The sequence below is a fragment of the Trichomycterus rosablanca genome, chromosome 12 (genome assembly GCF_030014385.1).
Source record: "Trichomycterus rosablanca isolate fTriRos1 chromosome 12, fTriRos1.hap1, whole genome shotgun sequence".
Taxonomy (NCBI): domain Eukaryota; kingdom Metazoa; phylum Chordata; class Actinopteri; order Siluriformes; family Trichomycteridae; genus Trichomycterus; species Trichomycterus rosablanca.
The window spans coordinates 22,978,964-23,044,437 of NC_085999.1; the positions used below are offsets into that span (position 1 = coordinate 22,978,964).

Consider the following 65,474-nt stretch of genomic DNA (forward strand, 5'->3'; position numbering starts at 1 on the left):
AGGAACTCGTTTTACTAATGATTTCTTTGACACTTGTCCCCAAAATTATGTTGTGCAGGTGAACACACACATACATCGTTTATTATTAAATGTAAATATAAATATGTGCAAACATAAATGTATATGTTATATGAGAGATGTACATAAGTAAATATGAATATGTGCCCTAATGTTAAAGACCTGACAACACGGAACTTTATTCGGCGGGTTAAGATTCCTCCGGTGCACGTTTCGAATGACACAACGGAGCGTTAGAGTTTGTAAACAGGATTAGGTAAGTCATTACATCATTGTTTATATTGGAATTAAAACATGAGGCAGGGTGTACTGTTTAAGCTAATATTTATCTATAAAAATGCAGCTAATGCTGTTAGTTTCTGCTCATGAATAAAACAATGTTTACACATTTACATGAGAGCTTCTTCGCTTGGTTCTGACTGCATCTAAATCACATATGATTGTAAGACTGTATTACATAGTGTTTAGAAACAATAACTGCGTCACTGCTTGTGTAATAGTGGAATATGTTTATTAATATGCTGTTAGGATGTAACAGTTAGCTTGTTAGCTAGTGTTATTACTTGGCCCTTTAGAGAATCTGTAGGTTAATCGTTAGCTATAACAGTTAGCCTAGCCTAGCTGGTTGTTACATTTAGGACAGATCAACAGTATATCAGAAATGATCATTTTTCCGTGTACGGACTGATGACTAAATGTAAAAGTTATTATCTTTGCTGTTACCATCGAACTTTGTTGTTATTTTACCATCTACAGTTAATAACATTATTTGTATACATACATACATATATGGGTGGGTGACATGACTCATTTTACTGTAATCAAATATGTGTTAATACTGCGAAATTAAATGTTTTCTGTAACGGTTTTACTTTTAGATGGTAGATGTGTTTCATTATCTTTTTTACTGTAAAGTTAACATGCCAAATCTCCTGTAGTGTAACGGTAACCAAATGCTTTTGGCCTTTTATACTTATTTATACATATTTACTTTACCACTATAAGGTTATATAAGGTAAAATGCAGAGGACTCCTAGAATAATATTCACAGTAAATTTAGTGTTGTAATGAAAATGACCTGTGGTGTGACATCATGTCATGTGGTGTGACATCACTTTAAAATAAATTAAATGGCTTTAATGAAGGTATATTTAATCCAGTCCTTTTGTGTTTTTTACAACACTGCATAATGTAAAATCAATTAAAACAGTTTTCATCAGAATGTTATCATTGTATAAGATAGTTCCACTTGTGAGTGATAAAAAAGGCTACAAGCAAAGAATGGAATTGAAAAACAGCAATGAATTATATACATATTTGAAATATTAATTATAGTTTGCATAAAGGGACCCCTAAACTATGAATACAATAGATCTGTATTTAAATTTATTATTACATAGTCTTTTTTTCCAGTGTAATGTGCTGTCACAGTTTTAGTTCCTCACTGTGAGAATAGCTTAAAAAATGTTTGAAAAAGAAAAGATATTGGTGAACACTAGCTGTTGAGGACAGTTAAGGACTTTGATTGTTAGAATTTCACAAAATCCTTCAAAACAGCATAAAGTCGGATTTTGTAGGATTATAGTCAGGTGTATGATTAAATAATTACACCAAACAGGAGATAATGATAATTAGTTTTTATATGTAGGTTGAAACACTGTCATTAACTGATACAGAAAGAGCTGTGTGGGAGGCTTAGAACGTGGTGAGGAACAGCCAAACTCTGCTAAAAAGGTGATGTTATGGAAGACAGTTTTATGTCACAGATCATACACCATGGAAAGACTGAGCACAGCAACAAGGTAGTTATACTGCGTCAGTAAGGTTTTTCCTAAACAAAGACTTCAAAGCAGATTGGGGTTTCAATAATTGCTGGTCAAGCTGTTTTGAAGAAGCACAAAGAAATGGGCAATGTTGAGGACTGTAGATGCAGTGGTCAGCCAATGTCAATTGCAACAGATGAAAGGCACATCATGCCTACATCCCTGTGAGATTGGAAGATGTCCAACAGTGCCATCGGTTTAGAACTGGCAGAAATCGGTTGGACCCAGGTACACCCATCTACTGTTTGGAGAAGTCTGGCCAGAAGTCCCAGCATTGGCCAACGATGATGCAATAACTTCTAAATAATGTATAACTTAGATAAGTAAAAGTGAATGAGCCTAAAAAACACAGACAAATGAAATCAATGTCAAAAGCAACCTGGACATTTTTTTAATATTTAAATGGTTTAAGGTCTTGTTGTTTAGGAGTTAACCACTGACTATGACAGTTAAGAGAATTTGGCAGTTTGCATCATTAAACATCAGTATTGATTGGCTTTATATATTCTGCTAATATTTTGCTAAATAATTTTGTTTCCTATTTTTCTTGATGCAGGGTATTGATTCTTTGGATGAATTGTTGCTTTTTGTGCTAGAGTTCCAGAGAAAAATAAATTATGTTTCCTTAAGGCTTTTGGATCTTCTCTCTTTCTGGCGTCAAAGCACCAGGCACCCTGTTTACTCCATTTCCAGTTTTTTGCATAGACTGTGTTGGTAATGGATGGCTCAGAGGTTGAGGACATTAGTCCAGCCCTTGAGATGACAGAGGACTACTTGCACTGTCTGGATGGCAGTCAGGAGGACAGGCTAGTCTGCCCATCCAAACTGAAAGAGGCTATCACCCTGGAAAAGTTAAGCTCTACTGGGGTGTGGGGTTTGCTGACTGGAGAACAGCTGGAGATATCACACAATGTAGCTTGGGCTGAACCAAATTTGGTTAGTGTGCTGGGACTGAGGCATGGTAAGAGGAACCGAGCCCGATCCACCAATGATTTGGCAGCCCATGCCAAAGAGACCAATTCCACCAACAACTCCAATGGGGGCTTCAGACGAGGACACAACAGATCACAATCAGATGTCAACCACCAAACATACATGAAAAATAGGGTGCCAGCTGTTGACAAGGACACGCTTAAGAACATGGCTTTGAATGACCATCACGAAGGTGAGGATTATTTGTAATTACGCATCACACACAAATTATGCTTTTTTTTTTATTTCTTCTGTAAGCCTGGGAAGTAGGCCTGTCTAAAGGTGGATTTTGCCTAACTGATGGAATATCCTGAGAGACTTTTGTAAATGTGTATTTCATAAGTAGGGATCTTTCAGTAGATTGCAGTATACACCTACGAATGTAAAGCATCAAATCAGTAAACAGATTAATTAACACGACTCAACTGCTACATGGCAGTGTTTTACATGGTAATATTTACTTATTTAATATGGTGTTTTTATAATAATAATAATAATAATAATAATAATAATAAAAACAAAAACTGGTATTGACAGGCAAAGTTCTGGAATTGTGATAACTATATTTAGTACCCTTCAATGCCAAATGACCCCCAAGTATATATTTAACTTAATGTGAACTATTTAGTACCAACTGTATTATTTCTGGACTTTATCAAAACTTTTTCAGAGTGTGGATTACAACTTAGCGACTTTTAGGGAACTCAATTTCAGTGAGGAACCAATTTCGGTGAATTTAGGGGGAATTATGAGCAGTTTCGTTTAGTCAAACATTGTGCTGATATTTTGATCATTAGTGTGGTCATTTTTAATTTGATCAAAATCTGGTAAATTTACTATTAAGTTTGGTTATTTTAATGATGTACATACAAAATACAATATAAACATAAAATAATGTAGACAATAGTGTGTTCCATTTAAAATGGAAATGTAAATTTAACCTTTTCACAGACAGTTCTTCCATGCAGTTGGCACTGGAAGCATGACAGTGTGCTGAATATTAAACCAGCAGATACAGTTGGTGCTAGTGATGGCCTTCTTTTATTTTGACAGGTTGCTAAATAAGTGACTAAACTAAAATGTAGAGATAAGAGCTATACCCATGTTCATTCTGAATTGGCACTAATCTTGCCTGGTCGTTTTGACCTAAGCCTGCTTTTTATATGACGACTAGCAGCCTGGGGGCCACAAAGAAGGGGTATGTAGGTGGAACAATAGTCTAACATGGTAGCACATACCTGCAAGAATGAATTTCAGCATTGCCACTGATTTGGCCGTGGCCATGATTGGCTGTGTTTGAGGGAGGGAAAGTCAGACACTGTCTCTTCCTGTTGCCACTGCGAGGTCCAGGCACCTCCTCAAATGGGTGGTTATGTCACATGAAGTATAGCTCTCTGTACTTGATACAGCTCTGTGTGGGAACTCACACTAGCAGGTGATAAGTAGTGCCTGCAGATTGACTGCTGGGACATGTGGTGATCCAGCTCCCCTTGAGAATTGGAAATGACTAGATTGGGATATAAAAAAATTTCTTTTAAATAAATGCATTTTTTTCTAGTGTTCTTAGACCCCCCCCACCCACTGTATATCCTTTATTCTGCTTTTCTTTGATTATTCTTTATGGTGATCTTTTTCTGAAAATGATTGCCTCAGTAATCAATCAATCAATTAACCATCACAGCCAAAGACAAATTGGGGGATGAAGAAGTATATGTGGGTGAGTTGATTACATTTGATTAGCTGCATTATTGCAGCAAGTACCTGGATTTGGTCAGCATGTATTTATTTGTTTGGGAAGGCTGCAAATCTGAATTTGAAAGAGACTCTTCTTGAAGATGCTAATAGAAGGATAATGCAATTCTGTGACAAAATAGACACAATACTGTGAAAGAGTGGGTTCTAATTACCCCTGATATTAAGAGGATTAGCATATGAGTGAAAAGGTATTAGTCACCTTGAGGGAAGCTAGAAATGGTCTGGGGAAAACATGGACTATTTTTCTATGCTGTTGACTGTTTTAGTTTGTGTTCATTAAAGAAATTACACAGTATTGGGCAGTTCAGCATTGATCTAATCAGTGTCACCTTTTCTGCAGAGTAATGGATTGCTTTATTCCTGTTCTCAGTTACTGAGAGAAAATTGATTAATTGCAGCTCTTATAATAAACCCACTGTAGTGTGGGACAGAGTACTTTGTTACACCTGCCTGGTAGTTTGTCACTTAATTAAATTTGACAAAATAAGACTAGTGAATGCAAATTGCACAATTGCTTTTAGAGTGTACCAATGAAAAAGGGGAATTGGCATGGTAGAATAACCACCTTTTTCCTACTGACTTTAACTATACATTTGCATACCACTTTTCTTTATATGTTAATGAACATACCTTTATGTGCTTAGTTAATTTTTTTAAATAATATATGTAGCTTGCTTTCTTCTATGTTCTAACTTAAAACATGTCCATGATGTATGTTTAATCAAATTAAAGCAAGCAATTAGATTATGACATTATTCTGATTATTTGGTTTACATGCATTTTGGTTATCTGATAATTGGAAATTAAATGTCTTGGTTTAAGTCACGAAACCAGTTTCTCAATGTGAGCAACTTTAGTATAAATTATAAATTTCAGTAAATTTACATTTATTAAATTGTTCAGGTGCCCAACAGTTGATATCTGGCTGTTGTGGGATTTGAACCAGCCACCTTCAATTACTTGTTCAGTACTGTAACGGCTACACTATCACTGGTCATTTAGTAATGCTTACTTGTGATTCAACTCTTAAATACTGTCAAATAAGTGCTGATATAAAGTTTTTGATTCTATACTCAATCGACTTACAGGGGTTGGACAAAATAACTGAAACACCTGTCATTTTAGTGTGGGAGGTTTCATGGCTAAATTGGACCAGTCTGGTGGCCAATCTTCATTAATTGCACATTGCACCAGTAAGAGCAGAGTGTGAAGGTTCAATTAGCAGGGTAAGAGCACAGTTTTGCTCAAAATATTGCAATGCACACAACATTATGGGTGACATACCAGAGTTCAAAAGAGGACAAATTGTTGGTGCACGTCTTGCTGGCGCATCTGTGACCAAGACAGCAAGTCTTTGTGATGTATCAAGAGCCACTTTATCCAGGGTAATGTCAGCATACCACCAAGAAGGACAAACCACATCCAACAGGATTAACTGTGGACGCAAGAGGAAGCTGTCTGAAAGGGATGTTCGGGTGCTAACCCGGATTGTATCCAAAAAACATAAAACCACGGCTGCCCAAATCACGGCAGAATTAAATGTGCACCTCAACTCTCCTGTTTCCACCAGAACTGTCCGTCGGGAGCTCCACAGGGTCAATATACACGGCCGGGCTGCTATAGCCAAACCTTTGGTCACTCGTGCCAATGCCAAACGTCGGTTTCAATGGTGCAAGGAGCGCAAATCTTGGGCTGTGGACAATGTGAAACATGTATTGTTCTCTGATGAGTCCACCTTTACTGTTTTCCCCACATCCGGGAGAGTTACGGTGTGGAGAAGCCCCAAAGAAGCGTACCACCCAGACTGTTGCATGCCCAGAGTGAAGCATGGGGGTGGATCAGTGATGGTTTGGGCTGCCATATCATGGCATTCCCTTGGCCCAATACTTGTGCTAGATGGGCGCGTCACTGCCAAGGACTACCGAACCATTCTGGAGGACCATGTGCATCCAATGGCGGTGCCGTGTATCAGGATGACAATGCACCAATACACACAGCAAGACTGGTGAAAGATTGGTTTGATGAACATGAAAGTGAAGTTGAACATCTCCCATGGCCTGCACAGTCACCAGATCTAAATATTATTGAGCCACTTTGGGGTGTTTTGGAGAAGCGAGTCAGGAAACGTTTTCCTCCACCAGCATCACGTAGTGACCTGGCCACTATCCTGCAAGAAGAATGGCTTAAAATCCCTCTGACCACTGTGCAGGACTTGTATATGTCATTTCCAAGACGAATTGACGCTGTATTGGCCGTAAAAGGAGGCCCTACACCATACTAATAAATTATTGTGGTCTAAAACCAGGTGTTTCAGTTATTTTGTCCAACCCCTGTAGATGTGGATACGTTTAGTGCCACAATCTAAGTAGATTTGATTTAAAATAGTTATATGACTTAGTTGCATTTTCGTTACATTTATTATCACTAGCTTATCATGATAAATTAATGTACAACCAGTTGAAATAGTTAATGGTTTAAGAACTTTTAACAAACTTGTTTCAACCCTTTTAAAGAATTAGAATATAATTAATGTTTTATGTTGATATATGAAAAAAATTAGCTGTCATTTTTTTATTCTAGCATTTTTAACAATGGATAGAGCTATGATGTGAAACTACAAATGCACCGTATGCTGACTCATCTCAGTATCTCCACCCTGGGAAAGTTGGACAAGTTGCTGATTATTTCCTGGAAGACTAAATTTGGCAAAACCTTCTAATTAGCTGGAAACCTTCTAATTAGCTGGGGTGCAAAGGGCCAAAAGATGCCTGCCTTAAAGTAAAAGAGGCATAGGTCTATAGCTAAGGCACCACCTAATTCACAGCGGCGAAATTCGTGTCACGGACCGTGAAATGAGCCTTTTCCCTTGTAATGTGCAATTTGATGTAAAATTCAAAATGTAAGGTTTGTATTTAGCAATTTAATGTTTTTCATTCGCGTAGCATCCAAGTGCCTTACGTTTACTGGTTTGCAATATGAGGTGGTCCTAGAAACCTAGTAACCGAGCGTCTTTAGAGTTTGCTGAGAAATAAACTGTACATAGACAAACTTTCGGGAGCATAATACTTTACTGGCTTGTTCTTTTGAGCACAGACTGCAGAGAGATGATAACGTGTGTAGAGAAGCACACTTTTCCATTGACTATGGAATCCCTAAACGGACAAAATGCACTTAATACGTAAACACATCAAACATATAGCAATTGGGTAGTCAAAATTGTTCAAGATGTCGAAGTCTAAAGCAGCTAAAAACATGACTGTCACTGGATGTTCTAGGTCTACATTTGACCATTAAGATAGTTTGTGCTGTGTATTGTAGCTTCCATTTATTTTATCATAACAACCAAAAATAATAATTTGTTATTTAAACCCAAGAACCCAATTTTATTATAGAACTTAGTCTAGAAAATATAGCCAAAAAGAAAAGTTCAAAAGCATTTAAAACATCTTTCTGAGATATTTTTACTTTGATAACAAGCTTTCTGTGTGTCAGGATTTTTTAAATGTTATAATCTACTGTGTTTGCTTCTCTAGATAAAAAGGAAAGCACCCCTAGCTTGCTGAAGCAAGGGATGCTGGAGCACAGGGAGGGTCCTTGGGGCCGCTGGAATGCCTGCCATGTGGAGCTTACACCGTGCGAGTTGCGTGTCTACAGTCTGGACAGTAGTGGAAACAAACAGCTTTGTACTGCACTATCACTGTCCCACTGCCAGAGCGTAGGTGCACCTCAGCCCCAGGATGGGCGTGTGCTACAAGCCGTTTTTTTCAACAGCACTCGGCTTCAGCTCCGTGCCGCTTGCCAGTGGGAGGCGCTGGAGTGGCGCAGGTTAATTTGGGAACGTGTTCTAGTTGCCCGTCCTTCTCATTGTCCGGGATCACCAACATCCACTGCTTCTTTTAATGCCCACGTACTGGATCCCAAAGTTGCCTCTGTGCCAACCTCTCGTCCACTAGTTCGTCCCAAGGCCCTGCCTCTGTTTACACAGTACTGTGCTGATGTGCTCAAGTCAGGCCTTCTGTACCAACTCAGTGATCTCAATAACTGGAGCGCCTTCACCTTCGTGCTTAGCCAAACCCAGCTTCAGGCCTTTCAAACGGAGGGTCGAGGACCAGTGTGTGAACCAGTGCTGTGCTACTCTCTCTCCTCCTGCCTAGCTGTACAGTGGGATGAAACGGATGGCACTGCCTATTCTCACTTTCAGGTCATTTTCCCAGATGAGGTGCTGCGTCTGCGTGCAGAGAGTGAACCCCAGACCCAGGACTGGTTGGAGGCTCTGCGGATGGCTGTGGCTGCTCAGAGGCCAAGAAAAGAGATCAGCCGACTAACAGCATCTGGAGTGCTGATGAGAAGCAGACCCACTCAAGAGCGTCGCCAGAGAGAGGCCCAGAGGGCTAAACGCCAGTCTGTCACTACTAGCTTCCTCAGCATTCTCACCTGTTTGTCTGTGGAAAAAGGCTTAACCGCTCAAAGCTTTAGATGTGCAGGTAAGCGTCACACTTCAACACTGTCTAACTTTTTTATTTATTCATGCTAGTAGGCAACACATCACTGAGGTTTGTCTTCTTTGCACTTAAAGTTGCACGTATGGTATGTGAACATGCACATTTCTAATTTGTGCTAACTTATTAGTGATTTTTTTCTGTTGCCTTATCATTTTATACGAAAACTGATTGTTTTGATTTATTTTAATGCTGTTTTGTTAATGGTTTTTATTGTGGATTTATAAAGTATTCAGGCCCCTTTTACACACTTTGTTGGGCTTTGAGTTTGAATGAATATAATCACTATTTTTGCTCATCAATTGACCCTTTGCTTTAGTACACCACATTGTGGTCAGACACATCTTGTCACATTTGTATTTTATCCTGGATATGTGTCTACAATCTGTTGTAATTTAAATTGATTTGAAGTTTTATATTTTCTTAATTAAATTAAATTCAGGCAAATTTAAATTTTAACCATCCTATCTTTTGAGGTAGGATACTGCCCAAGCAACTAAGGGTTAAGGTCCTTGTGCAAGTGCCCAACAGTGAACCATTCACCCTCTGACCAGTATTCCAGAACCTTAACCAGTGAGCCACCACTGCCACTTTTGTAATAAATAGAACTGGAGGATAATTAGGGCATTTAAGATGGTATTGGATTCTTTTTCAGACTTTTACTTCTCTGTGGTTAGATACTTAATTTCAATTAAATTGAATTTTATTTGATTTTTGATTTGTGGAAAAACGTAAGTAATATGGTAAATTTTAATAACCTTTTAGTAGTAACTAAAAACAGCCTATGCCCAAATCTGTTAAACTTGTTTACAATTAAGAAATTCAGTGAGTTGAAAGGGTAATGTGGTGTTTCAGATTAAAACTAGTTTTTAATTTATCTCAAGCTAGTTCTTAATTAAAAGCTTTATTAATCTTAACATTTTCTTTTAAAAATTTAATATACGGTTCAAAGGCTTTACCTTTTTCCAACTATGAACCAGATTTGATTAATAGTATTTCTGCAACAATGTACATGTGCCAAAAATTTGCTATGCTTTAAAGGTTCACTTAATAATAAATAAATAAAACGTGTAGGAATTTATTTGTTCTCCATGTTTAATCATGGCTAAATTGCTGACTGCACCTTAATAATACAATTTTGTAGTCCTAGCTTAATTATCCAAATTGAGGAGCGAACCATGGTTTTAGTTTTTAGTTTTTTCCTTTTGCTTTTTCGATGCCGGTCATTGTTGAGAAATCAACTGATTTTCAATAAATTAGAAGCCTTAAATAAAGTCTTATATTAAGTAGAACTTGTCACTATTGATAGCTCTGTGCCCCACATTCATGGAATTAAGAGGACTCTGAGTTTTACTTACCTGACATTGATACAGTGGTACCTTGAAACTCGACGTCAGTTGGTTCTGGGACTGGTGTTGAGTTTCAAAGGCATTAAGTTTCAAGGTATTTTTTTCCCCATAAGGATGTATGAGAAATCTGTCAAGGCATTCCATGGTCCAGTGGAACTGCATATATTTTAGGCTAATTTAAAATAATGGGGTTGTTTTTGACTCTTATACACTGAAAATAACACAAGTATAATATAAAAACACTGAAATGTGTTAGGATAAATCTTTTGTTCAAAAGGTCCTGAAGAAAGCAGTCGGGAAGTCCAGAAAGTACTCTATAAAACACTTTATTAAGTGTAAAAATGATCTGTGAATATACAGTGTATCACAAAAGTGAGTACACCCCTCACGTTTCTGCAAATATTTCATTATATCTTTTCATGGGACAACACTATAGACATGAAACTTGGATATAACTTAGAGTAGTCAGTGTACAACTTGTATAGCAGTGTAGATTTACTGTCTTCTGAAAATAACTCAACACACAGCCATTAATGTCTAAATGGCTGGCAACATAAGTGAGTACACCCCACAGTGAACATGTCCAAATTGTGCCCAAAGTGTCAATATTTTGTGTGACCACCATTATTATCCAGCACTGCCTTAACCCTCCTGGGCATGGAATTCACCAGAGCTGCACAGGTTGCTACTGGAATCCTCTTCCACTCCTCCATGATGACATCACGGAGCTGGTGGATGTTAGACACCTTGAACTCCTCCACCTTCCACTTGAGGATGTGCCACAGGTGCTCAATTGGGTTTAGTCCATCACCTTTACATTCAGCTTCCTCAGCAAGGCAGTTGTCATCTTGGAGGTTGTGTTTGGGGTTGTTATCCTGTTGTTTTCGAAGAGAGGGGATCATGCTCTGTTTCAGAATGTCACAGTACATGTTGGAATTCATGTTTCCCTCAATGAACTGCAGCTCCCCAGTGCCAGCAACAGTCATGCAGCCCAAGACCATGATGCTACCACCACCATGCTTGACTGTAGGCAAGATACAGTTGTCTTGGTACTTCTCACCAGGGCGCCGCCACACATGCTGGACACCATCTGAGCCAAACAAGTTTATCTTGGTCTCGTCAGACCACAGGGCATTCCAGTAATCCATGTTCTTGGACTGCTTGTCTTCAGCAAACTGTTTGCGGGCTTTCTTGTGCGTCAGCTTCCTTCTGGGATGAGACCATGCAGACCGAGTTGATGCAGTGTGCGGCGTATGGTCTGAGCACTGACAGGCTGACCTCCCACGTCTTCAACCTCTGCAGCAATGCTGGCAGCACTCATGTGTCTATTTTTTAAAGCCAACCTCTGGATATGACGCTGAACACGTGGACTCGACTTCTTTGGTCGACCCTGGCGAAGCCTGTTCCGAGTGGAACCTGTCCTGGAAAACCGCTGTATGACCTTGGCCACCATGCTGTAGCTCAGTTTCAGGGTGTTAGCAATCTTCTTATAGCCCAGGCCATCTTTGTGGAGAGCAACAATTCTATTTCTCACATCCTCAGAGAGTTCTTTGCCATGAGGTGCCATGTTGAATATCCAGTGGCCAGTATGAGAGAATTGTACCCAAAACACCAAATTTACCAGCCCTGCTCCCCATTTACACCTGGGACCTTGACACATGACACCAGGGAGGGACAACGACACATTTGGGCACAATTTGGACATGTTCACTGTGGGGTGTACTCACTTATGTTGCCAGCCATTTAGACATTAATGGCTGTGTGTTGAGTTATTTTCAGAAGACAGTAAATCTACACTGCTATACAAGCTGTACACTGACTACTCTAAGTTATATCCAAGTTTCATGTCTATAGTGTTGTCCCATGAAAAGATATAATGAAATATTTGCAGAAATGTGAGGGGTGTACTCACTTTTGTGACACACTGTATATCAGAGCTAGGCCGATCGGCGCTCCTTTTCTCCTGCAGTCTAGACACACAACCACGTAAGAAAGAGACCGAGCCTCTCTCCCCGCCGGTTTTTAAACTCAGCTAGGCTCCTCCTCCTTTACTGCTGGTGGAGCCAATGAAGTGTGCTAACAAGCCCCGGGCTCTGCCTCCCCCCCCTCGGTAGGAGTCAGGGAGGGAGCCTAGCCGGCGCCATGTTGGACAAAAGACCATGCGGCCTGGATGTCGTAAAGCTTGGAAAATGCCGTAAAACTTCCCATATTAAATGTACGTTTTTATGTTCCGAAAAACCTAACAACCCCCCTTGAAAGCATCTTAATGCTTTCACAATAACTTTTAACTATAGGTTAGGTGTTTCTAGATCCCAGGAGATAAGGATAGCTGTCAGCAACCCCCCAATTTAACCCCTTCTGACTTACATGGCCACTGGGCTGAATTTTTACAATAAAAGGTATCTAAAAAATAAAAGGCTACCAGTTAACCTAAAGGAACCGTACCTATCGCAACAGCTCCTACCCTGAAACCAAACAAACAAAAAATAGAAAATTAAATAAGAATAGGAAAACAAAATAAAGCAATTTAAAAATAGGAAATCAAAAACGAGAAAAATAAAATAAAAACAATGGGTGCGTGGCTTCTACAGGAAGTCCGTTCAGGTTGTCCTCCACCAGACGGAGCTGCAGATATTCAGAAGGGGCCCATAGCTCCTGTGTCTCTGCATGACTCCTAATGTCTTATGGATTCTCCCCTGTCGGTCTTACCTGTTTCCACAGCAGCACAAACATTTAAACGATGAAACACAGAGTATCAAACATATATACATTGTAAACAATCCTGAACTAACCCCTTGCGTTTTGTAGTTAAACTATGTGTGTTGCACTTAACTAGTGTTTTCAAAGATGGTCTATGTGTCTGCGAACTATATGTTTATGTTTTTCTCTCCTAGTCTAACTAAATTCTCCCCCCTCGTCTTGTTCCGCTCCGTTGATTCCGCTGGACTCTTCTTCCACATAGTTGGTTTTGTCGGGCTTTCTGCTGTGGTTTGTTCCCTGTAGGCAGGTCCAGTTAGTGGCACTTCTGTCTCTTGGAGTGGGTCTTCCAGTCCCCTCAGTGTCTGCCTCTGCCAGTCCTTCCAAGTCTCCTTCCTTCATCACGGTGTGTGATTAGTAGTGCTGGTCCTCTCTCCTCGTCTTGTCTGGTCGGTTTTACCTTTAATTAAGCAGAGTTAGTAGCACTTATACTGCTCGAAGTGGGTCTTCCGGCCCACCTTCAAGGGTATCCTCCTCATCATCATCTACATGATATCTCGACAAATCAGCCAACACCATCTGGATAACTGGTGGATCCTGCCCCCCTCTGCTTCCTCTACTCACTACTTCTATCACAAATTTTTCTATTAATACCCTGATGCACGGGATACCACAACAACAACATATCACTAAAATTACCAATCCTACACATACTGACATCACCAAACTCGTAATAACTTCCTTCCATGGCCCAAACATCCCTTCTAGCCACTTAACCCATTCATACACACATACAATCATACAACAGACAAACATATAAGCTACTTACCCAGCCCTCACCGCAGCCACCCCACTCCCAACAACGGGATACACGGCCACGGTGAGCTTAGACACCACTGCCGCAAGGCTTTCTGGGTAAAGCCCGTGCCAGACCCAGTGGCGACGCTACACTGCCCCCTCCCTAATGGTCAACCGTCCCGGTGACCCACTCACCAGCGTCCACTGGGTGGCTCCATGTCCGGACCGCACCCCATTACACTGCCGAGTCGCTCTTCCACCCACTGCTGGACCGGGCACCCTGCCCCTGCAGCCACCTGGGCTAGCGCACTCGGACAGACCGGGCATATTGGCTCACCAAACCATCAGAGCCACCCAAACACCACGATCCCACTTCTGACACCAATGTGGTGCCGGCGAGTAAGGAAGGTTAGCGTCAGGGCCGCAAGTGAGCTGCCTTTGGCAGTTCATTCAGTGGTTTAGGGACAGACACCCATTCATACACACATCCCTTCTGAAAAATGTCCCCTGTTTATCGGTTCTGGTTTGTTGCTCCTGAAACAGGTGTAATTGTCTTTATAAGCTTTGATGTTGGTTGGGGTTGGTTCCTGAGTTAGTGGGTGAGACATGGATAAATTCTCACACCCTACTGGCTTTTTGTGCATTCAGCTGGCTGCCTGTTTTCGCCTTCTCTTTGACAGAGGAGGTTTCCACCAGTCGCTTAACAACTACTTGTTTCAATTCTCTATGTGTTAAATTAGACATTTTAGACCGCTTTAAACAACCTTTCGAGCAAAATCTGTAACACGTATTAAGAAAAAGATAAACTGATAGGTTTTAACGAGACACACCCTAGAACAGAAGATTCCTGCCTAGTCGAAGAATACGAGTATTCTTTTAACATTCACTGGCACAACTCACTCGGTTGTCCAAACACAACTCAGACAAAAGAACGTAAACCTCAGTACAACAACAGTGTCTACTGGAAACAAACAATTACTTCACCGCGACCGACAATGGCCCTATGGAAACAAACATATACTTCAGGGCAATCGACAGTGATCCCCTGGAAACAAACAGTCACTTCACCGCGACCGACAATGGCCCTATGGAAACAAACATATACTTCAGGGCAATCGACAGTGATCCCCTGGAAACAAACAATCACTTCACCGCGACCGACAATGGCCCTATGGAAACAAACATATACTTCAGGGCAATCGACAGTGATCCCCTGGAAACAAACAATTACTTCACCGCGACCGACAATGGCCCTATGGAAACAAACATATACTTCAGGGCAATCGACAGTGATCCCCTGGAAACAAACAATTACTTCACAGCGACCGACAATGGTCCTATGGAAACAAACATATACTTCATTACTTGTCTCTCATACTGCATTAACCCTTCCTGCTATATAAAATTCCACTTCAAACTGATCAGAGCAGAAGGTGCATACACATTACATCTAACATTTTCTACACTTATTCTACTTCATCATCGCCACCTTCTAGAGAGCCTTCAAATTTTCTAAATCACATTTTTCCCAATACAAAATCACCAATCCACTATTTATTATTTACTCTGCCATACTTAAAATAACAACAGCTCTGCTATATCAACTTCCATCAGTCCTACAAACCCCTGACTTATATTATTTATTCATTCAGATTTTTACCCCAACTTTTGGTCACTGGTACTAACACACCTCCTGCTTCTAACAATACAGACTCCATTTCCCACAATCCAACAGTCTCTCACATGACCATCTCCTGCTCCTAGTCAGCCAATCCCTCATGCTCATCATCACCAGCGCTTTGATCCACTTTGGCTTTCTTGAATCACATTAAACTCTACTTAAACAGTTCCATTTAGTTAACTCACTGCAAAGTACTACCAACCTATACTATCTCTATTGTATTATTGTTACATCTCCCTACAAATGTCATTAACCCCACATCACTATGGTACCTGCATCCCTACTCTCACTAAAACACAAGCACTTGTAGCTCTTTCTAATTTACTCTTGTAACCAAAACTTTTTCTACACGAATTATTGTTATTCTAATACCTTACTGTAAAATACATCCAAAACCTCTATAAGATGTTACCGAACCCCTCACTTTTTATTATGGAACCCAGATCTTCAGGTGGATGTCTATTAAAACACACTACTGTCCCACACGGTCTTGAGATTTCACTGCATAACGTCTCCATCCAGTCTCACATCAGCTTTCCCTTCCTCTTGTCTGATGATGTCATTACTTTGGCATTCTGTACCTCAGCACCCCATATGCCTCTTGAACACTGCTTTACTCAAACATCAGAATGCAACAACAGCCATGACACACATCTGCAAGATCTGGTATTCATAATTTTTACATCATCTTTGGTACTGCATAAGTGTCCACCATCCTCAGCCAGTACACAGTAGATTAAATATCAGACTTCTCTTTACTCATGCAGGGCCTGCAGTTTATGGCCTCAACCCCCCGCTGGGTTGCTGTGTGTCTGTGAAACCTATGACCTGGGTCTCCAGTCACCCCCCTTCATGTACTTCTCTCCTAACAAGTTATTTTCTTCTCACTATTCCCTCAATCTTTAAATTGCACTCATCTATGATCATGCATAGTATTGCCACAAGGTTTACTGCACCACATTGAACCAATCTAACTTCTTCAATAAACTATATAATATAAAATGAGTGAGTTGACCTGATCAATTAGCTAGAAAAGATTCATCGGATACAACACAAGCATCAAATATTACCAATTGCCAATTAACAATTTCCAAAAAATATTACCAATTAAATTGAATCTTACCGGAGTCCGTGTAAGCAATTATATTTAATCTCCTGAGACCCGAGCTTTGATTTTTTCAATGCATTTTCCCTATTCCTTTTGTCTTTAACCTTATTAGTTGGGTGACACGGTGGCTCAGTGGGTAGTACCGTCGCACACTGTCACAGCAAGAAGGTCCCCCCTCCGCGGAGCCCGCATGTTGTCGTGTGGGTTTTCCCCGGGTGCTCCGGTTTCCTCCCACAGTCCAGACATGCCAGCGAGGCGAACCAGAGACACTGAACTGTCCACGACTGTGCCCGATATAACCTGAATCCCGTGCAATGAGCAACCACCGCTCCTGTCATAAATGTAACCAAAGTGCAAAACATAACGTCAAAATCTTAATAAAGAAGCAAACAAACTTTATTAGTGTTCTAGTACTTTTGCTACCACTAGCTGGCAGACAAAAGTGTCCACTAATGGGAACAATCGGTCTAGGTTTAGCAGGTCAAGGAATAAGGCATAACAAAACCAAAATGTAATGTCCTCATATGTGACCGCAGGGTCGCAAAAGGTTAATCTCACCTGAGTCCAAGCAAGCAGCAGCGCTGAGAGATACTACAGATTGCTACAACTTTCTTTTCTCTAAACAGGAGGTAAGGCTGAAGATTACCTTCACCAGGCATCCCTGAATCTGCATGCATATACATACCTGAATCTGCATGCATATCCGTAGGTCTGCCAGTCCAGCTGCCCCAGCACAATGTATCACAGGATTTAATACACAAAGCGGCATATTAAACATAAATTCTTATTCCTGCCATAATACTCCCCCCTTTTTTCAAATTTTACAATCAAATCTTGAAAATAAAATATTAAATAAACCTTCTAAATGTGTTTATCCTGTTGGAAAGCACAGAATTTTAAAGTTAGTTCAATCAAAGTCTGGTGTTAGCTGGACCTGTAAACAAATAATGTCGTTAGTGAGCAGTGGAAGGTGTGCAACAGCTTTGTCGGCAGTGTCACCTCTGGCATTGTCCTGTAAAATTGGAACAAAACTTTAGAATATGCACAATTTACAAAATGGCTCTCTGTTTGGGTAGCAGAATTGCATCCACAAGTTGTGCAACAAGGTATGGTGGGCGATTTCCAAATTTAAATTAGTCAAAACAAGACACTCTCCCACCAAATACAACCAATTGTTCGATTCCATAAGTGAAAGTTTAGTTCATAAACATGTCAGCAGTTTTGCTTTCAGCCAGCCTAGAGGCTGTTATTAAAGCATGTAGTTCAACAGTTTAAGCCAATAAATTGAATAGGAGGGACAATGACACAAAAGTATCATTTGCTAAAATTTTAACTAAGCCCACTTGTTTCCTGTCTGTTGCAGCATCTCTGGATGCAAATCCTTTCACAAACATTTCCAATTCAGGATTCCTATCAGGCCCAGAAAAAAATAGATAGAGTAATAGTCATGATGTTCACCATCTCCTGCAATTAGTAAAAAGTGGTAGGATTAAGTATATTACAGCATTTGATAATAATGTTCAATTTTAGAAGTACACTGTAGTATTTATACAATCATTAACTTGATACGTGAGATGTTTTCCTTTCAGTTATAGAACATAATTTGGCACTAACCGAGTTAGATAAGTATAACCCTCAAGATCACTTAGTATAACTACGGATATTTCTGTAGCAGACAAAGACAGAAAGAAAATTCTGCACAAATCCAGAAGGGATCAGAGTCCCTGTCTTTTACAGAAATAGTGGTACCTTCAGGCATTATTTCCAATTTAATTCAAGAGGCAAACAAATGATCACACCTCATAAGATTTATAGGGCTATGAAATCTCACTCTTTACAACTACACAATATTTTAGAAACAGTAACATGTTAGCTTTTACCTTTTACTTGTATTCAGCATTTGTATACAGAGAAAAACACGACATCACTCTCAAATAAACACAAGCTTTGACAATATATAATCCAATATATCAACACATGTCTTAATCAGAGGTGGAAAGAGTACCAAAAAGTGTATCCAAGCAAAAGCACTATTACTTTAATTAATCTTTACTTAATTACAAGTAAAGTTACTACTCTGAAAATCCACTCAAGCAAAAAGTAGAAAGTAACTCATTTAAAATGTACTCACCGAGTAAACAGCAGGGGGTCTCCTCTGTGTAATGTAAACAGGAGTGGATACAAACCTCAACAGTAGTTTTTAATTCAAATGCAATAGAAGAAACGTTGTCCTTAACTCAAATGCAATAGAAGAAACGTTGTCCTTAACTCAAATGCAATAGAAGAAACATGTTGATGCAACAATTAAAACAGTTAGGGATGTGTAATGCGTCATTTCAAATGACATAAAACTTTTTCAAACTGTATAATCACTAGCGATGCGTCGCAAAATGATTCGAATCTATGAACCGGCTCTTCTAACCGAAACAAAGGAATCGACTCTTCCGGGAGTCGCCATGTAAATACGCGGCTCTTCAAAAGGAACCGAGACAAAAGACTCGACTCACTGTCGCAAAATTCGCTGCAGCAGTTTCACAGCCGCGATTTCTTTAGCGTTTTTTTTATTTTTTATTTTTTATTTTGCTCGGTAACAGATGCTATTCAAACTAATACAAGACATACTTAAGCAAAAGCAAAATTACAGTCTGTGAAATGTGCTTTAAAAACTACTTAGTTACAGTAACCAGTGTAAACAAAGCCTTAACACTGAGCACTGGTCTCGTGCATGCGGCGCACGTCATCATGCACCGACGCATGCGCACCGATCGAACCTGCCCAAAAATCATATCATTGTTATTGAAACATTTTCCATCGCGACATACATCGACATCAAATCACTGTCCAGCACTACCCCATACATTAAACAAAGAAACAATATAGCAATCTCTCAATAATACATGTACCAATACACCCAGCAAATCTCCTATCACGACTAACAAGCGCTGTGTTACTCACATAATTTTAATCTTATTCACTATAACAACTCTGATTAAGGAGATTTTCCTTAATTATGTGTGAAAATGTCCTATGTCACACATGGATGAATTCCACTCTAAGTACCCCCTTTCCTGGTTTAAGAACCTTAAAGTTTAAGAACGCCATCTACCTTAAAACACACTTAATAAGGTACCATAAATACTTCATCTTAACTCAGTTATCTTAAGATTATAAAATTAAATTAAATTATAAAATTAACTGCAGCACTTACCCAATCCAGGCGTACAAAGACAAAGATAGCCGATGGACAAGAGATACGGCAAGCTGCTCACATAGAGCCAAAATGGCGGATAGACAGAAAACCACGCTCAGCTCTCCCAGAGCCAAAATGGTGGACAGACAGAAAACCACGCTCAGCTCTCCCAGAGCCAAAATGGTGGACAGACAGAAAACCACGCTCAGCTCTCCCAGAGCCAAAATGGTGGACAGACAGAAAACCACGCTCAGCTCTCTGGTCCAAAATGGCCGCCGAACAAAAGAAACCACGCTGCGCAACCCAGACAAAGATGGCGGACAAACAAAAGATTACATACAAATACACACAGAAACACTGACAAACAAACTCCTGATGTACTATTTTCGAACCGAATTTAGACTTTAGAATAAACAAATTACTCGAGCCCCGTTGCCAAAACAGACAGGCTAGTTAGAATTTTAGAACGACCGAATTAGGCTAATTCCGTTACCGAAACAGACGAACTAGCCGAGTCCCGTTTCCATAACAGCCAGACTCCTTTGAGATTAATAATCAAATTACCCGAATTCCGTTACCGAAACAGACGAATTCGTTAGAATTTATTACACTCGAATTAGGTTCGCTTCGTTACCAAAACAGACAAGCGTCCTTTCCCTTCAATTGTGTCCCAGGCCCGGCCTTGTCGAACACATGGCGCCTTTACCATTTATTTTTAACCGGTCTGGTTCGAACTCAGATATCAGGAAACACACATTTTTTAGCTCCAACATATATTCACAGTTTTAAACTATCTAATGATACTTTAGTAATTTAATCAGACACTTACGGATTCTGAGATTCACTTTCATACTCAGTACGCTAAATAATAAATGCAGCTAATATATATACAGAGAACGTCTGTTTACCTTAAGTAGGCGCGCGCCTTGTACTGAGTACAAAAGATTTTCAGAATTCCTGGTCTTACCTTGATCAGCTGAATCGATTCAATGCTATCTCAGGCCTCTTGAACCATCCTCTGCTACCATTTGTTAGGATAAATCTTTTGTTCAAAAGGTCCTGAAGAAAGCAGTCGGGAAGTCCAGAAAGTACTCTATAAAACACTTTATTAAGTGTAAAAATGATCTGTGAATATATATCAGAGCTAGGCCGATCGGCGCTCCTTTTCTCCTGCAGTCTAGACACACAACCACGTAAGAAAGAGACCGAGCCTCTCTCCCCGCCGGTTTTTAAACTCAGCTAGGCTCCTCCTCCTTTACTGCTGGTGGAGCCAATGAAGTGTGCTAACAAGCCCCGGGCTCTGCCTCCCCCCCCTCGGTAGGAGTCAGGGAGGGAGCCTAGCCGGCGCCATGTTGGACAAAAGACCATGCGGCCTGGATGTCGTAAAGCTTGGAAAATGCCGTAAAACTTCCCATATTAAATGTACGTTTTTATGTTCCGAAAAACCTAACAATTGCAATTGAAAAACAGTTAAAAATCTATATAAAAATACAATACATCCTTAACAAATTATCTCTTAAACGTAGAGATGCTTGATCTTGGAATAGCGTATTCCGTTTAGTAAAGGTGCATTTACATGTGCACCGCCTGTAAATGCGCCTTTACTGAACGGAATATGGTATTCCAAGATCAAGCATCTCCACGATTAAGAAGCATAAGGAAACAATAAAGAAGTAAAGTGCAGGTTTTATTGTATTTTTATAATGATTTTTATCTTTTTTTTAAAAATTGTATTTCAGTGTTTTTATATAGACTTAATGTACTAAAACGAGTGAGGAATTTCATTCGTCGAGAGAACTTATGATTCCGATTTAGCTGGTTTATTACACAAACGTGATGTAGCTTGGGAGAAAGCAAGACATACTGGATTGGAATCTGATTGGTTAAAATTTAGGCAATTACGAAATAAGTGTACAGCCGCAGTTAGGAATTCCAAAGCTAACTACTTTCTCTCTGAAATCTCGGGCAATGTAACTCTCGAAAATTTTGGAAAAGTATTAAATTATTAACTGGTACTGTAAATTCTAATAAACTTCCATCTTGTATCGTGAAAAATGGGGAAAAGATTGTGGATAAAGTGCAAATGCTAAATTCCTTCAATACGCATTTTATCACAGCAGGATCCTTATTTGATTCTTTAAATTCGAAATCATTGAAGCATGACAGTGAACATAGTGATGATGGAGCATATATGCCTTTTAACTTTAAACAACTCTTTTATTCTGAGGTGCACAAAGCTCTTACTCTTTTAGACACAAATAAATGAGCCGGACCAGATTATTTAGATCCAGTGTTTTTAAAATTGGCAGCTGATATTATTGCAGGACCTTTGACTTATATTTTTAATCTCTCGTTAGCTACAAATGAAGTTCCCCAAATATGGAGGTCTGCCTTTGTTGTGCCCCTCTTAAAAGGGGGAGATCCTACAATGCTAAATAATTATAGGCCCATCTCCAAAATTTCGATTATAGCAAAAATGTTAGAAACCTTTGTAAGTGAGCAATTAAAGGACTATTTAACAGTGAATAATATCCTAACTGAGTTTCAATCAGGTTTTAGAAAAAAAAACATAGTACAACTACAGCAGTATTAAAAGTGATAAATGATTTAATTTTATCGTTGGGTAAGGGAGATCACTGTGCGGCACTGTTTATTGATTTGTCAAAGGCATTTGACACAGTTGATCATGTAATAATGAAATGTAGATTATTGAATATCGGTGTATCTAAGGATTCCATTTTGTGGTTTGAAAACTATTTATCTGGTAGGACACAGTGTGTGCAGGTGGAGGGTTTTAAATCATCTTCATTGGTACTAGATAAAGGGTACTAGACTCAAGGGTCAGTCCTGGGGCCCCTGCTTTTTACTATTTACATAAATAGTCTCTGTGATAATGTGCCAAATGCAAGATTTCATTATTATGCTGATGATACTGTTATTTATTGTTTGGCTAAAACTCAAAATCAGGCTGTAAGTATTCTGCAAAAAATTTTTGAAGTTATACAACAAAGACTTTTTAATCTGAAACTGGTCTTAAATGCTGATAAAACAAAAGTAATGGTTTTTACAAAGTCAAATAAGATGCCATCGAATCTTCCATCAATAACCACCTTGTCGGGGAGTGTGGTTGAAACTGTATCCCCATATAAATATCTGGGTTTAATGTTAGACAGTTCCTTGACATTTAAGGCTCATATTACTCAGCTCACAAAGAAATTAAAGCTTAAATTAGGCTTTTATTTTAGAAATAAATCATGTTTATCCTTTCAAGCAAAGAAAAAGCTTGTCTGTGCTACTTTTTTTTTACCAGAAATTGATTATGGAGATGTCATTTATATGTATGCACCCATATCTTATCTACGTTCACTAGACACTGTTTATCATAGTGCACTGCGATTCATTACAAAGTGTTCGTTTTCTACGTATCATTGTGTTCTTTATGAAAAAGCAGCTCTGTCCTCATTAACCACACGAAGACTAATCCATTGGTACACTTTAATTTATAAGTCTATTCTAGGTTTATTACCTTCTTATTTATGCAATTTTATAAATCGTAAACAACCTGGAAATTACTGTCTGCACTCTCGCACCTTGTATCTTTTTTAGGTCCCCTTGGCATGCACAAAATTAGGGAAACAGGCTTTTAATTATGCTGCACCATCAGACTGGAATATACTGCAGAATGTTTTAAAATTGCAGGATTTGGTGAATTTAAGTCATTTTAAAAACATGCTTTTGAAAATGGACATAGAAAAAACGGTTTGTAATTGTTTTAAATGATCATTGTATTGTCTATATTATGTATTCATGTTTGTTGTATGTGTTTGAGTAGGTGTAACTAGGTATTATGCTGCTGCTTATCTTGGCCAGGACTCTTTTGCAAATGAGATTGTAAATCTCAGTGAGATTAATTTCCTGGTTAAATAAAATAAATAATGAGCAGTAATAATTAAGAGAAGTTTAGTGTTACTGTGTTGTTCTTTTAGTACATTAATCCACGCTAAGCTTATTTTTTTACGATAAGCATTTTAAACTCGGAAAAGTGATTCTCACAATTTCTCAGAACCCCCAGCTATAATGCAGATTTGTCTCATATAAGCACTTTGATGATGTATTACTGCACCGTAAAATTTTTTAAGGGTACAAACTTCTCCACAAAGGGCGTCGGTTTCGAGTTTAGGGGATGTCGAGTTACAAGGTACCACTGTAGTTGCTTGTCACTTTGATGATGCTTTCTTGGCCTACCTGCATTGTGAATATTATCTGCTCAGTTATTATTAACGCTTGCTTGAAATTGATGTCATGACAAACTTTGCTCTGCTAAGTCTTACTCATATATTAGCTTTTATTTCTCAGTTGCACATGTAAGTGTTGGATCAGCTTGCTCCGACCTTTTTCATGACCTATAAATTGCCTTAGAGATTTTTCCATTGTTTCATCTAATGAGATCACAGAGTACTCTACTTTATAATGTTGGTTAACCAAACTACACAAACTCAAATGTGTTACTTAAACAAGCATCTCTCTTACACAGCTGGTGGTAAATCCTTAGCACTGGTCTGTAATTTGGTAAACTGTCCCTGGACTCCATATGATCCCTGTTTGTTTATGTTTTGCTTCATGACAGTATGGTATTATTCATAGACATATACTGTTTGCCTGTGGTAGCCTTGGTGGTTTGCTTTGTTGTGGCAGCTTTAAAAGGTCTGCTAGACAACAGGGTAATGCTAATTCCCAGCAGCTTTTGATATGTGGATTGTATATAATTACAGATTATAGTAAATTATTGTTGTATGAGCAATAATTATAAATTGTGCTACAAATAAGTTACATACTTAATTGTAAAAACTGACCTTTAAATTTAATTGTATCTGGAACTGTGTTTTATAAACTAATTATTCATTGTTTTGTAACACAGCAGATATGGTCTCACTTATGGAGGTGATGCCTTACCTGTACTGTAATCCCTAATTTAGAAAAATAAAAGTCAGTATTTACTGTGGCGGATGATTAAGGATTTCAGCACACACCATGCCAGACAAGCATAAGAAAAAATGCAGACATGTTACACTTACACTGCCTCACACAACACTAAAAGTTGCACCGCCTTTGGTAAATCCTGGATTTTCCCCATAAGTACATTTGTAATATTTTAGGCAGATGGATAAAAAGAATACTTTCATTTTTTTTTTTTCAAATAACAAAATACAAAGAATTCTAAAATCGATATTTGGTATGACCACCCTTTGCCTTCAAAACAACATAATTCTTCTAGGTATGCTTGCACAAAATCAGGGATTTTGTCGGATTATAGTCAGGTGTATAATTAACCAATTACACCAAACCCACCTGGGTGAGGAACAGCCAAACTCTTCCACAAAGGTGAGGTTGTGGAAAACAGATTTTAAAGCGGACTGGGATTTCAAGATGTGCTGTCCAAGCACTTTTATCATACCATTGACATGGAAACAAGGCCAAGAGACACAACTGCATGATAACATAGGAACTGGGGTGCAGTAAAATGGCATCAAGTGCCTTGCAGGGATGAGTCAAAATTTTTACTCAACGGAGTACCGTTGCGTACCGTTGTAATTACATTATTTTACCTGCCAAGTAGCTCTGATATATGCACTGCCAGTCAATTATTTTTTAAATAATTTTATTGATTATTTCCAGTTTTTCACTTTTTATTGATATTTATGCAGGTTAATATCTTGATGTACTCTGAAATGAAAGCACAGAACACAAACAAATGCAGATAAATAATTATGAACTAATTTTATTCAGTTAAGATTTATGACTAATCAGAAAAATCTTTTGCAGTTATAACATGTTAAACACACTGACATTATTCCTACAATGAATCAAATACTGTTCACAAATGTGTGTCACACCTGCCAGCAAGCTTACCATCTTGTTCTTGTCTTCTAAGGTTATTTGGGTGGCATGGTGGCTAAGTGGGTAGCACTGTCGCCTTACAGGAAGAAGGTCCTGTGTTTGATGCCCAGGTGGGGCGGTCCGAGTCCTTTCTGTGTGGAGTTTGCATGTTCTCCCCGTGTATGTGTGGGTTTCCTCTGGGTGCTCCGGTTTCCTGCCACAGTCCAAAGACGTACAAGTGAGGTGAATTGGAGATACTAAATTGTCCATGACTGTGTTCGATATAACCTTGGGAATTTATGAAATTGTGTAACAAGTAACTACCGTGTCTGTCATGAATGTAACCAAAGAGTGTAAAACATAACGTTAAAAACCCCAAATAAATAAACAACTAAGGTTATTCTGAATGAAAAATGCTACGATAGCTTCCATGGGTATTTTTTCCATCACTCTGTTCAAGTCCTTTATGGGAAGTGATAGCTCAGTGATTAAGATAATAGTAATCAGAAGGTTGAGCATCTCAGCCAAGTTAAACCAGAAGGGTCAAGCCTCATCACAGCCAAGTTGCAACTATTGGGCCCCTTAACCCTCAATTGTTCTAAATGTATATTTATTATTTCATATTTTTTATTTTATCCTTTTTGCTAATTGTCCCAAAAGTATTTAATAATAATAATCTAGGGCTGACAAAATGGTTTGAGTTTTTGCTTATTTCAGATTGTTGAGAAGCTGTGGTCAGAGCAGAAGGGCAGCCACTGTACAGCTCCCCTGGAGCCTAGAGCCTCAAAGGCCCAACAGTGCCTGCATGGCATTCAAACCCACATTTTTCGGATTGATGTCCCAAAGCTCTACCCACTAAACTAACACTGTCCCAATATTTATATTTGATATATTATATATAACATGCATTGTTTTTATGAGGTACTGAAAAAGGTTTATTTACATTACTACTTTCTTGAGTATTTTTTTTAAATAACTACTTTTACCTGACCTCTGAAACAATTTGCTGTGGTATATGTATGATATAAATCATATAAATATATGATTACCTTAAGTTTACTTTGGAGAACGGGCATTTATTGTTGTTTCTTGTAGCTGGCACCAAATCCCTCTTTTTTTTACTGCTGGACTTACATTTATCTAGGCATAAAATTGCTTTTATTACGTTAGGAGATTAGTCACTTTAGTCACTTGTCCCCATTTTTGTCAGGAGACATTCTTATTGGTGATGCAAGCAGAAATGTATGTTATTGCATCTCATCATGAGAGAACATTTATTGTCAAATCTGGCACAGAGAACATATCACACATTTATCATGATGTTATACAATGTAATGTAATAAAGAAAAATGGCATCTAGATGTATATAAATGTATGCTCTCCTTATTAAATGTGCTATAGTATTTGTAAAAGTTTTTGGTTTCTAGCTCTAAATTTGTAAGAACAGCTCAGTTATTACTATTCTACTCCAGATTTAAAATCTACCATGAATATAGAATGTGTTTGTTCATTTTGCATAAAAAAACAGCATTCTAAAATATCTTTCACATACACTTTCCTTTTAATAGTTTTTCTAACAAGTAAATGTGAACTAAGTGGTACTGAGATGTGCTATTTTCAGTCGACTAGTATTTGTGGTTTTGTGCTGCACATGTACACTGATTACAGGGCAGTCGTGACACATGAGTCCCCACTGTGCAGTGCAGTCTGTGGCTTAACCCTATGATCAAGCACCCATCAGTGGTGAAGAAAAGGAGGGGGGCACCAACTTGGTCCTGTTAGATTCTGAAAACCTCGAGTTTACATTGGCAGCAATGAACAGTGCATGATGCTTAAATTTAATCTCAGCTAGACCTATTACATCTTGGTTTAGAAAATAGAAGATCTTGCAACTTTAAAAAAGCATGATGAATTACTCAGTTACTTAGCCTAGGTTAATACTTAAAACATTTATACCAAAAATGTAATTTTGCAATTTTACACTTATTTATTGCTTAATCTAAGGTAATAAATAAGGTAAACTAAGCAAGGAAAATTAAGAAGTGAACCATCACACAACCAAACAGGGACCTAACTGCAGCCTTCATTGTACAAAATGGGCATTATTTAGTATTCAATGGTGTAAGTATAAAATGGTACACATGTGTCTACTGGTAGAGATATGGCTGTGCTGTCTGTATTTTTATATCTACCAAGATCACTATAGCACTATGCAGCGGTCCCAGTTAAGTGATGCTTTTATTTTCATATAAGAGTCCTACATGTCTGTGATTGAGCCAAATGACACATGTTTAGATTGTCTATCTTAAAAAATCAGCTTATTGAGTGCATTTTAAGGAATGTTAGACCTCTATCATGTAAAGATCACACAAAGGAAATGAAAATGCTGTTAAATGAGCTAATGCTTCTCAAAAATCTTCTAAAAAAATCACTACACATTCCTTAAGGATTTTGGAACAAGGTTCACAGGACAAATCACACAAAGGTTGAAACTTTCTTTGGCAGAAATGTATAACACTTCATAAGAAAAAAAATAATGCACACCAACACTAAAACTGCTCAATTCTGAAGGATAGTGTCAGGGTCGTTATGGTCTTTGGTTGGTGTACTGGGCATGGATGGTATCATTGAGGAAACAAAGAATTCAAATTGTATAATCTAACAGTAGTGCTCAGAACCAGTACTTCAGGAACACAATGATTTTAAAGACTTGATTCAAGTCAAGTCAAATTTATTTGTATAGCGCTTTTTAGAATGGACACTGTCTCAAAGCAACTTTACAGAATCCAGGACCAACAGACCAAAAACCCCTGTTGAGCAAGCAGAGGGCAACAGTGGCAAGGAAAAACTCCCTTAAAATTACAGAAAGAAATCTTGAGAGGAACCAGACTCAGCAGGGACCCCCATTCTCCTTGGGTGGCCTGGAGGTTAATTTGAATAAATAGAATTTACACAAATCATACATACACAAAAAAATCAACACAAATGTTCTAAAAAATATATATATGATACAGTGGGGTCGAAAAGTATTTAGTCAGCCACTGATTGTGCAGGTTCTCCTACTTAGAAAGATGAGAGAGGTCTGTAATTTTCATCATAGGTACACTTCAACTATGAGAGACAAAATGAGAAATCATCTCATCCAGGAAATCACATTGTAGGATTAAAAAAATTTTTTTTTGTAAATTATGGTGGAAAATAAGTATTTGGTCACCCACAAACAAGCAAGATTTCTGGCTCTCACAGACCTGTAACTTCTTCTTTAAGAAGCTCTTCTGTCCTCCACTCGTTACCTGTATTAATGGCACCTGTTTGACCTCGTCATCTGTATAAAAGACACCTGTCCTCAGCCTCAAACAGTCAGACTCCAAACTCAACCATGGCCAAGACCAAAGAGCTGTCGAAGGACACCAGGAAGAAAATTGTAGACCTGCACCAGGCTGGGAAGAGTGAATCTACAATAGGCAAGCAGGTTGGTGTGAATAAATCAACTGTGGGAGCAATTGTAAGAAAATGGAAGACATACAAGACCATTGATGATCTCCCTTGGGGTCAAGATCTCATCCCATGGGGTCAAAATGATCATGAGAATGGTGAGCAAAAATCCCAGAACTACACGGAGGGACCTGATGAATGACCTGCAGAGAGCTGGGACCAAAGTAACAAAGGCTACCATCAGTAACACTCTACGCCGAGAGGGACTCAAATCCTGCAGTGCCAGGCGTGTCCCCCTGCTTAAGCCAGTACATGTCCAGGCCCATCTGAAGTTTGCCAGAGAGCATATGGATGATCCAGAAGAGGATTGGGAGAATATCATGTGGTCAGATGAAACCAAAATGGAACTTTTTGGTAAAAACTCAACTCATCGTGTTTGGAGGAAGAAGAAGGACCCAAGAACACCATACCTACTGTGAAGCATGGGGGTGGAAACATCATGCTTTGGGGCTGTTTTTCTGCAAAGGGGACAGGACGACTGATCCGTGTTAAGGGAAGGATGAACGGGGCCATGTATCGTGAGATTTTAAGCCAAAACCTCCTTCCATCAGTGAGAGCATTGAAGATGGAACGTGGCTGGGTCTTCCAGCATGACAATAATCCCAAACACACCGCTCGGGCAACAAAGGAGTGGCTCCGTAAAAAGCATTTCAAGGTCCTGGAGTGGCCTAGCCAGTCTCCAGACCTCAACCCCATAGAAAATTTGTGGAGTCCGTGTTGCCCAGCGACAGCCCCAAAACATCACTGCTCTAGAGGAGATCTGCATGGAGGAATGGACCAAAATACCAGCTACAGTGTGTGCAAACCTGGTGAAGACTTACAGGAAACATTTGACCTCTGTCATTGCCAACAAAGGTTATGTTACAAAGTATTGAGTTGAACTTTTGTTATTGACCAAATACTTATTTTCCACCATAATTTACAAATAAATTCTTTAAAAATCCTACAATGTGATTTCATGGATTTTTTTCTCTCATTTTGTCTCTCATAGTTGAAGTGTACCTATGATGAAAATTACAGACCTCTCTCATCTTTCTAAGTAGGAGAACTTGCACAATCAGTGGCTGACTAAATACTTTTTGGCCCCACTGTATATAATGGCTAAGACAGGTCTTTAAATCTGGACCTCAAAACTAAATCTGGTCCTAGACTTTCAAATGACTGGTAGTTAACCAAACATGTTGTAAATGTGTGCAGAAATCCAGATAATTTTAATTAATTTACAAAGAAATTAGTGCTTATTATCTCACTCCTTAACATTGGTCTATGTTTAGTGTTGCAGTATCTAATTAGTAAGTTTATTCAGCATATTTTGACCTTGGATTTTTTTCTCTCCTTTGCAGGATGTCAAAGGCCAGTTGGTTTGTCACGTGGCAAGGCCAAGGTATGCTGCTACAGTGGATTGTACTATTGCCATAGCTGCCATCAGGATAACCTCTTTCTTATTCCTGCTCGACTGCTTCATAACTGGGACACAAACAGACATAAGGTAACATGCATGCGCATTGCATCATGCAGTTTATAAGTCAATTTATCAGCCAATTTATTAGGGTTATATCCTGTACGTATATTAACTGTCCATTTATTAAGTTACGCCTACCATATAGATGCTCTTTGTGAGGATACATTTTTTTAATATAAACTATTGCTAAACTACATAAGCTCTACAATAACTGTATCTCCTACAAAGTTTCTCTTACTGCCTGTAGGACTAGCATTTATTGCAATGATGCTACATCCACTAAGTACCTAATGATCCATCTCTCAGCGTTCACAAACATCTGCACTTTCTTTCTAATCTTTGTCAATTGATTCTTTTTATTCATTGGACAGTCAACACCCAAATGCAACTTCCTCTACCCTGTACTACACTGTACCCTTTAATTTGTCATTCTCTGCCTTAAATACTGACACACTCACAAATAAAATTAGAGGAACTAAGCTTAGTCACTGGTCTGTATAATCTTCTAAATATCTTTACTCTGTGGGGAAGAACTAGAGCTAGACTCAAACAGAATAACAGTTTTTTTTTTTTAGCTCCCCTGCTAAGTGACAACTGAAATGGAGAAATTAGAAAAATATTTATTGGGCCTTAAATTGTTAGTATTACCAAAAACATGAACTCAGTGTCATGTGTGTAGCCTTTATGTAGACGATCAGTGCATATGCTACAGAGAAAGAAACATGGACAAAATAGAACAGAAACTAGAACAATGAATAAACAGAGCCATATGTCGACTACGAACAATCCACACAGAGCCACAGCTATCTCTGCAAGAAGTTCCCAACAAGTCATGAAAGAAACAAGATTTCAAGAATTGATGCTAGACAGCAATCTGTCTTTGGTTCCAGACGTAGGATCCCTGAAAGAAGATATCTCAAACCCTGGAAATGATAGAGGTGCTTACAAGAGTAAATATCTCCATCCCAATTTACACAGGTGGATCTAGGAGCAATAAACAGGTAGCAGCTGCAATAGTAGTCGTCAATTAGTGCCAAGGGATCCAGATCTCCAAAAAAAAAGCGCTATGCCTTGCTGACAGCTCCACAGATAAAAATACTTCCTCCAAGCTCTTGATTTGCTAAAGGTAGACCACTCCCTAATAACAGAAATACTAAAGAAGACATATATGCTACATGTCCAGGACATAGAAAACAACAAACAAACACAACTCGAAAACAGCTAATGGGACCAAATAATATACATGTGGTACTGCATATGACAGACAAGGCTTACCCACAAATTTCAAAGAGAAGAGGTGCTAGAATTTTTGACAGCCGAGTTCCCAGAGGGAGGATCGCAGGTATAGCAGGAACAGTTGAAGTTATACAAAGCTGACATCAGGCCAGATATTGGTGGGCTGTTTCAAGAAAACACTCACAGAGAACCTGCTGCAGCCACCATGATATCATGTGTCAACATGAAGGCCCACCCCCATCCAATGTTAAATTCTAGCAAGGGAGTTATTCATACGAGAGAGCTATGGAAGCTGAAGAAATGGCAACACAACTGGAGCAACAAGGCATGACCGATGTGAATGCTGTTTATAATGTTTCTGTTCAACAGCACTAATGAAAGACATTTTTGAAAAAGCACCTAAAAAGTATTGGGATTTCCAAACGCAGCAAACGTAAAACCACTTATGTAAACACTGTACTGAACTTCTCAAGACAGAAAGAATGCATGACAATTTACCCTTATTATTTCTTTACCAGTACTAATAGCAATTAAGTAATATTATGATTTATAGACAACTAAATTGGCAAAATTTAGGTAAAAATGTACATATTCTTTAAAGCAAAATAATGTATAGTTAAATAAATCCAGTGTTTTAATTATATTTTTAAAATTATTTGTTCTTTTGGAATAGGTGTCCAAACAAGCTAAGGAATTTCTTGAATTTATATATGAGGAACCATTGTTGGACTTGCAACAGCTGAACCCAGGTCTCTATGATCACTCGGAACCTCTAGCTGCTGTTCTGAATCTGCGCCAGCAACTCAAGTCTCTCAGGGCTTACTTATTTAGCTGCCGTGCCACTGTTGCTGAGGATCTGCGCCGACGGTAAGTTGAAAAAATGGGTAGTACCGTTAAGGCAATGTGGTAAAAATCAATCACTATTTAAACTGACCTAAAATTTAGCCCTGTAAAATTTTAGTGTTATACCAGAGGTTGTTTGCTGCAGACTTAAATTTGATTGATGGGTAAAAATACCAATTATATTTATTCAAAATCAAATCCACAACACAAAAGTGTTCAGGACAGTCAAGGGGCCTGAATACTTTTTAAATCCACTGTCTGCCAGCTGCATGCTTGACACAACAGTTGGTGAAAGCCTAAGTGAAAAGAAGCTTTATGAGAATGCAGAGTATAAAATAATATAATAATAATCTTGTAATAGTAGTATACAGTGTACATTTCCTTGCGAATGCAAAAATTGTATTAATTTATTTATTCCTTTTTTATGACAACCTGACCTTGCTAGGAATAAAGTGAGTGACAGAAGGTTACTGTAAGCAATTTAGCAAGAATTGTTTCTGAAAGAAAATGGATTTCTTGTTTCTAGATAGAGTGGAAATGCAAGTGACTGTTTATACAAAGAGCTCTTAAATAAAAAGGCTTGTCTCTATGACTAATACTCATTGCCCTCTTTAGGGTCAATAGCCTGTATGGAGACCATAGGCTGGACTTACGCCTCACACATTTACACTAAATAAAGCAAAGTTCTGCCCTGCTTCATGATGAAATCAAAGTAGTCATATCAACGTAGTTTTTACAATGACTAAGGCTAGTTTTCTTTTATTTACTGATACATAGTTATGTAGTAAAATATTCATGTAAACAGCTTTCTACCTCACTTAGCATTTTTATAATTATATTAAAAAAACACCATTGCATTTTGTGGTGATTTAATACAACACCAAATCAGAAATAGTTGGAAAGTATGGAGAGAAAAAAAAAAAAAAAAAAAAAAAAAAGTTTCCTTACATTTATTTTGACTTTTATTTCATTGCAGACAGTACATATTTGTTATGTCTCGTTAATTTGATTTGTTAATATACGGTACATCAATTTTAGGCCTGCACTACATTCCAAAAAAGTTGGGAAGATAAAGCATTTATAACTTTGTATTGTTGCCGTTCCCTCTCACAACATTTTAAAGATAATATAGCACTATGTATATCACACGATGAAGGGTTTCGTGGTTATTTTGTCCCGGTTTTCTTGCAAACACGTCTTAAGGTGTGTACAGTACGTAGTTGTCCTTGTGGCATTTTTTATTTCAAATTTCTCCACACATGGGGGGGCAGGTCAGGACTGCAAGCAGGCCAGTGTGATTTGTTTGTTTTTGCATTGCGTGTTAAAAAAATCATGGACCTTCCTGAAAAGATGTCGTCTTGAAGGCAGCATATGTTGATTTTAAATGAACTTTTCTGCATTAATGCTGCCAGAAGAAGTGTAAATGACCTTTGCCAAGAGCTCTGGCACAACCACATACCATGACAGACTCTGCCTTTTGGACTTTTTGCTGATAATAATCTGGATGGTCATCTTTGTTCTGGAGCACACAGCATTTATTTCTTCCAAAAAAAGTCCTGTAATACTGAAATATTAGTCTGACCTCAATACACATTTTCACTGTCTATCCCAGATGTCTCCGAGCCCAGAGAACTTAACGTCCCTTTTGGACATGGTTAACATAGGGCTTCTTTTTTGCACAGTAAAGTTTTAAGAGATATTTATGAATGTTTCTGTATTGTAGTACTTGACAAATGTTTGGCAAAGTAGTCCCTTGTCCATGTGGTTATATCAGCTATTGATGAATGACAGTTATAGGTGCAGTGCCATCTGAGGGATCAAAGAGCAGGGTGTTCAGATTAGGTTTGTGCCCTCGCCCTTTCTGCACTGACATTGTTCTAGATATCTTAAATTGCTTAATAATATTATAGAGGGATAAACATTCAAAATCTCATCCACTCTCACTTTGAAGAACATTGCTTTTAAACATTTCAATCATTTTCTCAGGCTTTTGTTCACAAAACTGAAGATTCTCTGCCAATCTTTGCTCCTCAAAAACATTTTACCTCATTACTAGCTCTGAATTGCCCACAAACCAACTTTTGTTGGAAGGCCTAAAATGCAGAAATAGAGGTATATTAACAAATGAAATTAAGTTGACCAGACAAAACATGAAACATCTTGGGCTCATACTGTCTGCAATAAAATTAAAGTTAACGTAAATGTAAGAGACACTTAATTTTTGTTTGCATTTTTTTATACTGGCCCAGCATTCTCTGATTTGGGGTTGTAGATTTGGGAATGTTCTATTACTGTGTAGTTTTATTTGACCTTTTCAAGAATGACTTTTTGTAGCAAAGCAGGAAAACACTTATGCCCTGCCAGACACACTATTAACATTACCAGTAGGCATCACCAGTACTTTATCCTATAGCAGAGTCATTGATGAACTTTTTGGTTAACGCTACTGAGTTTTTTTTGGAAGGCAATTGTTATTGCCCTAAGCAGAAATTATAATTTAGTTGGTTTTGTTTTCTTTAGCATTTTTCTTTAAAATTGTTTATGTGTTAAATGACATTTTTTTAAAGCATTGACATAATTAACAGTTTTATTTAGTTAAAATTGCCTAACATAACAGTTCCTAGTCGTTATCCTGAAAAAGAAGTATAATAGGATAACATGGTCACATTTCTCAAAGACTCTTTCTGTTGATGCAAATGAACATTTTACTATTTACAGTATGTTTACTGAGACTTTCAAGCTGCAGTCTCACTCAGCGGACTTTGTGTTGAGCGAATATATTGGTTGAATTATTGAAATGATTGAATTATTGAACATGCCAATCCACTTTCCTATTCTGTCTTTTGAACTCCATGGTGACATAGGCTTTTGACATCTGTTTGAAGTTCTGATGAGAAGCTCAACAAAGGGGAGGCTTAGGTCTGTCAACCTCAGGGCCACCTCTTCACTGGCCCCTAGTTCTGGAGCTATCCCAGCTGCCACGGCAGGAGGTGACTTAATCTAGCTGGGTGTTTATGGGCTGCAATAGTTGTGACCCCAGCTAGAGGCTGAGCTGGGGTCCAGTGTTTATGATCAGGCTAAGCACTGACAGTGGGTAACACACTATATTTGTAAACAGTATTGGATTGATGAGCAATGGTGCTGTCTATTGCCTGGCCCAGACACCCACCAGTGGACCTAAGAGGATGGAAAGTGTTTACACTGAGTAGTAGGGAAAGCGGAGAGCTAATGCATCTCTGTGAACACATGGGCACCCACACACGTGTGAAGCAGTCCATGCTTTTTGAACACTAGATGGAAAGCTTAATGCATGCTCCTGCATTTTACATATGTATGTATGTATGTATGTATGTATGTGGGTGTGTATATACAGTGTATCACAAAAGTGAGTACACCCCTCACATTTCTGCAAATATTTTATTATATCTTTTCATGGGACAACACTATAGAAATAAAACTTGGATATAACTTAGAGTAGTCAGTGTACAACTTGTATAGCAGTGTAGATTTACTGTCTTCTGAAAATAACTCAACACACAGCCATTAATGTCTAAATGGCTGGCAACATAAGTGAGTACACCCCACAGTGAACATGTCCAAATTGTGCCCAAAGTGTCAATAGTTTGTGTGACCACCATTATTATCCAGCACTGCCTTAACCCTCCTGGGCATGGAATTCACCAGAGCTGCACAGGTTGCTACTGGAATCCTCTTCCACTCCTCCATGATGACATCACGGAGCTGGTGGATGTTAGACACCTTGAACTCCTCCACCTTCCACTTGAGGATGCGCTACAGGTGCTCAATTGGGTTTAGTCCATCACCTTTACCTTCAGCTTCCTCAGCAAGGCAGTTGTCATCTTGGAGGTTGTGTTTGGGGTCGTTATCCTGTTGGAAAACTGCCATGAGGCCCAGTTTTCGAATGGAGGGGATCATGCTCTGTTTCAGAATGTCACAGTACATGTTGGAATTCATGTTTCCCTCAATGAACTGCAGCTCCCCAGTGCCAGCAACACTCATGCAGCCCAAGACCATGATGCTACCACCACCATGCTTGACTGTAGGCAAGATACAGTTGTCTTGGTACTTCTCACCAGGGCGCCGCCACACATGCTGGACACCATCTGAGCCAAACAAGTTTATCTTGGTCTCGTCAGACCACAGGGCATTCCAGTAATCCATGTTCTTGGACTGCTTGTCTTCAGCAAACTGTTTGCGGGCTTTCTTGTGCGTCAGCTTCCTTCTGGGATGACGACCATGCAGACCGAGTTGATGCAGTGTGCAGCGTATGGTCTGAGCACTGACAGGCTGACCTTCAACGTCTTCAACCTCTGCAGCAATGCTGGCAGCACTCATGTGTCTATTTTTTAAAGCCAACCTCTGGATATGACGCCGAACACGTGGACTCAACTTCTTTGGTCGACCCTGGCGAAGCCTGTTCCGAGTGGAACCTGTCCTGGAAAACCGCTGTATGACCTTGGCCACCATGCTGTAGCTCAGTTTCAGGGTGTTAGCAATCTTCTTATAGCCCAGGCCATCTTTGTGGAGAGCAACAATTCTATTTCTCACATCCTCAGAGAGTTCTTTGCCATGAGGTGCCATGTTGAATATCCAGTGGCCAGTATGAGAGAATTGTACCCAAAACACCAAATTTAACAGCCCTGCTCCCCATTTACACCTGGGACCTTGACATATGACACCAGGAAGGGACAACGACACATTTGGGCACAATTTGGACATGTTCACTGTGGGGTGTACTCACTTATGTTGCCAGCTATTTAGACATTAATGGCTGTGTGTTGAGTTATTTTCAGAAGACAGTAAATCTACACTGCTATACAAGCTGTACACTGACTACTCTAAGTTATATCCAAGTTTCATGTCTATAGTGTTGTCCCATGAAAAGATATAATGAAATATTTGCAGAAATGTGAGGGGTGTACTCACTTTTGTGATACACTGTATATAAGTGTGTATAACCATATACCCAACCAGCCCGCACGACGTAAGCGGTAATTAGAAATAAGTGTATATCATGTATGCAATACAATGGCATGTGTATGTGTCCAGCTTCATTGTAATGTTTTGGCGAGCAGATCTGTGAGTGCGATTGATAAAGATGGTAGAGTTAGAAAAAAAGTATTTTTTTTTTTTACTGAAGTCAAATGTTAATTTAAAAACCTGAACATTTTATTCACACCCGTTTTCATTAATTAAATAGTAATGTAATGTTGATGTTTGTACTCTGCCTGCTTCTCTATTTTATTGCCTGATTGTAACATGTACTTTTAATGGTAACATCTTTTTAAAACTGTACAATCTACTGCTTTTTTATAAAGATGTGCAATTAATATTGAGCAAAATTACCGTCCGGCCCTCCACCTTAAATATAACATCCCAAATATACCATTACAAGATTTCATTTTAGATTTTAGGTGGGGTTTTTTTGTAAGCCCTTTTTCCTCCCTAGTGAGCTGCTAGCTATTTAGTCTATTCAACTATTAGTATACAATACTGTGCAAAAGTTTTAGGAAGGTGTGGGGGAAAATGCTGAAAGGTGAGAATGCTTTCAAAAATACAAGTGTTAATAGTTTATTTTTATTAATTAACAACATAAAAAGTGAATAAACAACAGAGAAATCTAAATCAAATCAAAATGTGGTTTGACCAATCTTTGCTTTTAAAAGAACATGATTCTAGAATCTTGGAAAACTAACCACAGATCGTCTGTGGATGTAGCCTTGCTCAAATTCTTCTGTCTCTTCATCTAATCCCAGATCAGGGATCTGTGGGTCATATAATCGCTTCCAGGACTCCTTGTTCTTCTTTATGCTGAAGATAGTTCTTAATGACTGGCTGTGTGTTGTCCTGCTGCAGAATAAGTTTGGAGTCAGTGAGACACCTTCCTGATGGTACTGCATGATAAGATAAGATAACACTTTATTGATTCCGAAGGAAATTGCAGAGGATGATAAGTATCTTACTCTATTTCTCAGCATTGAGGACACCATTAAACCTGACCAAATCCCCAACTCCATTTGTTAAAATGCAGCCATAAACTGGCAAGGAACCTCCACCATGCTTTATTCTTGCATACAGGCACTCATTATTGTACCACTCTCCAGCCCTTGGGTAAACAAACTGTCTTCTGTTGCAGCCACATATTTAAAATTTTGACTCATTGTTCCAGAGCACCTGCTGCCATTTTTCTGCACCCCAGTTCCTTAGTTTTCATAGTCGAGTCGCTTGGCCTTGTTTCCATGTCAACGTATGGTTACAATTCTTCCATAAAGACCACTTCTGGCAAGACTACTCCAAAACAGTAGATGGGTGTACCTGGTCCCACTCGTTTCTGTCAGTTCTGAGCTGATGGCACTGCTGGACATCTTCTGACTTCAAATAGAAGTAAGCATGATGTGTCTTTCATCTCCTGCTCTAAGTTTCCTTGTGCTTCTTCAAAAGAGCTTTAACAGCAAATCTTGAAACCCCAGTCTGCTTTGAAATCTTTGCCTGGGAGAGACCTTGCTGGTGCAGTCTTGCCAGGGTGTATGACCTGTGACATAAAATTGTCCTTCACAACATCACCTTTGTAGCAGAGTTTGGCTGTTCCTCACCCAGTTTTAAGCCTCCTACACAGCTGTTTCTGTTTCAGTTAATGACTGTGTTTTAGCATACCTAGAATTTATGCTAAATATTAATTACATTTCTCTTTTGTTTATTTGCATTTTGTTAACAGACAAACATAAACTATTAACACTTCTATCTTTGAAAGCATTCTTACTTTCACATTTTTTCCACACCTGCTATTTTTAATTTACACATTTTAAATCAGTCATATAAACAGTTTTCTAAAGTTTAAATTCATTATTTAAGAAGAACTTGTTTTGTTAAGTAACTTCTGCTCTTGTTTTGGGTCACCACAGCGGATCACATATGCGCAAATTTAATTTGGCACAGTTTGGAACTTTGCATAGACAGGAAGTTAGAGAGGCCCACTCCAGTCAATTGGCTGTGCAGGATATGCCCTAGGTTGTATCTCCTATGAGATCCTTAGAAGGCTGGGTCAATCAAGCACTACTAACACCTGGTAGTTTGAGTATATCACCCTTATATCCTTGTTGCATAACATGCTACTTTGATAAATATAACAACATGTGCTCAGGAGTACTTCAGAAATGGTTGTCACTTAACACAGTCTACCACTGCACCAGGAAATGCCACCTGAAACTGTATTACAGAAAGAGACATCAATTCTATGCAGAAATAAAATCACATTCTCTGGGCTGAGAATTTGTTGTTTTTGGAAACGGCTAACGGCTAGACAGTAATAAAATCCAACAATTGTCGTAGTATGGGGGGGGGGGATTAATGCCTACAGCATGGGTGACTTGCATGTGTGTACAGGTACCATTGATGCAAAGGTGTGTATTTCTTTTTAGAGAAATGTACTGCTATTAAGGCAATGTCTTTTTTAGGGAAGTCTATGCTTATTTCAGCAAGGCGACATCAGGGCTCTTTTTGTATGAGCTACAACAGTGTGGCTTTATAAACAGAGAGTGCCTTTGCTTGACTAACTTGCCTGCAATCCAGATCTGTCTCCTATTGAAACTGTAAAGTGCAACATGCAGCATTTTATGTCTTGTAACAAGCAAGAATTAGAAAAATTCAGTTGCAAAACTGCAACAAGTTCCCAAACCATTAAAAAAAAGTTTCATTAATAGGAAAGCTAATAAAACCCAGTGCTGAACAAGCATCTGTCCCAACTTTTTTAAGTGTGTGGCAGACATTAAATTTTAAAGGATTTTATATTTACAAAATACTTGAGATACATTGGTGTTTTTTCTTTTTTCTTTTTATTGTATTTTACAAATTTGAAACTGAGGCTTATTTTGGTTGGTAGTGAAGTTATTAATTAACTAATTAAGTTATTAGCAATTAATTAAGGTATTCTCTATATTGCTAAATTGTCATAAATATCTGCGCACACACACAATGAATCAAGAAAACAGCACAGACACTTACCCTGACGAGCTTAAATGTAAATATGTGTTTCTGCTGTGCCTGTTTTTAGAATAGACCACTGTAGTTTTAGTCTTATTTCTCTCATGTGAACTATCTCTGTTTTTTCCTAATATATCATTTCACATGGCCATTTATGGGTGTATGCCAGCTTAAACCCTCCAATTTAAAGCATACTGTGGTACTTGCCCACAACTAATACTGTGTCTAATACCTGACTCCCTGTGTGTCTTTTACAACAACTGTTTTGTTAATAAATTTGCCCCACTACCACAATGTTGTCACTGTTGGGCCCCTGAGCAAGGCCCGTAACCCCTTATTGCTTGTATTGAGCTTGGTCACAATTGTAAGTCACTACGGTTAAAAGTGTCCTCTAAATGTAAAAAAAAGTGTAAATTAAATTGTGTTTATTATTTGTAGCCATTTGGGACACTGTATCTGAGCTGTACTTAATTTGCCAATGCATTAACTCTGAGGAACAACATTTAAGTTTCACCCACTCTTATTCACACAACAATTGTGAATGTGAATGAAATGTGATGAATTGATTATGATATTTATTTATTTTTGTAAATGGGTTTTCATTTGTTCTTGCAGGTTAGTTATCTGTTTTTTTTTTTCTTTTTCCAGGCTCACTTGTCATTCCTTTTAATTCTGTTCACTTATTTTAGTTGCTGCTGTCGCTCTTATCTCCATCCATCTCTTTTATTCTTATTTCATTACTCCTTCTCTCACTCATTTAGCATTTTATCAGCTGCCTATATTTTTGTTCAATCTTTTTTTTTATCTGCCAAAAGTGCAGATTCTGTTCTGTGCTCTTGAGTTGTAATGTGAGCAGGCGTAGGCAAGTAATGGTGAGTGAGGGAAGTAGTGTATGCTCAATGGATGAGAGGGGTAAAGAGAGCTATAATAGCCAGACAGACAGAGAAAGAGGCAGAGGCAGATATTAAGAGGGAGGGAGAAAGCTGTCCCACTTTGCCTGTAATACTTGAAAGTGCATTTAAATGGCTATTTCACAGGCTTTTCCCAATTTATTTAATTAACCCCTATTTGCCAGTAATTTGGACTCATGTTGTCATGGACACGTAAACAGAATTTTGATCTATCCTTTGACCTGGGATGGAACATTGTTAATATTTCAGTGAACCTATTTAGTGCAGGTCATGTGCAGTATAGTAAATAAATATAACAGTATAACCCCAATTCCCAAAAGGTTAGAACAATAGAACAAAATTCTTTTTGACCTGTATTTAACTGAAAATAGCATGTTTTCAGTGTAGCGATTTTTTTTAACAATCAACATTATTGTTTTTTGTATGTTTAAGCTAATTTCAAATTTGAAGCTGCAATACATTTGAAAAAATATGTATATGTACCCTTTAGCATTAATGATGCCCTCACAGATGTGCCACTGACACTAAAACACCCCATACGATGATATATGCTGGCTTTTAATCTTTGCATTGGTAACAACTGAGATGGACCTTTCATATTACCTAAAAATGTTCTTTTGTATTAGTCTTCAATATTGATTTTTAGCTTTTCCCTTTACATTCAGAGATTTCTATGGATCCCCAAAATTTTTTTTATAATGCTGTGGGCTGTAAATGACAAAATTCCTAAATACCTAGCATCGTTCAATCTAACTGTTAGACTGTTATTGACAAACTTCTTGTTTGACCCATCTTATGTCTCAAACTAGTGAACCTTTAATTAGCTTTATATACCCAATCATGATAGCATCACCTTTTTACCTATTCACATGTCTACCTGTGGAAAGTTTTTAAACAAGTATTATTAATATGCTGTATAATAATATTATTTAATGTTTTAACATTACTTTTTACTCACTTATTTTGAATATTTCACAGCTATCAAATCACAAATCAGTGTGTATATATTTCATTAGGTAAAAATTACAACTTCAGTTTTTTGTACTGTGCAGACTTTTTTGAAATCAGGTTTTTATAATTTAATGTACTGGTGTTAGTAAGGTATTTATGGTTTCTGTCTATATGTTTAATTTGTTTGATTTTTTTTTTTTTTTACTATTCTTGCAGGATCTTTCCAAGAGAATACCTGTTACAGCACATTCACCTATATTCAGTGGCTGACCTCCAGCAGGTAAGAACATCTTATAACCAGAGGACAAGTACTTTGTTACTGTATTTTTTTTAGATATCTATACTTTACTCGATTACTTGTGAAACGTAATACTTTTTACTTTTACTTACTACATTAAAAAAAAAATTATGTTTTACTCAACATTTTTACAACAGGCTCAGTAGCTTTTATAAATGTATTTATTTATTTATTTTGTATCATTTTTTTCTTTTTTATGTGACATGTATGAATATAAGAGGTACACTATATGGGCTTTAAGTATCTGAATGCCTGACCATGAGCTTGTTTGACATCCTATTTTAAAAACAAATGGTATTGAAATAGTGTGACCTATGTGATCTTTTCAGCTATAACAAAAGCAAATCTTCTGAGAATGCTACTTGCACAACTTTGAAGTACTGTATGTCAATGAGAACTTGTGCCCATTTACTCAAAAGAGCATGTGTATGGCTGGGCACTGATGTTGGTCAAGAAAGCCTCAACCCTAATGTGGCTGGAGCAAATAAATGCAATAATTCCCAATATTTTTGTTCATTTAGTGTAAAATATAATATACAGTATAGTAAGTTTTTGCATAATTCAGTCATCAGAGGTCATGTAATTTGGCAAGTAATGTTTAGTAAGGATTCAGGGTTCTTCAGAAAGAAAGTTCTCTTCCCTAAAAAACATCTTCTTTTAAATGTCTTACAGGACATTTTGTTCTTTTTTGGTTTATAATAATTTTTTCCAAGCCAAATAGCAGAACCCTTGGTGACCACAACAGAGTAGTGTCATGTTGATATACTGCATTATTGAGAACACTAGCATTTGTGCTGTGTTTAGCTAAATATGATAATGTTGTTGTATCATTTTTACAGATGATTCATGCAGTTGTAGTACAAACCAAGTTGAAGTGGCTTTTTTAATAAATACTTTTACTTTTTTACTTTAAGTACATTTAGTAGCTTGTACTTTTATACTTTAAATTGAGTAAAATATAGAAGTCATACTTCATCTTTTATATGGGTATTTTTAATCAGCTTCGTAGTAGGGCTGGGCGATTTTGCAAAAAAAAAAAAATCTCGATTATTTTAAAATTATAGCCGATTGTCGATTACGATTTCGATTTTTTTTTTGTTCTTGTATAATGCAATTAAAATAAGACTCAAATTTCTTTTTTTGCATTGTAATTAAAGGCTGCAGAAGTGCAAAAATAGTAACAGCACCACCTATAATTATCCTTTTAAGGGACTCAAACTTTATAACAATAACGATATCACAATAATTAAAACAAAATAGATCTAAATTATCTATATCCTTATCTATCTATATCTAAGAATAGCTCACAAACAACTTTAATTTTAAATAATGTTCAGCAGAACCTCCTTACATTAGGAAAAAAACTACAAAAAGTTCTTTACAGGTTTCTAAAAGGAACACGAGCCTGTACTGTGCTGTTTCCACCACTGAGTGAGTCTGTATCAGTATCTACATGGGGGGGCATCAAGTGATCACTCAGCTCAGCTTTAATTTTGTCCTCTTGTGATTTGGGGGGTGGATACAACATTTTAAACATTTAAGGATGTGTAATGTGTCATTTTAGTCCCATAAAACTTTCAAACTGTATTAACCACTATTATGTGTCGTAGAATGATTCGATTCTATTGAACGGCCCTTTAAGCCAAAATCGATTCGCGCATTTGGGAGTCGTTACATACATACGGCTCTTTAAAAGGAACCGAGACAAAAGATCCGACTTCCTATCGCAGAATTCACTGCAGCAGTTTCCCAGACGCGATTTTTTTACTCAGTAACGGATGTGATTTAAAATGTAGCGAATTACAATTCTTAGTACAAAACTTACTTAAGTAAAAGTAAAATTACAGGCTGTAAAATCTACTTTAAAAAGTACAAGTACACAAAAACGACTCAATTACAGTAACGCGAGTAAATGTAATTCGTTACTTTCCAGCCAATCCTGATCGCTCTCATCGGCTCCGTATTTTGATTCAGTTCAGCGGTGTTTGATTCAGTGAATCTTAATTAAACTCTTCTGTTTGTGTCTCGTTTTGCAGATCGTGTTTGCGCTCCTTATTACTGAATCTAACCGTTAGCGTGTATAATCCTTGTTGTCTTCCGTTTACTGTTTTGGTTTTCGCTGGTTTTGGACACTGTTTTCGCCCTTTTTATATTAAACTTTCCCTGATTTATATTCCGTGAGCGTCTGGTCAGTTTCTGCTTCGTGACATGTTGGTATTTTAATTAAAATATAAAGTATGTAAACAATCGCGATTGTCACATTCTAACATCGGGTGAAAACGTTCATTCGAATTAACCGAATTAATCGTGAAAATCGCCCAGCCCTACTTCGTAGTACTTTTACTTAAGTAAAGAACTTATTTCTGCCACCTCTGCTTATAACACACATTGCTATAAGCACTTAAAATCAAATTCCCTAAGCACTTTTTTTTGTTGTTGCAATTTTTCTCCCAATTTTCTCCCTAATCTAGTCATATCCAAGTACCCTGATTGCAGTACGCTTCTCTGTACTGATACTACAGGGTGGGCCATTTATATGGATACACCTAAATAAAATGGGAATGGTTGGTGATATTAACTTCCTGTTTGTGGCACATTAGTATATGGGAGGGGAAACATTTTTTCAAGCTGGGTGGTGACCATGGCGGCCATTTTGAAGTCGGCCATTTTGGATCCAACTTTAGTTTTTTCAATGGTAAGAGGGTCATGTGACACATCAAACTTATTGAGAATTTCACAAGAAAAACAATGGTGTGCTATTCTTTCATGAGTTATTTACAAGTTTCTGACCACTTATAAAATGTGTTCAAAGTGCTGCCCATTGTGTTGGATTGTCAATGCAACCCTCTTCTCTCACTCTTCACACACTGATAGCAACACCGCAGAAGAAATGCTAGCACAGGCTTCCAGTATCCGTAGTTTCAGGTGCTGCACATCTCGTATCTTCACAGCATAGACAATTGCCTTCAGATGACCCCAAAGATAAAAGTCTAAGGGGTCAGATCGGGAGACCTTGGGGGCCATTCAACTGGCCCACGACGACCAATCCACTTTCCAGGAAACTGTTCATCTAGGAATGCTCGGACCTGACACCCATAATGTGGTGGTGCACCATCTTGCTGGAAAAACTCCGGGAACGTGCCAGCTTCAGTGCATAAAGAGGGAAACACATCATCATGTAGCAATTTCAAATATCCAGTGGCCTTGAGGTTTCCATTGATGAAGAATGGCCCCACTATCTTTGTACCCCATATACCACACCATACCATCAATTTTTGTGTTCCAACAGTCTTGGAGGGATCTGTCCAATGTGGGTTAGTGTCAGACCAATAGCGGTGGTTTTGTTTGTTAACTTCACCATTCACATAAAAGTTTGCCTCATCACTGAACAAAATGTTCTGTGTAAACTGAGGGTCCTGTTCCAATTTTTGTTTTGCCCATTCTGCAAATTCAGTGCGCCAATCTGGGTCATCCTCGTTGAGATGCTGCAGCAGATGGAGTTTGTAAGGGTGCCATTTGTGAGTAGCTAATATCCGCCGAAGGGATGTTCGACTGATGCCACTCTCCAGTGACATGCGGCGAGTGCTACGCTGTGGGCTCTTGCTGAATGAAGCTAGGACAGCCACTGATGTTTCTTCATTAGTGACAGTTTTCATGCGTCCACATTTTGGCAAATCCAACACTGAACCAGTTTCACGAAACTTGGCAAGCAGTTTGCTAACTGTAGCATGGGAGATGGGTGGTCTCGTAGGGTGTCTTGCATTGAAATCTGCTGCAATGACCCGGGTACTGCGTTCACCAGACATCAACACAATTTCTATCCGCTCCTCACGTGTTAACCTCTGCGACATGTCAATGGCTGTAAACAAAGAGAAGCTTGTAAATAACTCATGAAGGAATAAAGTTACGTTAAAACCAAGCACACCATTGTTTTTCTTGTGAAATTCTCAATAAGTTTGATGTGTCACATGACCCTCTTACCATTGAAAAAACTAAAGTTGGATCCAAAATGGCCGCCTTCAAAATGGCCGCCATGGTCACCACCCATCTTGAAAAGTTTTCCCCCTCCCATATACTAATGTGCCACAAACAGGAAGTTAATATCATCAACCATTCCCATTTTATTTAGGTGTATCCATATAAATGGCCCACCCTGTACACTCAACTGCTGGAGTGCCGCAACTGACACACGCCCCCTCCGACACACGTGCAGTACCGACTGCATCTTTCCACCTGAAATCTCAGCTCTGGTGTGCTAGCATGTTTTACTGCTGCACCACCTGAGCTGCCCCTAAGCACATTATAAAGTATAGGACAAACATGTTACCACCCTTGCAAAATCTACACTATCTAGCACAAATTTTCTGCTACCTCATTTTTTAAAACTCACGACTTATCGTGGTGATAACGTATTTGGTCACCACTATCCACCAGAACCAATTCAGCAACAAAGTGGCTTCTATAATATCTCTTCAAAATTGAAATGTTTCTATACATTTTTATTTTTTTAATGGATTTTTTTTTTATTTCACTGGCCAATTATAAAATACAATGGTCAAGTTCAGGACAGTTTGGTGTCCTGGCTATCGTAAATTTGAGATCACTGGCAAAGAATAAAAAAAATATAATTGAAGGAAAGCACACCATTACTTCAACACATAGTTCTTCAGTTAGTAATTTTATAATGGTGGTAGATAATGCTGTCTGAAATAATTGTCCAAGATATATAGAAGACTGTAAACCCTAGAAACTGTAAAGGACCGAGCATATGTTCATATTCACCCAACTTTCAATTGAAATCTATCAAAAGAGACCACTCCCATCAGTATAGGAATGCTACATCTTATTGATTGAGTTACAGTATGGCTTGTCATTGTTTTGCAACATCTCTTTTTTTAGGGGACCCAAATCACACTGTTGGACCCAAAACTACACCTTTAACATGCCCTTACAACATATGCATTTATGGTTTTTTTTTCCCTCAGTTTATTAGTAATATACAGTGCCTTGCAAAAGTATTCACCCCCCTGGCATTTTTCGTGACTTGTTTAAAGAGCTCCTTGGTCTTCATGGTGTTGTTTGGTTAGTGGTGCCTCTGGGGCCTTTTTAGAGGCTTCATAGCAAAGGGGGTGAATACATATGCACACACCAATTTCCAGATTTTTATTTAAATATATATATATATATATATATATATATATATATATATATATATATATATATATATATATATATATATACACACACAGTGCCATCAGAAAGTATTCACACCCCTTCACTTTTTCCACATTTTGTTACGTTACAGACATATTCGAAATCCGATTTGAGTATAGTTTTCTTTTTTAAATAGCCCATAATGACAAAGTAAAAACATGTTTTCAGACATTTTTGTAAATCTTTTAAAAATGTAAACATTTAAACATGATAGGTACATAAGTATTCACACCCTTTGCTATGACGCTCAAAATTGAGCTCAGGTGCATCCAGTTTACACTGATCATCCTTGAGATGCTTCTACAACTTGATTGGCGACCACCTGTGGTAAATTCAGTTGATTGAACATAATTTGGAATGGCACACACTTGTCTATAAAAGGTCTCACAGTTGACAGTGCATATCAGAGCAGAAACCAAGCAATGAAGTCAAAGGAATTGTCTTTAGACCTCCGAGACCGGATTGTGTCAAGGCACAAATCTGGGGAAGGATACAAAAAAATTTTGGCAGCATTGAAGGTCCCGAAAAGCACTGTGGTCTCCATTATTCGGAAATGGAAGAAGTTTGGAACCACCAGAACCCTCCCTAGATCTGGCCGCCCGACCAAACTGAGTAATCGGGGAAGAAGGGCCTTGGTCAGAGAGGTAACCAAGAACCCAATGGTCACTAAGGCAGAGCTCCAGTGTTCCCTTGTGGAGATAGGACAACCATCCAGTAGGTCAACCATTGCTAACACACTCCACCAATCAGGCCTTTATGGTAGAGTGGCCAGATGGAAGCCACTCCTCACTAAAAGGCACATGAACTACAAGCGTCATGTCTGGAGAAAAACAGGCACTGCTCATTGCAAAATGTTATTAAGCCATGGGTGTGAATACTTATGTACCTATTATGTTTACATGTTAACATTTTTAATAAATTTACAAAAATGTCTGAAAACATGTTTTCACTTTGTCGTTATGGGCTATTTCAAACTATACTCAAATCGGTTTTCAAATATGTCTGTAACGTAACAAAATGTGGAAAAAGTGAAGGGGTGTGAATATATATTCATTAGTATTTTATTCCTGAATTGAGGCGTCTAATTCTCGGCACATCGCTCTCTCTTTCAGCATCTTAATTGCCTTTATTAAGAAGCCATTGTCTTTTAGCAAGGCTGTTTAATACCAGGTCCTTCATTGCCCTATAATTTTCTTCCTGCATGTAATGGCCACTGAATGCTCCAAGTAGACTCCTTAAAACACTACAGAACCAAAGCACATGCTCTTCACTATTCACTTCCAGTGAACGGCTACTAGTTTTGGGCTGTCTGGTCCATTGGTTGTACTTGTTTGTCTAAGTCTTGCCCAAATACTTGCTTTGTTTAGGCACTAGTTGTTGTTGGGCTTTACAAATAAGAGTTAGTGAGTGTCCAAAGCTGGCCCACATAAAGAGTTCCGTATACATGTTAATTGTTTTGTGAAAATTGTACAAGATCCAACTGCGTTAGCCTTGCCAACAACCTACAAACAACTGGACATAGACAAAGGGGCATTCGCTGTTGGTGGGACACCCTGCACATTCATGCTGAGTTAGAATTACTCTGAAGAAGTCTTGGGTGTGTCTGCTGGCATGCTCTCAACCCTTTTATCACTCTGGATGCTGCAAGGGCCTGCACTAAATATTCTGGTTGTCAATATTTTTTCTTTATTAAATGTGATGTTTCAGAAACCTGGGGGTTTAGTAATTGGTCTAGCCTGGTCTAATCCTATTGTGTGACTAGACTCATTATGAATAGAGCTTTGGTCCCCCTTCATTGATGTAATTGACATATAGCTTGCATTGACAACTGTGCTACAATGTTTCATATTTGTTTAGTCATTGATCCCTACAGCCATTTCTTTGTCCAATTGCATGAACCCTCAAGCTTGCCTTGTATACCCTCATGCATACTTTTTTCTTTTGTTGCTTTCTTCTTTCCTTTGCCCACACTTCCAAATACACTGTGGTAATCCTATTTTGCCAAAGCCTGCCAGGGAGGGTGTTATACAAACAAAACTCACTCTCTTTTTATCTGTCTAATCCTGGCCCTTTCTCTGGCCCTAATGGAGCAGGCGAGGACATTAAGGCCCAGGTTAAGAAGGGGATAAAGTAGAGCATGTTAAACAGTGGTTTTTAGGGGATTAGGTTTTTTCATTGCCATAATTAGCATTAAGCATTTGGCCACACCCAGAACTGCAGCCTGTTTAGAAACAGTTACTTTACCACACTAATTAAAGTTGAGTAACAATTCTGGGACATTCCCTTGGCCTGAAGATCTACAATGAGTCTACAGCTTACAGTTTATTAATGGCTCCTGTTTTCCTTTACATGAGGTCTGGCTCAGTTGCAGAGCTTTCACAGTTGACTTATTGCTTCTCAACTCTGGCTAAATTATTAAGACTTTTAATTACTTCTTCTGTCAGAACTGATTAGGAGCAATAAATATCACTATTACTTGGGTGCTGGTGAATGTGCTAGCCCTCACCACTTTGATTACTGGGCTGTAGCAGTCCCCTGACATCTCCAGTGTAATTCTTTGCTGACATCTTTGCTTTCCTGACATCTTTTATAATATGGCTGGTTTTTGGGCATTTTACAAGATTGGACACTGGGTAAATGGTATGGAAAGTGAAAATAGATGTGATGGATGAATGATGGCTCTTTTGTCCCTCATAGTGATGCAGATGGTTTCATTTATCTTATTATACTTTCTCCTTGGCACTTGGGGCGATAGTAAGGAATTTAAGCTGATGCCCTTTGGCTGTCAAAATACACCTTTGAATTTACAGTTACAACATTTGTGTATTTATTAAATCTTTTACCACCCCTATTCGTATAGTTGTTTTTTTCTTGTTTTATCCATCTGTTTGGTGTATCATTCCTAACATTGCAACTCTATAGTTTTTCACGCACACACACACACACACACACACACACACACACATTTGCTCTAAATTGAGATATATACATAGTGACAGTCTGCTGCATTATTCCCCTAACCCCTTTGTGCTCTGAAAAGGGGCTTGGTAAATCCCTGTGGTGTCTGCCATCCAAGAGCTGCTCCACATTAGTTGTCGCGTCCCTCTGCAAAGCCTGGTCTGGCCAACAGTTAGGGGCTTGGAGGCCAAACCAGGCTTTGAGGAGGGATATGACTCCTAATGTGGGATAACAGTCATGCCTTCTGTTATTCTGCACTGTCTAGGTTGGCTGGCAGATGGGGTACGGAGATACAGTTGCGTGTGATCTGTATTTCTCTGAAGCTATGATGCAGGGTTGCTTCATTCCAACCCTTTTTTTTTGCTGATGAGGATGTTAGCATTTTGAGGATGGTTATTTTTTTTTATTTTTTATTTTTTTTTTTTTTTTTTTTTGTGTGTTTATTTTTTTTGAGAACTTCCCCCAATGTTGTGGCTTGTTTATTTCCGCAATATAAGAGTGGAACCAAACCGGATTAAGCAGTTCGACATCACGGCATTAGAGGAATCAGAAAATTTTGCCATCCAAGGAGCTGGCAATAAAGATAGAGTAAAGCCATGATGTATAGGAAACCTTCCACATGAAGCAAATTAACACTTATTAGACACACATGACAACTGTGTCTCTGTACCCCATCTGCTGGCCAAACTAGGCAGCACAGAATGATAGAAGCACAGGTGATTGTCAGCTGAGAGAAGTTAACAAATAAACATGCTGCTGCACCTCCATGTACCCTATTATCTGAAGCCTTCACACTGTTCAGAACTCTAAAAGCAGCATATATCTTATGACATACAGTAATATTGCCGCTTTAACATTTCCTAGCTTTTGGCACAGTTGTGTAGGATTTAGGATACCATGTAGATATTGTGTGAGTAAATGATTTTGTATTCCTGCCCCAAATACTGGCAAACATATTGCCAAGAGGGTGATAAACTAGTCAATGACAACCAGCTTGGCACTGTACATCAAAATGGAACTAACCAATGTGTAATGTGTTTATCTAGAGATGTATTTATTTTTAAACCATTAGGCCAAAAGTGACATTGCATTTAATTGGTCAAACTAGGTACAAGGCACCAACAGTGAATCACTTTGTTCAGTAACAACTGCTCAAGCACTTGCTGTGCTCTTCCCCTTAATTCCTCTCTCAGACCTATGACTGCACTACACAACCCCCCTGCCCACACACACCCTTTTCAACCTCAGTAGCTCTGGGTGTGTGTGCGCGTGTCTTTTCTTCATGAGGGACTACGGTGGTCCCTCTCTTTATTCCTTTTCCTTCCTCTTCTTACCTCCCCATACTTGAAGGCCCTCTCTGTCTGCAGCCCTCTCATCTGCCGTCCTTCTTCTCCCGCCATTATTTTCCCAGCTCCTTGTATAAGGCCTGAAGAATGCTGGCAGGCTTTTTAATTGGTGTGCCACAGCGCTGCCAGGTGTAGCCACTTGTCTCTTCCCCTTGGTGAATATGCGCTGGAGGCCTGGGCCCCTTCCTTTGGCTCATTCAGCCATCTACAATGCACCTTCTTCAGACCTCCGTTTTCAAAAGCCATTGCCGATTTTAACTACTCTGGCCGGTAAATGGCATTCACATATTATTTTTTCTGAATTCTCTTCTAAAAGGAATTACCCCAATCTTCCATCCACCTTTGAGCCCTGGTCAGCCCCCTCTGCCACCCCTTCAGCCTCACAAGCATTCATTAGTTTTGATGTGGAATCCTGATGTGAGCTTCTTTGTCTTGGTTTCTATTGGGTTTCAAAAAGTATTTCTTTTCACTAAAATTCATATAAGCATACACTGATCAGCCATAACATTAAAACCACCACCTTGTTTCTACACTCACTGTCCATTTTATCAGCTTCACTTACCATATAGAAGCACTTTGTAGTTCTACAATTGCTGACTGTAGTCCATCTGTTTCTCTACATACTTTTTTTAGCCTGCTTTCACTCTGTTCTTCAATGGTCAGGAGCCCCACAGGACCACTACAGAGCAGGTATTATTTAGGTGATGGATCATTCTCAGCACTGCAGAGACAAAGACATGGTGGTGGTGTGTTAGTGTGTGTTGTGCTGGTATGAGTGGATCAGAGACAGCAACTCTGTTGGAGTTTTTAAATACCATGTCCACTCACTGTCCACTCTATTAGACATTTGTACCTAGTTGGTCCACCTTGTAGATGTAAAGTCAGAGACGATCACTCATCTACTGCTGCTGTTTGAGTTGGTCATCTTCTAGACCCTCATCGGTGGTCACAGGTTTCTGCCCACGGGGCACTGTTGGCTGGATATTTTTGGTTGGTGAACTATTCTCAGTCCAGCAGTGACAGTGAGGTGTTTAAAAACTCCATCAGCATTGCTGTCTTATCCACTCATGCCAGCACAACACACACTAACACACCACCACCATGTCAGTTTCACTGCAATGCTGAGAATGATCCACCACCCAAATAATATCTACTCTGTAGTGGTCCTGGGAGAATCCTGACCATTGAAGAACAGCATGAAAGGGGGCTAACAAAGCATGCAGAGAAACAGATGGACTGCAGTCAGTAATTGTAAAACTACAAAGTGCTTCTATATGGTAAGTGGAGCTGATAACATGGACAGTGAGTGTAAAAACAAGGAGGTGGTTTTAATGTTATGTTTTTAAAATTAATCCTTAGTGTATCTTACACACATTGGTTTTATATGTTGATATGTTGTATTTTTGTTTCTTATATATTTGTACAATGACGATTCAATTGTATCCTGTCTTAAATGTAAGTTGCTTAATTGTGCCTAATGCTTAAATGTTAAGGTTGCAGATGAGAATGTTTTTATCACATCTCTCATTTTCCTTATTCTTTCCTCATTTTTTTGCATTGACGTGTTTCATCACCCTTTTTTATTTTGCTTTTTTTTTCTCCTCCTAACAGGTGATTGATGGGAAGCTGGCTCCATTTCTCTCAAAAGTGATTAAGTTTGCGAGTTCTCACGTGTACAGCTGCAGTCTGTGTCGAGAGAAAGGATTCATTTGTGAGCTTTGCCACAATGGCCAGATTCTCTACCCTTTTCAGGAGAATGTCACCAAAAGGTCAGTGTATCTACTTCTTGCCATTCCAATAATTCTAAACCTGCTTTTTGAAGAGTAATGCTGAGTCCACAGTACAATTCATTTAAAATCTTAGCTCTCTTGCTTTACTACTATACAAGCAGAGGTTTACATCACACATTGTTTACCTAGAGGGATCCATGCCACAAAGCTCCTGATTACAACATTCCTTTAATAAAAGAAATGTATTAATAAAAGTAAAAACATTATATGTCTGTTGTAGCAAAGAGTGAGTGCCTTGCGGTAGCTATTTGTGTGCATATTTGTAAGTAAAAAGATAAAGAATGTTTTTTAAGTCTACAAGATAATATGGCAAGAAACTAAATTTTATAGTCAAGATCATTCAAAGGGTTAATGCATCATGCTGATGCACATATGAAGGGGGTTGCTGCTGCTTTTGAATTTACAAGGGTTTAATCTCAAGCCAGATTACATACTTGTGGTTTTATTTATTTGTTTATTAGGATTTTAACATCATGTTTTACACACTTTGGTTACATTCATGACAGAAACGGTAGTTACTAGTTACTCAAGATTCATCAGATCACATGTTTAATGTCAAACACAGTCATGACCAAATTAGTATCTCCAATTCACCTCACACAAAAAGGACCCAGACTGCCCCACCTGGGGATCGAACCCAGAACCTTCTTGCTGTGAGGCGACAGTGCTACTCACTGAGCCACCATGCTGCCCTGACACACTGTTTGTGTTTGTCTTTTTAAGCTATTTCTGTCCTGTGTTAGTCACACATCACATCCAGGTACCAGGCAATAGGGCATGTAGTGTCCAAGCACAGTTAATCCTCACAGTTCCTTTGCCCTCAGCTACTTCATGGCTATCTACAGATAAGATACATCCTGTACTTCTCACCAGCGGTGTTACCTCCGGCTAGCCTATTTTCTGCTTATTTTTTACAGAACCTGTGTTCTGTGTATACTTCTAGTAGTGCAATACAGTACCTATGTAACTGTGGTACTTCAGTGCTAAATATGAAGTTTTTTATTACCTTATAGTCCAAATTATGCAAAGCAACTAATGAGCTACATCAGAGCTGGTGGTTAATCAGGTTAATTTACTGTGAAACTTACAAGTTATAACATTAAACCCGTAGTAAATGAGTACATTAGAAAGAAATGGCAGCTCGAATGGGATACTCAAACAAACAATACATTTTCCGATAATAGGGAAAAACTAAAAATACACACAGACCAAAGAATAGAATGCACAAACACCAAGAGGTTTACGCAAGATGTAGAAACGGCCGCTCCAAACTGATACATCAACACCTAATAATGGGAAAAAATCTGACACTATGTGAAGCCTGTCAGATACCCATTATTATAAAGCATTTCCTAACTGAATGCCCAACATATAAGAAAGAAGTACAAAGATTACATATCCCTAAAATAATAAGAGTAACACCCTCAATCAGTATAATACGAAAAAAGTTCTCTAATTTCTTACTGTAACTGAATACACAAATATAAGATAGACCATAGAAAATATGAAACACTGCTCCAGCGGTGAATATCACAATGTGCAAACACAGACAAACAACTTATAGCTTGTAACACTTAGCATTGAGTCCCAAGTGTTTATTAAAGAAAAATCAGTTTACATGCTGAACTGAGATAAATAGTCATGAACTTTGATGTAAATAATCAGTGACTGAAGTTAACTTGGAAGGAACTAGTTGCCACTATAGCTTTTTAAATTTTAGATTTTAAATAAAAAATATATATCTTTAAAGTCATTTAAAATTTTAGATATTAAATCATTAAAGTCAACCTTAAATGACTTTATACTGGCTACATTTTACATTATTTAGTACAAATTTTGGGTGTAGAGGCTTCTGTTCTAATCAAAAGTGGTACCAGCAGCTATAAAGAAACCCAACTGACAAGAATGACCCTTCTGGTTATTAGAAATTTCAGAAATAACTGTTGGCCATAATCTTAAATGTCAGTATTGCTAATGATATGTTTTAACATAACCAAGCCTATAGTAAAGACAGTAACTCCAGTAAAGCCCACAGTTACTCTATCAGCTCAGACTTAACTGTAAGTATTCGAACAATCTCCAGCTGTATGCAGCTGCTCTTTTATTAAATGTGTTCTGATTGTTTTTTGAGTTCAAGTTAACTTTGACCTAATGGGTGTGTTTTACAACACAACTGTAAGGACACATGCTGGGTGGTAAGATGTTGTGATATGGAGATACTGATATGAACTGTAAATTGCAACAGAAAGAGACTGCACACCCTGCAATAAACTCATAAACACATTCTTCACCTGTACGCTAGAACAATACGCCAGCACACAGTTTAAATAGTTTATGATCTTTTGTGAGAAGACCTCACAGTTAACTGTAGTAAATCATGACAACATAAACAGTGTTAATAAAATTTAAGCCCGTTGGGTTAAGTTATTACTCAAAGGAGCTTTAAAATACCTTAGTACCAGGTAACACTGGTCAGTTTGTCTATTGGTACTGGATGAAGGCATGCTTACAATAGACAGAGTTTCTGTTTTTAATTAAGATCTTTTTCATTGATACATGGTACCTGCATTGCCTTGTTATGCATATGGGTTAAACCAAATGGGTTTAATTATTAGCATCTTACCACCAAGTAAAGACATTTTCTCTATGGTATTCAAGTCGAAAATGGCCAGACTCTGAGCAGTTCATTAGTGACCTAAAATAATAAAAACTAACAACCCAATAGATATTCCTGACATATATATTAATTTTAATGTGTCAATCCACCACCATGGAGAGCAGAGCTTGAGTCACAACAGTGCCCCTGGCTTGGTTGGGTGCTTGATGGACACAGTTGGTCATGTCTGATGGAGGGAATTCAGCACGAACTTTTACTGTCTTGTCAGTGACTTCACATGTGTCAGAGGCAGCGTTTGCTAGTCTGCAGCCCTTCTCTGCCAGCATGGGTGTGGTGCATGCAACAGAGGAATTGCAATTAGAAATTTAAACAGCCTAAAATGCAAAAAAATTGTATGAATCGCTTGTTTTGTTTGGTTCAAATATGCAAACTTTATTTATGAAGATGTTTTGTGTACTGCACACATGTCTTGTGATGCATGCCTGTGGTGTGCATGGGCAAGTAAAGTGAAGTGCAAAATTTTAGATTTTTAGTTACAAAAAAAACTTATAAATACATTGCCAAAACATTAATTTAATTTGTTTAGTTGTTTAGTTACCAAAGCAATAAAGCAGCTTAAGCATATATAAAACTGGCATATTTGTTTTCAGCCACTCATGGCACTGTTTATTGTGGTTTTCTCAGGTGTGAGGGTTGCGGAGCAGTCTTCCATGCTGAGTGTCGACTGCGAGCCCAGCCTTGTCCACGCTGTGTTCACCGAGAGCTGCACAAGAAACCCTCTTCATTCTGGAAAAAGAACAACCACAACAAGAGCCCAGACGATGACTGCTGCTTCGAGCTTGACACCTGAACAAGAGCTGTAGCCTCTCTCCCAGCTTTTTGGCTTCAGAGGGCATGTTTTGCTCAAACATTTCGAGTCCCTGGTTGAGCATATCCACCCTGAGTGACCATGGTAGAGCTATGTTTGTCAAAATGGAAGTGAAGATAATTTTTAGGTTGTTCAGTAGACTCTTGCTACAGACTTTTTACTTCTATCTCTGTCTTTCCTTCTTTGTCACTTTTTACCTGAGACATGGGGTACACAGATAGTACTTCAGACCCAGAGGAGGTTTCATAATGATACCAATTTTCTCTCTCCTTTCATCTAGCAAATAACAGCTGGGCCAACTGGCCAGTGTGGCCTGAGTGGAGTACCCTAGCATTATTAGCCCTGGTTTTCATACTGCATTAGCTTGGATAGGAGTGTTTAGGAGAGTTTTCTGCAGAGAAGAACATCTAATCCATTAATGGCTAAGCTGAATTCACACATTGTAAATAATACTCTTCGTCTTAGCAGAGAAATATTATCCTGGAATTAATAATAGATAAACATTCAGACCTTATTAGTATGTCTTCCTCTTCTTATTTACACACAACTTCTATGATATTGCCTTTTAGAATTCTGATGCCTATTTGCACTGCTTTGTTTATTAAATGAAGACATTTACGTGTGATATTACACTAGTTTTCCTAAGATGTTCAGATTACAAACTACCCTCATCCGTAAGGCACTGGGTTTTGTATACCATTGGTAGGCCCAGTTCACCAAGATTGGCAAGAATACCCCTCCACTAACGAACTTGTTACTTACGTTGTCCAGCCAAGTGTGGCTTTGGATCCTAATTAATCAGTTCCATCTTCGGGTTTATATTCACACTCAGAATGTGTATTTACACTCTCTTTTATGACTACTTGAACTAAACATTTGCAATAATTTTATGTATTTTGCTTTTGCTGCCTTATTTGCCCGCTTAATTTTCCTAGTTTATTTCAAAGTTACAATGAAGAAGTGATTTATTTTACCCTATGCAAATGAAGTGACCTTTCCTTGATCTCCCTGATATTTCCATTCTTATAGGAAATATACACCGATCAGCCATAACATTAAAACCACCTCCTTGTTTCTACACTCACTGTCCATTTTATCAGCGCCACTTACCATATAGAAGCACTTTGCAGTTCTACAATTACTGACTGTAGTCCATCAGTTTCTCTGCATGCCCTTTCATGCTGTTCTTCAATGGTCAGGACCACTACAGAGTAGTTATTATTTGGGTGATGGGTCATTCTCAGCACTGCAGTTTCACTGACATGGTGGAGGTGTGTTAGTGTGTGTTGTGCTGGTATGAGTGGATCAGACACAGCAGCGCTGATGGAGTTTTGAAACACCTCACTGTCACTGCTGTATTGAGAATAGTCCACCAACCAAAAATATATCCAGCCAACACCGTCCGTGGGCAGCATCCTGTGACCACTGATGAAGGTCTAGAAGATGACCAACTCAAACAGCAGCAGTTAATAAACGATCGTCTCTGACTTTACATCTACTAGTTGGACCAACTAGGTAGGAGTGTCTAATAAAGTGCACAGTGAGTGGACACGGTATTTAAAAACTCCAGCAGCGCTGCTGTGTCTGATTCACTCATACCAGCACAACACACACTAACACACCACCATGTCATTGTCACTGCAGTGCTGAGAATGATCCATCACCTAAATAATACCTGCTCTGTAGTGGTCCTGTGGGGCTCCTGAACAGGGTAAAAAAGTATGTAGAGAAACAGATGGACTACAGTCAGTAATTGTAGAACTACAAAGTGCTTCTATGTGGTAAGTGAAGCTGATAAAATGGACAGTGAGTGTAGAAACAAGTAGGTGGTTTTAATGTTATGGCTGATCGGTGTGTATCATATAGAAATCCCTGATATTATGTTTTTTATTCTCTGCTCTTCTGGACTGGTTACCAATGGTACAGTTCTTGGTGTTATTCCCTTTTCTGACTTTTCTCTAGTTCTGTATGAGTGAGAAGAACTTGAATATTTGAATATTTATTATGCTAGCTAGAGAACATTGATATCGAAACTACAGAGTTAATTATGTGTGCTATGTGTCATCATTCCTCAGCAAATGCAGCTAGATCAGCTTTGCACTGTTAAAAAGGTACCAACAAAAGTTGTCTTTTGTCTTCTAAAAACCTTTTGATGGATTGTCCTTAAAGAAATCAGTGAATCATTTCACACATTTAAAACTTTCAAGGCAGAATATCCTTGGTGTGAATTGATAGTTTTTGATAATGCTATAATAAACTGAAGGACCAGAAAAGTAAGAGATTCCCTAGAGACTTTACCACGGTTCTTTATTGGCATCACTGTTAAAAAAAACTAAACTGAGTACAAATAAATAACTTTTGGCACCTTCATATTTCAAAAGTGTACACTTTACACAATATGACAATGTATGTGTGTACTGCTTTGCAAACATTTTTTGTGACGTGTATTTTCTTTATCTTTTGTTGATTTCATGTTAATTTGTGTGCAGTTTTTTTTTATTTTGTGACATTTGCACTTTTTTTTACTTTAATAGAGGTATTAAGTGGGTTCCTGCATGTATTGTACCTGTATGTATTGAATTTATTTATTTATGTAATTATTTATTATTTATTTTTCATTTTTACTCACCTTTTCTGACTTTTCTGATATAATATGCAGAATAACACATAAAATTTGAGGCTGTTGCTGGCAACCAAATTGTCCTTTTTAGCAAGCTGTCAAAGTGCAGTTTAATGTCATTGTGGGTAACACAGGAAACTGTTAAATAATATGTCAATATGTCAATGAATTATGGTTTAACCAAACAAATAAAAATAATAATTAATTAATAATGAAAACAGTGAATGTCATTGCATGTTTCAGATTTTAAATAAGTATTGATGTATATCTAGTTATTCATTCTAAACAAAGTATTTATCACATTTTTAAGCAAGCAATTGTCATTGTAGTTTCCAGAATAGCCAGGGGTGTTTATAAATTGAGAAGCATGTACTTGGTTAGTGTTGATGCCACAATCACTGATGTCACATGTTGATATTACAATCATCATCACACAGTTCTGGTCAGGTTGCAGCAGGTCCGGTTCCACCAGAAAATACTGAACTCAAGGCAGGAACACCCTGTGGAGACCTTCAATCTATTGCACGTCTTTGGCCATTTTGACCCCCCACCCCCAAACATAATCTCTCATGTTCTAATGTCTTCATTAATCATGTCTGTATAGATGCCACAACTCTGTTGAAAACCACATTGTGTTAAAGCTCCCATATGTGTGCTGGATTTTAGGGCTGGAAATGAACTGACAACCGTGATTAGATTTTCTTTAACTACACTCAACAGCAATGTCAACAAATAAAGCCAGTGTCTCCAGCCACATTCAAGTACACTCAGTGTCATTCATTTCATTCAAGTTTAGATCAATACCAGTGTTTTGTTTTTTTAAAGCTACTGAAACAAGTTCTTGCAGTTGTAGCTTTAATATTTTAGGTATATTAGTAGGTATTATAAGTTGCTTGGAGGTCTAACTTATTAGTACCTTTGTGCGTTAGGGAGTATAAGCACTGAAATGGTAGGAGATACTGTCATTATTTCTTTACTTTGTAATATTTAAACAAGGTTTATAATGTCTTACTCCAACCAGCTGTGCTCTTGTGTGTATTCATATTGGCAGTTGATTTCTATTTCCTCTACGTTTCTGTATTTAAAAGCCCTATACCAAAGCAACCTCTTAGATATATGGGTGTTCACTGTTTGTTTCTTCTTTTTTTTTCTTTTCTTGGTCACTGTTAGAAATTAAGCACTGGCTAACAATAAATATATATTTATTTATTGCATTTTTCATTTACGCCATGCATTTTTACTCTTCAGTAGAGAGAGAATAGGAAGGGTAGAAAGGTGGAGGTGTGAGTTGGAGATGGGGACAGTGGATGATGTTCAGGACAGCTTAAGATGGAGATGAAAGATCCATTATTGCAGCTGAAAGAGGAAGAGTTGTCGTTTCAGTTAAGTTGTATTAAATCAAACATTTGACATGCTCAGATAAATTTCATTAATGAATTGATCTTCAGTGACTGCTCATTAGAATTAAAATGGGTACATGCCAGTTAACATTGAGCATAAAGCATTAATACACCCTGGACAGGCTACTAGTTCCACTAAAGACCACCACAAAACCTGACCCAATTTGAAGGAGCTGATCCAATGCCTGAATGTTCTTGCAAGGCTGGCGGAAACCCCTACAGGCACAGGAAAAACTCTGCACAGTGAAGTAAGGTTAAAAATTTCGACCAATGTTTCTGACTCACATTGTGCAAATTCATTCATGTGTTATGAAGGATCTGTTTGAAAACCTAGTGAGCTCTCTACATAGACAGCATTGTACGTCATCCTACACGCACTTCCGAAAAGAAGGCTGTTCGAATTCTTAGATGCCTTAAAATGCTGCCTTATGAGGTGATTAATTTTAAAGTTTTAAACTGCCTGAATAACAAGGGAGCATCCAGTGCTTCCTTACTGGTGAAGGCAATCCCAGCATTCAGTGCGGCACAACTTTTCTCACAAAAAATGACAAATATGGCGGATGAATGTGGAGCAACAAACTCTTCAAATGTAAATACATTATGATTGATTTTTAATTTATAAACTTGTACAACTGTCATTTATTTGCAAATTCGTGCTTGTTAGTGACAGTTTGACCATTTTCGGTTAACAGAGGGAGATGCTAGAGCATTGTGCAGCCTCACCCCTTTGGTTTGAATGGCCTAAGGCTAACTGTGTTAGCTTAGTAAGCGAAAACTGCGGTAATGTAATCGCTAAGACGTGTGTCTGAATAACCTGTCTTATAAGTCGATGACTTATTAGAATCCTCTCTACTTTGGCAGCTACCTAGGTAGTAGGCAGTAGACAGCAAGGCAGCTCACTAGCTTTTCAAATAGACCCAAAGAATGCTTTTTTCACTTGATACTCTGATAAAAATGTTTTTAGGAAATAGCTCCAAACAAAAATGCAAAACATTATTGCAGAACAACAAAGTGGCATAATTGTTGTATAATTATACTTAAGTGTTTTTTGTCTCAAAATCTAAGCTGTATTTGCATCAAATTTTAAAAGTTAAATATAATTGTAGTATATGACTACAAGCCATATATGGCAAAACTTTTCTGAAGCACTGTAATCTTTTCTACTATGGCTTTCTGTACTGGACTGTAGGTATGTGTGTAGGAGTGTAGGTATATTCAGAAGACTTGGCTCTTAAAACACAACTGTTGAGCCATTATAGGTGATATAAATTAATGTTAAAGTTAATTTTAAAGTTCTGTTTTATTCCAAATAATTTTATTGTAAAACAATATATTAGCACTGCTCTTAGGTTGTGTTGCTAATTTTGTAGAAAATTAAATATTATTGTGAATTTTTGGCCCACCTCTATGTTTTGGAAGTTACCACAAAGATGTTTTAAAATGCAGTGATTTACTACTCCAGCTGCCCCTCCTTCATAGTTTATATGAAGTTTGCCCCACCACCCACTGCCTTTTTTATCTTCCCAAGGAGCTATTTGACCTGGTGTTTTTGGTCCTGGGATCTGTAAAATTGCTTTGATACAATGCCAAGTGTTAAGGGCTATGCAAATAAATTTTACTTACAGTTCATTACAAGTGCTTAATTATCATACTAATTAAATAAATGTTGTCAGTTTACTAAAGCATTACCTGACAGCATTGCTGTAGTTGTTATGTGGTCTTAATGTTTTGCAGATCAAAGTCAAAGAGTCACCAGCTTGTCTCTTCTTAAATTGGTTCCTTTACACATTTCAGGACCTGCTATGAGTTTTTTTCCCCCATGTCAGTAGGTTAAAGTACAATAAGTTCATGCTGATTTGTTTATGTTTTAGTTTAGTAAATAAAAGAGTTGTTATAGCTTTATTATGTGATATGTAAGGCCCTACCTAATTCACGGCCATGAAAATCGTGTCATGCACCATAAAATGAGCTGTTTCCCCTTGTAATTTGCAGTTTGCTGTGATATTCAAAATTTAATGTTTGTGTTTAGCGATTTAACATTTTTCATTCACGTTGAAAACATTTACTGGTTTATTTGCACTATGAGGCGGTCCTAGCAATCCTACAGCAATTCAGTTGGCAATCGGTTAGTCAAGATGTTGAAGTCTAAAGCAGCTAAAAACACTACTCGTGTAACTGAGTTTGGAAAACTCCCAACCAATTCTGTGGGTGCAGGGAGGGGGGCGGTGTCCAAACAGACAAAAATGTTCATCTTTGAGACAGAACATGAAGCCTTGCACTGTCGCTGGATGTTCTAGGTTTACATTTGACCATTAAGGTAGGCTGTGCTGTGTATTGTAGCTTCTATTTATTCTATCATTCAGTGTGAGTGTAATTTAATGACTGCTGTAAAGTGTGGCACTTTTCTTTAAAAAAAAAACTGTGAAATCTGTGGCTTTTAAAAATTGAGGTCCGTGAAATTAAGCAAATTTTTCCGTGAATTTTAAAAATGTTTTAGTCCTAATATATCCAATTATTACTGCATCAGAGGTGAATCAAACTAATGGTTTTTGTATGATATCCTGAATTGATGTGAATCATTAAACTAAGAGATCTTTATCCTTAGTAAAATTTGATCCTAAAAAACAAAGGCTGGGATTAAGTACGCAGTACCTTGAAGTAGTGCAGCAGCATCACTGCCTTCCACTACTTTGCCACCTGGAGAAACACTTGTTCTCTAATTTTCTTCTTTATGTGTTTCCATTATTAAATGATCTCACAACAATGTGTATCCAATTTGCAGCATTAATATGAGAGTGTCCATTGTTTCAGTGTGTTGTGTGTGCATGCACGTGTTTCACCTGACTCATTTGTCCAGGATTTGTATTAAAAAGAGGGTAGATTAAAACTGAGTGTTGGCCATGCTTAATTGTCTTCCCTAATTAGTGCGCTGTTGGCAGTCACAATAGCTTCAGCACAGCAAGCTTAACATTCTGCTTTGTGCTTTTTCTGTGGCCTACAGGACAGTCAAGACTCATTTAGGATCCAGACAACATGGGGTCAGAGATGTCGTTGGGAAGTAGAAAAACAATAACAGTGGTTTAAAGAGGAAAAAAATTAGAAGGAGTATAAAAAGACAGTGGAGACATGGAACATGAGGGTCTAGTTTTGTCCCATTTAATGCATACAAACATGAATAGTGGCCACTCTGACATCCACACAAGAGAAAGATGTTGCCCTAGAGCAACACTGACAGTAATTCTTCTGGCTTCACCAGCAACCATCTAAGAACAGTGTTCTCAAACATTCAATTGATTCAGCCCTGTTTTGCTTGCTTTTTTAAAGAACTGGTTGGCAGAGAATAAATAATCTGAAAGAAATATACAAATCAAAATAAAAAAATCAAGGATTCTTGATTTGTTGATTCTCTTGAACATATGAATGCTGTATGACCACAATAAACTAGCTGAGTGCAGCCACCATCCAAACCAATGTTTGTACAGTGGTTGATGCAATTATTATATAGGTTATATTTTATTCCACTAGCATAAAAACTCACATGGCCGACAACAAGCAACTGACCAAAAAACAAACATAAACCTTACTAAAATAATTCTCCATTAATGTCTTACACCTTACCATCAGATTCACTGCATTTTTCATGTCACATTTTAAAAATGACAATGTTAATATTAGGTAATTTAATTAATAAACATAT

General features: G+C 38.2%; 1 protein-coding gene across 1 annotated transcript; it reads left to right on the forward strand.

The window, feature by feature from the left end:
- The first annotated feature begins 2,523 nt into the window (after positions 1 to 2,523).
- plekhm3 (pleckstrin homology domain containing, family M, member 3) lies at positions 2,524 to 57,862 on the forward strand. The gene is made up of 7 exons (XM_063006180.1): positions 2,524 to 3,006; positions 8,102 to 9,052; positions 30,606 to 30,751; positions 32,634 to 32,827; positions 42,883 to 42,946; positions 54,094 to 54,251; positions 57,574 to 57,862. Exons 1-7 carry the CDS (start codon positions 2,559 to 2,561, stop codon positions 57,737 to 57,739), a joined length of 2,127 nt encoding a protein of 708 aa, XP_062862250.1. The 5' UTR covers positions 2,524 to 2,558; the 3' UTR covers positions 57,740 to 57,862.
- The last annotated feature ends 7,612 nt before the right edge of the window (positions 57,863 to 65,474 follow it).

Coding starts and splice junctions, on each gene's coding strand:
- plekhm3 (XM_063006180.1), top strand. CDS start 2,559: ATGGATGGCTCAGAGGTTGAGGACATTAGTCCAGCCCTTGAGATGACA. Junction 3,007..8,101: donor TTTGAATGACCATCACGAAG/GTGAGGATTATT, acceptor TTGCTTCTCTAG/ATAAAAAGGAAAGCACCCCT. Junction 30,752..32,633: donor GGGACACAAACAGACATAAG/GTAACATGCATG, acceptor CTTTTGGAATAG/GTGTCCAAACAAGCTAAGGA.